Source organism: Rattus rattus, chromosome 15, assembly GCF_011064425.1.
Source record: "Rattus rattus isolate New Zealand chromosome 15, Rrattus_CSIRO_v1, whole genome shotgun sequence".
Lineage (NCBI taxonomy): Eukaryota > Metazoa > Chordata > Mammalia > Rodentia > Muridae > Rattus > Rattus rattus.
Window position 1 is genome coordinate 23,451,057 of NC_046168.1, and position 58,975 is coordinate 23,510,031.

The window sequence follows — 58,975 nt, forward strand, 5'->3', positions numbered from 1 at the left end:
ATTTGAGAGAGAGAGAGAGAGAGACAGAGACAGACAGACAGACAGACAGACAGACAGAGAGACACAGGACACAGACACAGGCACAGGCACAGGCACAGGCACAGGCACAGGCACAGGCACAGGCACAGACACAGCACAGGCACAGGCACAGGCACAGATACAGACAGATATAGATAAATAGAATAAAAGTTCCCATGGTAGCTTTGTGGACCTTCAACCATACTATTAAGTAAGTTAATGAACTTCTGGGAAATGCAGACATAAACTTTTATTTTTTTTATTATGTGGCTGATTCTAAGCTGCTACAAATAACAAAGATTGGTTCTAAATTTCTTTTTGCCTAAACTAGAATTCAACAAATCAAGATTTCTAGCCCCATCCTCCTTTCCTCCATTTCCCTCTCTTCCTTTCCCTTTCCCTGTCTCCTTCCTGTCTTTGTGCCTGGGCTTATGTCTTTGTGTCTTTGTAGCCCAGGCTGTCCTGGAATTTGCTGTATAACCCCAGATGACCCTGACCTTGGGTTCTCTTTCCTTAAACTCCCTGTTGGTTAGATCAGAGGAGTGAGCACCATGTCTGCCAAGAACTCATTTTATTTTTTATTCAGAGTTCAAACTAATGAGGCCTGATAATATTTTAGAGTTCTTCCAACCACCCTGAAAGCAAAGTGTGGGGGACAATTAATCATTTACTGTAAGAAGACCAGGACAATAATAGACAGCTAGAAGGTACTCTCTTGCTCTTCCACTAAATGCAGAAGCCTGAGTTTAGAGGACTTAGGGGACCTGGAACTTTCTGATGAGATGCTGTGTGGTCCCTTTCACGCCCCTGAACCTCATTAATTAGATCTTTCAAGTTTTAAGAATAATTTTGTGGTTGATTTTATGAACCACATGATAATGCTCTTGCATGCAAGGGACCTTTGTCTCTGCTGTACTTTAGCCCTTTACAACCCAGCTCAACAGTTTCACTTCTGTTCTTACTTTTTGTTATGCTGAGGACCGGTATTGAATCTTTAATTGTTGCATTAAATCAAAACACCAAATAGAAACAACTTTTGTCAGTGTAAATTGATTAAAATGTAAGAGTATTGTATTTGGTGTTCTTTGTTCTCTGTTCTGTGAAAATTCCCCTTGAATGGCATGATATTGCTGTAGTTGCCTTCTATCTGCCAGATTCAATACTGACTTGCAATTTTATAGCCTGAGGCATGATTACGCTTTTCAGTCCATCAAAATTCTGTCTCTTGTATACATTTCAATCCCAAATAATTTTCTGTGCTTCCTTGAATAGACTTCAGCCTTAGAACTGGTAAGGGTGACCTTGACAGAGATGGTGGAGATATGACAAGTCAGTTTTATGGTTTCACTATATGACCAATGTTTATAACATCTTTCAATGAACTGCATTGGAATTCTGTTCCCCTGTGTTACAGACTATATAAAACATCTTATTTATTGCAATGGAAGGGCTGAGGTCTGAATTAGTCTGCAATAACATGTAATCAACAATGGCTTAAATAAAGTAGAAGTTAATTCTTCTCTAGTACAAAGCAAGGCAAATGTTGGGGTTATATGGAGGCAACTTAATCAAAGATCTGAAGTGGTTTTTTGCTTACTATCTTCTATATAAATCACTCTGTAAGCACAAGATGAACAGTGCAACTTTACCTGCCACATCTGTCTCTAAAGTGATTGTTGAACAGACAACTAATCTAGAACTCTACAATTATCTGACCATATAAAGACTGGAAGATGCCTGACGGTGGTGGTACATGCCTTTCATCCCAGCACTTGGGAAGTAGAGGCAGTTGGATCTCTGATTTCAAGTCTATTCTGGTCACTGAGAAAGTTTCAGGCCAACCAGGGCTACACAGAGAAAAACCAGCCAGCCAGCCAACCAACCAACCAACCGACCGACCAACCAACCAGCCAGCCAGCCAGCCAGCCAGCCAGCCAGCCAGCCAAGCCAACCAACCAACCAACCAACCAACCAACCAACCAACCAACCAACCAACCAATCATCTAACCAACCAACCAACCAACCAACCATCCAACCAACCAACCATACAAACAAATGAAAGACCAGAAGATTAAAGACAGGAAATATTTACAAATCTAATCATTTTAGCTCTTCAGTCGGCTGTCATGACAGAACTGTACAACAATCATCACATGTACACAAAAGAGTCAAGGGCTTATTCCTCTCTGGAAAAAGACTTCATGGCTCAAGAGAGGCAGGAGACAGCATCTTGTTGTTACAAAAGTAAAGATGAGAGCCAAGAGAAAGCACAAACAACCAACACCAGCGGGAGAAGCAAACAACCAAGGTGCAGCGAGGAGACTGATGCTCTATGAATAGGCGGGGATTGCGGTGAGCTGGGAGACCAGATGAGGTGCTCACAGAGGAGCTGAAGAGTCCAGCATACTTATGATCTGGGAGAGCGGCAAGAGGCCCAGGGAAGAAGCAGGGCTGAATTCCATGACTCTAGTTTCTTGACCAAGTTGAAGAAGAGGAGGATGAAGAAGTCATTAACCTCACTGAGGACAACAACAGAGTTCATTTTATTTTGGAGTGACGACAGCTATTCAGATTAGATATTTTGAGCATGAGCTACTTATGAGAGCTTCAGGCAATCCTTCCTATTTCTAACTTAGTCATAAAGGACATACTAAATGTGCCTTTTGCTACTATTTAGTACCTGTGCAATCTATTCCTAAGTTTTGGAAGTAGGTTCAGGGCAGGGGTCAATTATTATATAGCTATAAAAATGACTGGTGCTCTGAGTGACTCTGTGGATATTCAACTGTGTGGATACTCAACTGTGTATATTCAACTCATAGTTGAGGACATGCCAAGCATTTTGTCTCATGTCTATTTCTTCCCACTCACGTAAATTCTTCTATCCTGACTCAAGTGCTAGGACTCTATTGGGAAAGTCACACTAATATGTTATCATCACCATCACCATCACCATCACCATCACCATCACCATCATCATCACAATCACCACCACCACCCCTACCACCATCATCATCATCACCATCATCATTGACATATAGCTGACTTTATCCTTGAACTTCTGATCTTTCTGCCTCCACCTCTCCGAGTGCTGGAATTACAGGCATGCACCACTTTGCTCTATTTGAGGTGCTGTGTATTAAACTTAAGGCTTTGTGCATGCTAGGCAAGCAATCTGCCAGCTGAGCTACAACCCTAATTCCGAGGCTTACTTTCTCATAAAATATAATTAGTAAGAGAGAGCAATTTAAATTCTATCTCAATAAAACTATTACAGAAAGAAAAAACAAAGTGAGAAAAACCAAAATAGCCCCATGACTAACAGGTCGCTTGTTTTCTACTAAGCAGACATGGTTGAGTAGAGACTGATGAGAAAAGTACATTTCAGCTTCCAGGAAGTAGCAGCAGGCTGTGGAAAGCCTCTTGAGGCAAGCCTCAGGGGAGGACCATGAAGGCTTCTGAACACACTGAAATAGCCATGCAACACTTGATCTTTCAAATCTTGCCAACTTTTGGATATATTTAGCATTTGATTTCATTGGGATGAGAAATCTCTGTGGGATTTTTGTTTTGTTTTTTAAAAGTTTCAGAGGAAAGATCTTAGGACAATACCAAAATAATCCATACTATTGACATCTATTAACTTCTCAGTGATGTATGGAGAAAGAGACTGTCTCTGTAGCCCGGCCTAGTCTTAAGCTCTTCCGTCTCAGTCTCTTGAGGGCTGAATGGCAGGTTTGGGCTGTTAGAGTCAGTCCTAAATTGTTCAATAGCAAAGATAACAAAGTTGCTTGTTGAAAACAGATTTTAAAAAAAGCTAAGTAAGACATTTTTAGCATAACCCTAAGGGGAGATAAGGATGGTTTGAAGCAGAACAGTATATTGATAGAGATGGTGAGAACAAAAGCCCACTGATGTTCTGTAGGTACCTTTGGTAGGATTTACTGATTGACCTAGAATATAAGAAAAAGGGAAAAGCCAAACTTTGCCTTAACTGCTGGCAAAGGGGTGTTGGTCTTGACTGAAAGCAGAAACACTGATTTTATAAGACTTTGGGGGATATCAGAGTTAAGAATCGTATCCGACAGTTGGAATTTAGAATCCAGAGACAGGTCTGTAACGGAGATTTAGACATGCTGGTCTCAGTACTCTGCCAAGACTAAGTTGGAGGGTGGATGAGCTCAATGAGGGAGTGAGAATACTGGGAACCACAATGGAAGACAAGTGCAAAGTCCCACGGCACTGCAGTGCTGCCGTGTAGTACAAGGAAAAGGCACTGACTGATTAATGGCGTGGGAAAGGAAAAGCAGAAGTCAAGAGAAGGATACGTTTCAATGATTCCTGCAATTCAGATATTAAGACAAAGCTGAAAAAAGAAATGTGCTTCATTTAAGTGCAAGAACATCTGTATTCTTGGGGCGGAAGAAATGGGGCCGTGTAAGGTCAAGACGTTCCTTGTTACTCTTCATGTGTGATGGGGAAGATAGAGGTGGTTTAGTGGACGATGTGGGAGAGGAGAGGAGAGTTTTCCCATCAGGGGCCTTGAGTGTAAATGAATGAAGACGTAAGAGGAGAACCTGCCTTTAGTCATGAATGGGACAGTGCTTACTACAGAAGAATGATCACGAGGAATGGAAGAAAGGATCAGATTCCTGGCACAGGGGCCCAGGTGTTAGGTGGACAGAAACTTCTAGAAGTTTTCTATAATGTCCAAGTGCTCTGTGAAGCAGGAAGCTGGTCGGTAATAAAGTAGGCAGATGTTCTGAAGTTTGGACAGAGGAGAGGTATGCAAATATTGCAAAAGAAAAGCTCTAGGCAGATTCTTTTCCCAGCTTCATATTGGATAATTGCTGAGCCCACCCTGAAGCAAGAGGGTCTGGCAACAGTGCCTATCCACCATACTGTTGTTTTTCCCACCATTATCCTTTATGACTCTGAATGTCCTCTAGGCACAGTGACAGCTGCTGTTCCGACTCCTCTGTCAGCTGCCCCATCAACCATTCTGAAAGCCCATTGTTGGGAGCTTCTTTAACCACACATACTTCAAGATCAGAGCTTTACATTTTATTAACAAAACTTCAACGTGAGCATGTGGAAGCTGGTCATTAAGGCTGCTTCTGCTCCATCAGTCTGGCATCAGGGTGCACTTCCCTTGGCTATGTGTTTTTGGTCTACGTTTGATGGCAACCTCATCCTCTGTCTTCTCCGTCCTTCTCCCTTGTTGTCTTTCTCTGTCTTCTTCCTCATTGTCTTTCCTGAGATCCCTCATCTGATTTCCACCTCCTACCCTCTCTACCCAGTCATAGGCCCCAGCCACTTATTGACCAATTGGAAATTAATGGGGAGCATTCTTCACAGTACATTGGTTAATCCAGAGACCCAATACCAAGTGTGGTGTGAGGTACAGTATTCAGCTTCTGAGTACACAACACACAAGGCGAACTCAAACAATTATGAAGAATCGAATCTGGTCTACCTTGCAGATATTTTGTTTCTTTATTATTTTGGAATAACCTGTTGGAAATCCTGGACTTTATGATTATGTATGACAACTGTCAGCCACAGATACGTACTACCAGTTGTGATATACAATATATGTGTAAAACCAATTCTTCTAGTTTCTTCTCTCATTGGATCGATACTGATTTCTTCTCTACTTACTTGGCTTATTAATAGTTCCTTTCATTACAGGATAGAAACAATTCTATACTGCTAATGAGAAGACATGTAATAAAAAGCAATATACTGGTCAATTTTTCCACTGTTCCTCTTAAAATGGGCAATATATTCACTGTTTTCTCTTTGTTAGCTCTTCTTCTCCTGCTTCTGCCCTCTACACATATATTTTTCAACTCATGTTTATCTCCATGAGGAATTTGTTTAGAATGTATTTTTGCATAAAAACATGCCACTGCTGTAAATTTTGCCTATTTATATTTAATTCAGAAATATTCTATTTTAGCTATTTGACTAGATTCTGTACTTAAGAATGCTGCTCTATGGAGCTTGGTGTTTCCAACTTGGAACAGGGATTGATGGGAGACCATGAGTTGTCTACTTGCTCTCTGAAGGTGGTTATGCAGGTTGCTCCCAACTTCCTCATAACAAACAATGAGATGCTCTTGGAATTGCACAATAAAGGAGCGATTGCTGAAGCAACAGGATATGAGGGTAAAGTTAGCTTAACATTCTTCCAAATGTGCAATTCCGTCAGGGTTCTCAAATTATGGAGAACTCGTCAGCTTTTGCTATTATTTGGCAATAGGATAATTTAACATTTTAGCATTCCATTCTCTGATTGTTTGAAATACACATTTATAGCCTTTGAGATGCCTCTGTTTTAAAACACTTGGTCCCTTTCTTGCCCATTTGTTCCTTGAGGCTCTGCTCTATTTTTGCACATCTGCTGCAATTCCTAGTCTACGCTAGGTATGTTTTGTTTTTTTTTGTGTCACACACACACAAAAAAAATTCTCTCAATCTAACAACTGTTACAGTGTCCTTTGCTAAACAGAAATTTTGAAATTAAATCAAACCAAAACTCTTCAAGATTTCTTTTTCTAGATAGGAAAGCAAATAAATGTGGTGACCAGCAGGAGAAATGGGGTAGAGAGGGGTTGAGCTTTCCTTTGATTTTCCTCCCATGTTGTTGGGAGGACTGAGCTGGGTTCAGTGAATGAGTTAGGGGAGGAGGGGCAGGACTTTTCCAACAATGCCCTTGAGCCGGTGGAAGCAGAAGCAGGAAGGCACAAAATGAGAGGCTGACATCAGCTGGTGCTTCCGTGGGGTGTAAGAAGTCGTTTGGATTTATTTTGAAAATTCCTTTCTACCTACTTGTATACGGCTGTTCATTTTGCACTGTCTTCCAGCAACTACGAATCTTCGGAAGCTCCTTTGCGTGTGTGGTTGAGTAAGTGCCTGGTTTTATTTTTAGTCTAACCATGAATCTCTTCTCTCCGTCCCATCTCTCAAGGATTTCTTCCTTTCTTCACAATGTCTGTGTCAGGCAAGATCCTCCAGAGCGGCTAAACTGGCAGAATGCATCTGTATTACAAAAGAAGAAATTGTAACTAGATTGATTTATATGATAGAGGCTGGACAGTGGTTGTCTGCCTGCCCAGGAAGCCCCGGACCCTATCACTGGTCAGTCTATGAGGCCGGGTGCTTCTGTTTGCCTAATATGACACTGGAGGTGGAGGGAAACTGCAGTAACAAAGGACAGGTGCCCTCACCTGGAAGAAGGAAGGGACCTGCACTCCCCTGCCTCAGCCTAAGGTGCTTGTCACCTAGGGGTGTATCTTTTCTTTTATGGAATTATAGAATTTCTCTCAAGTGACTTCAGGATTAATCACTATAGTATCTGCTGCCACTTTTATTTATTTATTTTAAAAAGATTAAGGTCTTAGTGCACACTCATCTTTCTTAAGTTATAAGCTAAAGTCAACCAGAGTATTTGTCTGTTCTTTCACACAAACAGCAGTGGTCATTCCTTGAAGGCTCATCTTTGACAATTAAATGTGTTCAGTAGGTTTGATATGTATTAGGAATTCTTGCCCTAATAAAATATGACCCAAGGTATTAATCTAATATGTCAATATCCATGGAGAATAGTAAAAGAATAATTATTTGTTCAAAGTATGCCCAAATGTACATATTTGTCAACCATCCATTTGCTCATTCATTTCACAAACACTTAAGTGTTAATTGTCTGGGAATTGTGCCAGTATGGGAGACATGAGGATGAACTAAAAAACATAGCTATTAAATGTAATCTTTGGTGAAAAAGAACTAGTAATTAAAAACTCACCCTAACAAACTTACCATAGTAATTGTGATGAGTGCTTTGACCTGGTTTAATGAAGAGGATTTTACCTTGTCAAGGGATAAATGAAAGTTGACATTTGTAGAAAGGAGCACAGGATTTCTTCAAGCAGAAGAAAGAACACACCATAGCGCTTACAGCAAAAAGCCTCTGAAGGCAAGGGTCTGAAAAACATAGGTGTGCATGTGTGCATGTGTGCACGCACGCACCAATACTGAAGAGTGCAGCAATGGTTGTAAGTCACATAAGGGACAAGGGACAGTCTATAAACAATCAGAAGAGAATACACAGGCACAGCCAACAAGAAAGAACACCAGAATGAACAATCTTTACTTGTTTGGCCTGGGATTGGAACTCAAACACACCCTCTGTCACTGGCTCCCTTGTGTATATGCCATCTCATTGACATTCATTTGGAGAAGCAAGCTTAATAGAAGTATACATGCAACAGTAGAAGGCAAATAGTTTATTTAACAGAAATGCAAAACTGTATTCCTTGCATTACAAAAGAATTCATTTAAAAGAAAAACTAGTGCAAATTTTCTAAAAGTACACAAGCCTTATATAAGCAGCCTCATTTTATTTTTATTTTATTTAATCTTTTTTACAGTCCAGATTTTATTGCCTTCTGACTGTTCCACATCCCATACCTCCTCCCACCCCCAAGCCCCCACCAGTCTCCACAAGGATGTCCCCACCCCACCCTCACCCCCTACCCCACCAGACCTCCCCACTTCCTGGGGCCTCAAGTGTCTCCAGGGTTAGGTGCCTCTTCTCTGAGTCCACCTCTGCTGTATATATGTTGGGGATCTCATATCAGGTGGTTGGTGATCCAGTGTCTGAGAGAGTTTGGGGATCCAGGTTAGTTGAGACTGATGGTCCTCCTAAAGGATCACCCTCCTCCTCAGCTTCTTCCAGTTTTTCCCTAATTCAACCACAGGGATCAGAGCTTCTGTCCATTGGTTGGGTGTAAATATCTGCATCTAATTCTTTCAGCTGCTTGTTGGGTCTTTCAAAGGGCAGTCATGATAGATAGGTCTCTTTTTGTGAGCACACCATAGCCTCAGTAATAATGTCAGGCCCTAGGGCATTCCCTTGAGCTAGACGCCAATTTGGACCTATCACTGGACCTCCTTTTTTCTCAGGTTCTTCTCCATTTTTTTTCCCCTACAGTTCTTTCAGACAGGAAGAGTTTTTGGCAACTCCATCCTTTGCTTGATGTCCTGTCTTTCAACTGCAGGAGGGCTCTACAAGTTCCCTCTACCCACTGTAGGGCATTTCATCTAAGGTTCCTCCCTCTGAGTCCTGAGAATCTTTCACCTCCCAGGCCTCTGGTACATTCTAGAGGATGCCCGCACCTCCTACCTTCCATTCTTTCTGCTGGCCCTCAGGGCTTCAGTCCTTTTCCCTCACCCAATACCTGAACATGATCATTTTAGTTTTACAGTTGCCAAAGGATATTTTCCCGTGCTCCAGAGACAGGGCTAAAGGATTTGAAGGGGTGAGGAGTTAGCGTTATGACTGGTCCTAGACCAAGTAAAGAGCGTCCTTCAGACGCACACTCAGAAGAATGAGATGGAGCCTGCAATGTAAGTGGCCAGAGATGAGGCGGGACGGTGTGGACGGTGTGGACGGTGCCCATCATACCAGACACAGAAGGAGGTGAGGAGCATTTACAGCATTTAGTCCTAGGACTTCACGCACTATACCATGTGATCCCCATGACAACTCTGTGCTGTGGTTATCATCAGGTTTGCTGTTGACTTCTGCCTCTGCGGGACCTCAGCAGCGCACTTCAGTCTTGTTCTGTCTTCCTTCTTAGGTTTGTGTCACACTTGCTCCGCTGTCATTCTGTATCAGGGACACACCTTAAGAGGTTGAGTCCTGCGGAAAGCCACATTCATCCGCCTGGTTCTCTTTCCTGGGCTCTGGCGATGGCAGGGGATAGAGGTGGGGATCTACAGGTGACTGCATAGCCGTGTAAGTGAGGTTTTTGTTTACTTCAGTGTATTTAGCTTCTGAAACTGGAAGGCTGTGAAGCTGTTGGATAGATTTGGCCCCCAGAGTTCAAGGTCTACAGTACTCTTGTGTTTAAGGAGCTTTTGGTTCTGACTGTGATATCTATGTAACCGGCTTCTGTCTCAGCCGTTTCTTGGTAAATCTCTCGGGATCAGTTTAGCAGTTCAGATGAAGATGAAGGGGGTACCGAGGGCAGCAGCCAGTGTCCTTACCAACCGTGAGCACAGAGGCCCGAGGAGTTCTCACAACAGGGCAGGATGAACAGAAAGCTGATCTTTACTTTTGACGCTGTTAGAGTATTGCAGAGCTGGCTTCTATCTCAGAGTTCTGTTCACAGCCGAACGGCAGTTCCTAAAGGAGCCACATCCATCTACACCTCTCAGTCTTTCACAGTAGGATGTTTCAAAACTGGTTCAAGGAGACGTTTGCAATGGCCAGCTAGTCTAATCCTTTAGGGCAGAACATTTACTTAGAGTGTGTAATTTTTATCTAATCCCTTGAGTAAACTTTCACAAAGAAACAAATAAAAGTTGCCATTGGAAAGCTCCATTTATCTGAGATCAATTGGCACATGGCTTTCTTTTCCTTATCGAGGAGGAGCGTGAGGCATTCCAAAGGTATTGGAGGCTGAGGGTAGCAAAGCGTGTGTCAGTGTCCTGTTGGCAAGAGGAGTGATGCTGAAACCCGCTGGCTTCTGTGTTTTCTAGAAAGCTCGGAGCTGGACAGTGCGATGTCATCACCAGTGAGTTGCTAGGCATTTATGAAATCAGCACTGGGCAAGCAGGAATGAGCATTAAGAAGTAAGAAAACAACACATGACAGTCAGACTCATGACCCAGGCTTATTTCACTAGCAAGGGCTGCTCATTTTATGGTTCTGGAGACAATAGAACACCTACATTGATAGAAACCACCAGGTCAGGCATTAACTATTAATTTTGAATTAAGGTGTGGTTGCTGTTACCACCGTTCTGGGGGGTTCACGGAGGGGAAACAGTGTCGATAATTGAAATGGTACTGAGCGCTGTGGTCAGCGCTTCACGTTTGCTCTCTGCGACTGTCTTTAAACCAGGCAATAAGGAAGGGACACGTTTGCCTTTCTGGTGAAGCCTCTATAGTGTCTTAGAAAAGAGGTGCAGATGAGTCAGCACGGCGAGGCCTTCTGCAGAATTCCGAGCTCTCAGGCTTAATCTTTCTGGTTAAGTTCTGTTATAACTCATGGGCTCAAGTGCTGTCAAGTCCAGAGTGTGAATACTCCTGCTCTTTTTCACTTTTCATCACGAATTCTAATCCTGATGTCAGAACAGAGAAAAATAATTGGTACCAGAATGTCCAGAACTCCATGTGGGACGTGCTCAGAGAAAAAAAAAAATCACAAAAGACAACGTAGAGGAAATCAGAGGGCCCACATTTAGCCAATGGTGAGGCCTCAGTTGATGGGTTTCTATAGTAACTTTGTTTTATTATTCCTTCCTTCCTTTCTTCCTTCTTTCCTTCCTCCCTCCCTAGTCTCCTTACTTCCCTCCCCCTCCTCCCTCCCTCCCACCCTCCCTTCTTCCTTCCCTTCCTCCTTCCCTTCCTTTCCACCTTCCCTCTTTTCTTTTCCTCGATAAATTATAGAACCAGTGTCACTGTCAATCTATTTTCGGAACCTTGAGACCTTTTAGGGCGGAACTCCTGTTAGAACCTTATTTATATGTCTGTGGGACTTTGATTTACACAGTAGAATGTCCCTTGAGTCCACATCTTATCAGGCTAGCTTCAGGCAGCTGTAACTCAGCCAGTTGATCCAGGGCAGTTGTGGGTTTGGGAGTTACACCCCCTCCCCGCCTCCCCAGGTAAGTCCACAGGCAGTGGGCAGTGCTCTGGGCGGGGCCAGGGCCAGAGCTCCCGGTGAGTCTTAGTACAGTCAGGGCTTCTGCTGGGCAGGGCCAGCTGTTAATCCTGCTAGACCGCCATCTGGGCGGGGTGGGGGCTGGGGGGTGACAAGGGACATATAGGTGTCGTCTGCACAGGTGAAAGGGTGGCGGCCACAGGGAGTTCCCACCGGTTGAGTTCTTAAAGTCATGAAGACTCAAGAAAAATAACAAGGAGTGGCCGATTGGAGTCTTTTGGACTTGCCCGGAGCTCCACCCTCGGCCAGAGGAAAAGCCCCTGGGGACCGAGGCGGGAGCATCAGACAAGCGCGAGAAAAGTGCCTGTGCGCGCTCCACCTCTGCGCAGCGGGTGCGGGGCGGTGACCTGTCCCTTGTGTTAGCCATGGCGGCAGCGGGATCTACGCGCTTCGGGAGCCCTGCCCTCGGCCTGGGACACCTGTTGACCCTCGCGGTGAGCACCAGGGACCAACTCACGAACGGGGAGAGGGACATGTAGCCGGGGCGACTGGCCCGAGTCGGGTCACTGGGTCTCAGATCACCTTAAACTGCAGCAGTTGTTGGCGGTGAGGAAGGACGGCAGGAAGCCGAGCGACCGGGACACCAAGGTCCCGCAGGGGAGGGAGTGTAGCTGCGAGCGAGCTGTAATAGGCGCGCGCGTGGATGGAGACGGGGGCGGATCGCGGACGCCCAGCCAAAACCCTGGCCTCGGGGTTCTCTGGGCAGAGCGGGGTGCGCCAGGGCTGAGCCCAGGCCTGGAGTACGGTCACAGGAGCCCTGGGTTCAGGCGGTCCTGAGTGAAGTCAGCTGCCTGGCAGAGGACATTAAAGGCCGGCGTGGTGCCCTTGGGGTCAAAAAAAAAAAGGACTTGTTGCTTTTGAGGGTTCCGTGGTGCTGGGATGGGAGGATTCTAGAAGCGAGAGTTGGAACGAAGGAGAGAGAGACTCTGCACTTTTCTTACAAAGTTAGGAGATGGGTCGACACGAGGTGACCACTGAATTCCCTAAATCTCTGAGAAGTGAACATCCTGGTCCCGAGATCTTGTCCTAGAAGGAGTTTTGATTTTTCTTCTCAACTCCTGCTCAGATTCTTGCTGTATGAAGTACAACAGGCAGGACCTTCAGCCCTTTCAGAGGTGTGAATCAAAATTTATGGCTTTATTGGGGACAGGTCTTGATCTCCCTAGGGAACCAGAAGACTCAAGAATTCACCTCTGGGACTGACTAGGCTGTTGGGGAGTTTGGGAAAAGAATGCTCCAGATTATATCGGGGTCTCTTGTACAAGGCAAAAGTTCACTATGCTAGGGCAAATAGCTACCAATTTGATACTGTCCTTTCCCCCATAGCCTGCAGCAGTCACTCAAGCTGGCTTTGAAGGAAGCCTGGAGGAACCCAGGGAACCAAAGTGTGGCAGTGAGAGTTCTTCCATTTCTCCTCAAGTTTCCTTTCACAAGGGATTCCTGCATTTTTAATTACTGAAAAATGTGATTGGTTACTGGACATCCCAAGGGATTCAATCAGAATTCCCAGAGGCTATTCATAAGCACAGGTTGGGACAGGAACCTTGCAGTCAGGATTTTATGGCTAGAGAAACCCAGCCTGGGGCAAATAATCATCACAAAATATTCTGCTAATGACAGAGTGTGAACTTTGGTTGATACCTAGAGAGGGACGTTGCCACTTCCTTTTGTAACACAGGGCCTTATTCTTTGAAAGAAAAGGCATGCTTAGTCTTCCTGATATAGCGCTGCCCTGTTGCGAGCCCACACTCCGAGATCCTGTAAAAGAAGCCTAAGCCATGGGTGAATAAGTAGAGCCCCTCGTCGTTTCTTGAGTCTAGGAATGTGGGTTTTGCTTTCAAGCAGGAAAGTGTAGTGTGAGTCCCCTCAGTTGGTTTTACCCTCCAGGAACCATGTAAACGAAGCGTCTCCAGCCTGAGATGGGTGTGAGAAAAGCATAGAGTAAGTAAACACAAGGTCTACTGAAGAGGTTTTTCAGGGGCGAGGCTCCCTATGTATCTCTTCTTTCTCATACACTCAGGTAATCCCTTGACACTCCACCAGTCAGTTTTTCTCCACTTCCTAGTACTGCCCCACCCCACAGTGTCTTAAGCCCCTGAGCTTTCTTCCTGAAAGCCAAAGGGTGCTTTGTTCTCCACGGCGTCTGAGAGCTCCCTTGACAAGTTCAAGAGATGTGTTCTGTTTTACCCATAATTCAACCCCATGATTCATTCATCCTTTATTCTGGAAATGAACACCTTACTTAGAAAAACTTTCTGGCCCTCGGAATCTGACTCCTTCATCCCCTACCTCGCTTTCTTCTGTGTATGACTTAAAGGTGTAACATGAGATCTTTCCCCTTTGACCGGGTTTTAAGTGTACAATAACAGAAAACTAACCACAAGCAGATACCTCACCACAGCTCTCTGGATGAACGTGTCTCACCCAACAGAGACAATTCTTGTTGGGCAGCAGACCGTCCTCTTCCTACGGCCCACGCCCTGCCTTCTGTTATCGTTTCTGTCTGCCTTGCCACTGTTCTCCTCACTTGTGAATGCTAACTTTCTGTGGAGCCTTGTTCTAAGTCTTGTTTCTTCTACACCCCAGGTGATTTTTTTTTCTACTTTATGCTTTAAAATATCACACTATCTTAAATTAACGTCGCTCTTTCAGACAGCACCTTTAAACAAGCCTGTATATCTCTACATGGTATACTATATCATACCATTTATTATGTTTCCAAATATTGTTTTCCTTTTGGCGTCAGAGATTTCAATATATAGAACTTCTATATATCTTGATCCTCACGGAAAATGCTAGAAGCTTTTTTCTACTTATTACTCCCTTTAATCAATCCGTTGTTGTTTCAATAAGTTCATCTTCATAGATTTTTCATGGGGCTGTTTACTAGTACCCATCTCTTGTTACAGGCTTTTGCTCTCGCTATAATGTCATATTGGATAACCTTGGCTGTATGCCATGCACGTGTATATGAGCAGGCACATTTAGGATGGGAGAACCCGAATTGGCGATGAGGAACACAAAGCCGATGACTATGATCTTGGAGATGCTGTTCTCTCCAACGGGTTGTGTACGGCAGGAAACTGTTGTATGTTTCATTTCATGTTACACCAGTGATTCTCAACCTGTGGGTCACGACCCTTTTGGGGTTGAATGACACTTTTCGCTAGTATTGTCTAAGATCATCAGAAAACACAGATGTTTATAGTATGACTATATTATGGTAAGGCAGCAGCAAATTACAGTTATGAAGTAGGGACTAAAATGATTTTGTGGTTTGGGGTCACCCTGATGTGACTAACTGGATTGAAGAGTCGCAGCATTAGGAAGGTTGAGAACTACTATTTTATTTCTTTAAGGGTTGCAGCAGTATACGAATTATTGAGATTGACTTTGAGGCTACCCGAACGAGTCAGAAGTTTAGGAAAAGATAAAATTGAACCCATACATTTCGCGGAACACCACAGAAAACTCCAAGTAGATGAACTATTAAAGTGCACGATGACGCCATGTGGGTTATATGAAAAACGTGATGAATTCCTCTAGATCTTTCAGCTAAGAAAGCCTACCTGTGACCTGGATTTCAACTTCTAGTATGAACAAAGACAATACAAATTCTAGAAATAAAAAAATCTTTAAAGTATAGGAATAAACAGTGAATTAAAAGCAGTATTTCACATTTCACGGAGTTTAAGAAAATGCTGTGTAGGCCAGGGTGTGACGAATAGAAAACAGGCTGTTAGTGACAGACGTTCTGCATGTCCTCTGTGGGCTGTACAGAAACGAGGTGCAGGCAGGCATGGCGTTTGCCTCGGACATGGTGTCACTAATACTTTCTACCCACATCCTGTGCACAGCCTGGCTTCCAGGTAGTTGGACTTCATGTGCTCTTTTTGGGTCTACCTGTGCTTTTGTGGGCCCTTCTTTTTCATAATTTTTCTATAACCCTTGAATCAGCTCATTTAACTCCAGGAAATACTTGGTTGAGATTTTTTGTAGGGATCATGAAGTTGTGATTTAATCTAGGATTAATGTATGTGTGTGCCCATTTTCCCTACTGCACACTGGATCTGCCTTTCTCTCTGTGTACATCCACTTATTTTGGGTTTAGGTCCTTCTGAGGTAGGCAAGTCTTCCCTGAGGAAGTCAGGGGAGGACAGCAATTCTTTTGGTCAGGAAGCAGATGGCCTGGTGCTGGCATGTGGCCGTCTAGGGTTCTACTAGGTTTACTCCCTGGCATTCCCGAATGTCTCATTGCTTTAGAAAATGACTTCTTTTGTAGTATGGTGCCTGTTTTATTTGTGGACACAAGAGTAGCGATAACTGTGTTTAGCAGTCGCTTCTTTCATGGAAATTTATTGTCTGGTTTGCTCGAGCTGTGTAAGTAAAGATTAAGTAAATGCAAATAGAGAAAGTTTTCCCTTTCTTACAAGCCCTCACTCCTGTCAGATTTCTTCAGTGTGGCGTAAAGCAGCTATGGTGACCTTGGTGACGTTGGCAAACCTATTATACTTCCGGGCTTAGTGATGAGATCATCTACTTTTCTTGTGGCTGTGAACAAATACCTGGGAGGAAGCAGTTAAAAGGGCGAGGGTTTATTTTGGCTATGGTTTGAGGTTAAAGTCACTCTCGGTGGGACCTCACAGCCGGTGAGGCGTCTGGTCCCATTGTATCCACAGGCAGGAGGCAGAGAGCATTGTTGCTGGCACCCAGTTGTTTTCTCCTTACTCAGTCCTCTGTCCCTTCCCATGGGATGATGCCACCCACATTCAGGGCGGCCCTTCTCACTTCATTTACACCATGACCATGGGGTTGTTTCTGATGCTTTCCCTGTGGCATTGTCCTTATAATACCCAAGAGGCTTCCGACCCAAACCATGGGTTCGAATGTGGATCCTATACCCATCCATGCCAAGGCCAGATTGGCTGTGGCTCTCCCTCATATTGAAGGCGGAATGGAAGCAACTTCCTGTACACCACAGGTGTGTACCATGTTTTCATTTTACTCCATTTCTAGTGAGGCCCAGAAACCAGAGCCAATCTTGGCAGGCCAGAAGGTGGATTCTGGATTCTTCTTTCCTACGTTCTGTGTTTCAGTTTATCTGTAGATCCTACCCTTCAGTTCTCTGCTCCTTTCTTAGTTCTTCCGTGCTGTGGGATGTTTCAAAATTATGTTATTCAGCATGGCTGGATAGTTTTCTCACAGTGTTCTCCAAGTTTCCTTGCATATCTTCATTGGAATGAAAGCTTTTTCTCAATCTATTTCTCCACAGTGTTCAGATTTACCACTTTCCAATATAAACCTGCTGAGGTGATTTATTTACTAGAGACAAATCTTCACTTTCTATATTGGTCAGGTTTCTTCATTGTTCTGAGACAGTCCCAAGGAAAAGACGTTAAAGGAGAGAAGCTATATCCTGGCTGGCTCACAATTTTAAGAGTTTCAGTTCGTGGTTAACCGATGCCGTCGCTTTCAGGCTCATGCAAGATGAGCAGAAACATCATGGGTGAAGGTCACGGTGGAGGAAAGCTGTTTATCTCACGGCAGACTTTAAGCAAATGGGGGTAACAGAAAGGAGGCAGGATAGGGCCTGTCATTCACAGACTCGTCTCTCAGGACCTCTTTGTGAGATTCAGGAGCCAACACAAACTTTCCACCACCTCCTAACAATGCCTTCAAATGAAGCATTCGTTAATAGCCATTCACTAGGTTAAGCTCACACAGCACAGTTACCTCCCAGTGGTTAGATGTAGCACCCAGAAAGCACACCTTTGGGGTCCCACCTTATTTGTAAACCATAGCGGCTCCGTATAATGTATGAGAGAAAGGATCCACATGGGTCGTTGGCACTACGCAGAAGTCGCTCCATACTTAGGGTACAGAATCACTTTCTTCTCCTTAGATTGTGAGCAGTGGCTGTCCATCTTCCTAATGTCTTGTGACTTCTTAATGACTCTTTAGTACAGTTTCTTATGTTGTGGTGAGCCCCAACCATTGGTGCCCTTAGCTATCCCTGTGAAAGGGTCAGTTCATCCCCAAATGGGTCATGACCCACAGGTTGAGAAGCCCTGCACTGTAGATTTCTGTTCAGTTCTCTGTCCTCTGACGTTCTGTATATTTGCAGTTTCAACCCTGCCTTCTCCTATCATGACTGACTCATGGCCACTCCTCAGTTGACCTCATCTGGTTCCTAGGTGAGGCTGGCTCTCCCTGCTAGCCTCAACTTCCCTTCCGTGGCATTTCTATACCCTAGTGATTTACAACTATGTCTTATCCTGGGGTCGAATTTTCAGTCGGATCATGTAAGTTACTAGATAAAGAGTACACATTTAATTAAACTCATTTAATATATGAATAAATGGGTGTTTCCAAAAGCAATTGTCTTAACTGCGCCTTTCAGCTCTACCACTAACACTTCCGCTTAAGTACGGTGTCCCTATCTTAGGACAGCTGCTGTGCCATTGCAGTTGTCATCTCGACTTCCATTTGTATGTGCCTGTACTCTGGTTGCCATGCAACCAGCTGACTGACTGCTGGTAAACACCAGATAAAGCCATTCTGCAGTTTTATGCCTCTCATTGCCGCTTTCCTTTGCACTCTGAACAAGACAGTCAATGTTCCAGATGGTTCTGTATGTGGAGCTGGCTTCCTCCTTCAGTTCACAGAGGCTCAAGCCTTCTCTACCATCATTCTCTGCCCTTTTTCTGCAATAACTGTTATATGTCTTGGCCGATCTTTGGTGGGATGTGACATTTGTGCACTTGTCTGTCTTCATTGGTGCCATGCAACGTGATCCAGTCAGCGCAAGGTCCTTGCTTCACTTGCTTCTGGAGCAGATGACTGAGCTTAGCACCTCCTTATCCCTGAGTGTTGGTTGAATGAATAACTGATGATCGAGTGGATGAGTAGATGTACTTTGTCAGTCACCCTTAGCCACAGTCCTCAAAACATCTCACTGTGCTCCTGCACTCTTGGCTACAGAGTCTGAGAAAGTTCCCCTCCTTTTATTTTAATTTCAACTTAGAAGTCTTTGGGTGGGTGTGGGACGATCTATTTCAATTTTGCAAATAAAATATAATCTCTGCCTTTTTGGATCCCTTCTATATAGTTCAAATTGGATAATTACAGGTGCTTTAAGATATACTGGAAATGAAATTTTCATCCAAATCTATCAGATTTTAGTTTATGGTAAAGGACCTCATATTTACCAGCGTAGCTGCTGGTTGGATTCCTTATTTTTGGCCAAGGACTTTGGTAATGTGAGGAAAATGGAGTGTGCGTCTTTCAGAAACCTTCACAGAAAAAGCTCCCAACAGAATTAAATTTGAGTCTTCAAATGCACAACCGATTGGAATTGGCTCATTGTAGGTCACTAAATCGTTCAAAACGTTTGAAGTAACGTGTTTTCTAAAATGGCCTTAACCGTCAGCGAGGAGAAGGTGTGTCCTCAGAATGAGGTCCCCGTCGTGTAGATTCAGATCTAGATTCTGCCCACACTGTGCTGAGCACAGCGTCGCTCGGCAAAGCCACTGCGGTTTGGTTTAGCAGGCTTTGACTCTGTAGCTTCCAGGATGTCGAACATTTATGGAAACAGTTTGATGGCTTGGTGAACGGATTCATTTCTCTTTCCTGTGTGTGTTTGGTACTGTCTCACACATGTTGCTGCTGGATCTCACTTGGCCCTCCCAGTCAGGGAAGTTACTAGTAGATTCGCTTTACGGAATAACGTAAAAACAGTCCTAAGAAAGAATGTGGGCCCTTGGGGTCCTTGAGTATGAAGTTGGAAAGAAGGGAGCCATGGGAGCTTAGCCTTTTACTCATCTCCTTCCTAGATTTCAGATTTCTTACTCTAGTACACATTTCTTATTTCATTCTGTTAATTTAAATTAAATAAATGTTGTGTAACTATATATATACGTATATATATATTTTGAAGTAATGTTTGTTTTATGCAATTAAGTGGCTATTACTATGTAATTTTAACTCAGGTAAATTCTATATTGATTAGAAAGACCTTGTGAGTGTATGACACTTGTTTGTTTGTTTTAGATCCTTGTACTTGCCTGTGATGCTTGTAAAGAAGTCGTCCTCCAGGTCCCCTCTGAACTACCTGCTGGGAAATTTGTTGGCAGAGGTAAAGAGCGGCTACAGTATGTGCTAGACGCCGATGTGGTGTGCTCTCTTAAAAGTCCCTGTGACGTGTAGAACCATGAAGGTCCTATGAATAATAGCTAAACGTGAGCAGTGTAGTCGTTTTAGTACATGTCATACCATGCTGATGAAATAATTCTCATTTATTGAAAAATATGATTACCCAAAGAAGATTAAAAAGATGAAGTTCAAATAATAACTTAATTTTTGATGTTTGTGTTCCAAATATGATATTGTGTATGCTGAGTATGCTTCTAAGTATTTGAGAAATAATATTGAAATTATTTCTGTAGTTTAGCAGTGTTCTTGGATTTTCATCATTAAACATTTTGATATCTTACTGAACTTTACTTCTAGTTCTTATTCTACCCCCTCCCCCCCCAGTGTTCTGGGCATCAAACCCAGGGCACTGCATTTGTTGAGCAATTTACCCTGAGATATGTTTTTAGCCTTGGATGCTTCTTTTTATAAGTCAATTCTTTAGTTTAACTACTACAGTAAGTGTGTGTGTGTACGTGTGTGTGTGTGTGTGTACGTGCATGTGTACACGTGTGCTTCCCCCACTCACACACACACACATGCAGGGTAAGAGCTTTACCTCCTGACATCTCACTGGCCCAGTCAATTCTTTATGTGATTTAGTTGTAAAAAGAAAAAAAAACAACTAAATGTGAAAATATGTTAATTTTACATTTGGTGTAGACTTGAGTAGTCTTTCGATATAGTAATGTAGATTTTGATTCAAGTAGTGTGTAGTCACTAATATCTAATTTGAAATAAGAAAGAACATCCATGGTGTCAAATGTTCAAATATTGGAGTTCACATGCCTTTTTTTTTCCTCAGGACAAATATCTCTTTAAACACATGTAAAACAAAGTGTTAGACGCAATATGTGTATTTTGGGAGGACCTTAACCATATAGTTTCATATATGATTTAAAAATACTATATAGTCCACTGTGGTTTCAGTGTTTTGGTTTCTTGCATGTAAATACTGTAAATAACTTTTGAACTCTATTTTGCTAACTTGACTGCTGTTTGTATTTTCTGCAGTGAACCTGATGGACTGCCTTAAATCAGCAAATGTAATTCACTTGAGTGATCCTGATTTCCAAGTCTTCGAAGATGGTTCCGTGTACACAACCAATTCTGTTGTTTTGTCTTCGGGGCAAAGAAGCTTTACCATATGGCTTTTCAACACAGACAGCCAGGAAGAGAGGGAGTTGTCCGTCCACTTAGAGGGCCCTGTAGAGGTATGCGAGATGGTATACGTGAAGTGTAATCGGTGTTTCTTTAGGGCTAACCTACACCAAGGAAGATGTGGAACCAGAGAAGACTTGGGATGGATTGGTTAGGAGGGGAGTAAGAGCCAGGGTCAACCGTGTGTTAGTTAAGGAGGCTTGGTTGTGAAACATGTTGTGAAACAAGTCATCATCCCTTTCATTTGGGATGAGCCTCAGATGACAACGGGAGGCAGGACACAAACACTTCCATTCGGGGGGGATGTATTTCCAAAAACAAGTTTGGAAACTCTACCTCTTGAAAAGCCCACAAAAGGAGTTTGGTCCAAAGACATAGACAGTTTAAGCAGGTGTTTATTAAGCCAAGCCAAGCCAAGAACACAAACTCTAGAGAGAGAGAGTGCATCGTGTTGCTCCATGGCGGTGATCAGGCAGTGAATTCTGTGTTAAGGATCTCAAAAAAAGTTTTATGAATATTCTTGAGGAGGGTACCATATTCTGGGGAAAAGGTGACCCTTTGTTGGCATCAAGCTATGATGGGCCACATCTCACTTTTATAGGGTTTTTCTTTCCGTGGTCCTCTAGAAAAGTCCACAAAAGGAGCAGAGGTATGGTGGGGTGGCATAGGGAGGCACAAAGCCACAATGCAAGTTACAAAATGATGACATCAGGCCTTGCAGGATGCAGACCCTTTGTTAGGGGACATTCGAGGGAGAATGCCCTGGTGCCTTCGTTTCCAGTGTATTGGGAACAGTCTAACTACGGCTTCACTATGCTTACCCTCACAGTGGTTTCGAGTGTCTGGAAACTCTGCTACCTGGATTTAGCTGCAACTTTCCTTCTTTACCTCACATTCAACTCCTTGCCTACCCCGTGCCATTAGCTGGCTGTTAAGTCTTAGAAGACAGATAACAATGGAGAAGGTTTGGACCACCTGTGTGCCTGTTGATTCTGACACCAAAGGTCAAAATGACCTCTCCTAGTTCCTGGCCACCTTCACTGAAGCAGTCTGAGCACTGTCACCATATTCTCTCTTTGTTCTGACAGATCTCTCTTGGTTCCCGGGCTCTGGCTAGTTGCTGGTGAGTGGAATGTGCTTTTGGCAAATCTGGAAGCAAAGCCATCCAAATCATTCTTATTGCATCTCCTGTGGTCCCTCGGGCCAACATGGCAGCAAACATTTGCTTTTCAGTGTGGCATCTACTCCTCTGGTCCATCTCTCTCTCTCTCTCTTCCGTATTTCCACCAAGTTATTTTCTCAAGAGAATGGCTAACATCACAGTAACTACAGTCTTATTCTTTTTTGAAGTTTAGTTCAGGTTTGAAGTATTATGGGTTTTCATGTTCCTAGCCAGTCCTTATGAGAGGAGACAGATGTATCCGTTTGAATGTATGGGGATGTAGTAGTCATCGACTTTAACAATTAAGGCTCATTTTTTTTTTGTCTTCTAAATCCAGGTCCTAAATAACAGACTGCACACAGAAAAAGTTCTCCGCCGTGCCAAGAGAAGATGGGCTCCTATCCCTTGTTCCATGATGGAGAATTCATTGGGTCCCTTCCCACTTTTCCTTCAACAGGTATAGCTTACTTTGGCTGTGGAAGTCTGTCATTTCCTTTTCAAAAATAATTAATAGCTATTTAAAAATAATTATGTGATGGCTGGAAGTGTATCTCAAAGATAGAACGCCCGCTATGCTGAAGATCTTGAATGAATCCTAATTAAAAACACAAAGCTATATAAAATAGTTTCATGTGAATATGTGAATGGAAGGTCTAGGTATCATGCTTCAACATATGCTTGTAAATATTTCTTAACAGTTATGCATACATTTTGCAGCTTTACTCATGCAAACACAATCTGTGGGAACTGTGAAGCTCATCTAGTACTCTAAAGCAGTATCAGTGTTGTTCGTTTTCAACACTCTTAAAAAGAGAGCTGCTTTCAAGGGTATCGTGTGTTGACCAAATTCACTGTCACCCACTCACTTTCTCCCTTCCTCCTCCCACCTCCCTCCTCCCTTCCTCCACTCCCCCTTTCTGCTTTCATGCCATATAGGGATGGTGTTATACACGTCTATACAGTCTAGATTCCTGAACGGGAGAAAACGCCATCTTTGTCTTCCAGAGCTTGGCTTATCCACGTAGACAAGGACTTGTCCCATAGCCACAGGCTGGCCCTACCTTCTAGTTCTCCATCTCTCTTCCCCAGTGCTGGGACTACAGGCAGATGCCACCAATACCCGGTGAAAACCAGCTTTAAAATACTAGGCCATAAACAATAAAACCTCAAGCCTTAAATCGAATGGCAGCAGATAATCATTCAATATCATCTTGCTATAGTTTTCAATAAGAGAAGTCTCAAGAGTTTGGTTCATGTATGTAGTGTTTAGTCTATAAAGTATTTTTTGATTTGCTACATGGGATTTTGCAAGTATCTTGTTTTTGAAAATTTTTCATTATAATTCCTTATTCTATTGGTGCATTTTTTTTCTGAAAACTATACACAGTAGGGGGAAATTGTTTATTTTAGTAACTGGCAGTGTGATTGCTTAAAAAAATATGCATGCAAGTTCTGCTGAAAACACGTCTCATGCTTCTACTATCTATCTGCTCTCTAGATCCAATCCGACAAAGCTCAAAACTACACCATATACTATTCCATCAGCGGTCCAGGAGTTGATAAAGAACCCGTAGGCTTATTTCGTATCGATAGGGATACTGGAAACCTGTATTGTACTGATCGTGTAGACCGAGAGCAGTATGACTCCTTTGAGGTAAGATCTAAACGTTATGTGTGGTATTAAGTGAAAGCTGGGGAGGAAAGGGGTTATTTGGCTTATGTTTTCCACATCACTAGTCCTCATTGAAGGAAATTAAGTCAGGAACTTGAAACAGGCCAGGAACCTGAAGGCAGGAGGTCATGCAGACGCCATGGAAGGGTGCTGCCTGCTGGTTTGCTCATCTTGACTTGCTCAGCCTGCTTTTTTTTTTTTTTTTTATAAAACTCGGGACCACCAGCCCAGGGATTGTTCCATTGGCAATGGGCTAGGACCTCCCCCATCAATCATTATTAAGAAAATGCCCTACAGGCTTGCTTACAGCCTGTTCCTATGGAGGAGTTTTTTTCAACTGGGATTTCAAAGGACTCTGGTCTTGTCAGTTGACATAAAATTAGGCAGAACAGTTATTAACTTCAGCCACTGTATCATTCACTCCCTTACCCCGACAAATTAAAAGGAATAAATAAAATTCATGGTTATTTCTGGCTTTATGTTTTTTTTCTGTTTTAACTTCCTAAAGGAGAAAATACTTGACTATGCATTTGTTTATTAGAGGCTTTAGCTCAGTGAAAAGAACTTGACCGACCCATGTGAGACTCTGAATTCCGTCCCCAGCATCACAAAAACAAAACGTGGTTATTTTTACTTATCTTTTTCATGATTTTACTCTATTCACAGCTGACTGCATTAGCAATGACTCCAGATGGGTATATGGTAGAGAACCTGCTGACGCTCCTCATTAAAGTAGAGGATGAGAACGATAATTACCCGATCTTTACCCAGAAAGTGTACAGCTTCACAGTTTTGGAAAACAGTCCATTTGGTAAGTAGCCACACCACTGATCCAGGGCCGATTGAATGAGCTTTGGTTCATAAACTGAGCCTTTCTGTGGTGACAGGAAAGCAGCCTCGCATGGTGGCAAGAACAGGACTTTTCTTTTTCTGTCTTTCGCTGGTTTCTTGGTTTGGCAATCTGCTGTGTCTTAGTTTCTTATTCAATCAATGGGTTATGTGTAGACAAGAGTATCAAAAAGACTGCATGCATTCTGGTACCCTCTAAATAAGTTACTTTACACATCTATGAGAGGTAAATGGAATGACTTTAGGTGACGAAGTCATTCAGTATGTGAGACTCTCTACTGCACTGCTGTGATGAGTAAATGGGGAGGAGCGTTCTAGGCATGATCAAGAGTCACTGAGAGTCCTTTGGGGACTTACCCTAGGAAGACCTGACTGGACCAATTAGTGTTTAGAAAGTAACTTCACGTGGTTAATTTAAGTACAGGCATGTATCATTAAATAATAAAAAAGGGTTTACCATCCCACACTACGCCAGGCACCGGAGGGCCACATGTCACCGGTAGACTGTTCTCATCCTGGCAGACTCTCTGGCCTGGAGTCCAGCCAACTCCCCAAGTTCCCATGGCGGGTCACTACCATGCCAGCCCCATGTATTCAAATTCTGCGGCTGGCAGGGTTCTCTGTACCTTTCTCTGGAACTCAGTTGAGTCACTGCGTGAAGGAAAACACTACACAATCTTCGTTCAGAATCAACAGGGAGCAACTACTAACTTCCTAATTAGTAAGCCATACTAAATTAAATCCTCTGGTGGATCTGCCATCTAACCGGAGGGGCCTCTAGTTTGTTACATCTTCTACCCTAAGCTCTCTCTCTCTGTCCCCAAAACCACAAGTCCCTCTCCTCCTCCTCTCTTCTCCCCCTCCGACCTGGAAGTCCTGCCTACTCCTCACCCAGTGACTGGTCCTCTGAAATCTTTATTCATTAGGGGAAGGTCTTTGCCACACTTGCAAATGAAAAAAGAGCTAAAGAATAATCAGAAAATGGGGCTGGAGAGATGGCTCAGTGGTTAAAAGCATTGACTGCTTTTTCAGAGGTAGTGAGTTCAAATCCTGGCAACAACATGGTGGCTCACAACCATCTGTAATGAGATCTGATGCCCTCTTCTGGTGTGTTTGTACTCATATTTAATAAATAAATAAATCTTAGGAAAGAAAAGAATAATCAGAAAAAAAAAGTGTAGAAGTGCAGAGGGTAGTGTCATCATTTATAGAAGCCGTCATGAAAATATGGTGAGGGTGGTAACCAGATTCCCAAAATATTACAGTATGAGCATATTTTGTGTAGGTAACTATTAATTTACAAAAGCTATATTCCTGCTCTGTCAGAAAGTGTTCCAGAATAATTCCGAAGTAGCTGAAAAGAGTGAACTAGAAGATGTAGAGCTTGTGAGGGTTTGGGAAGTGAACAGGAGCTTTTCCTCTGCAGGTTCTCACGTGGGGGAGGTCTGTGCAACAGACAAGGATGAGCCGGACACAATGCACACCCGTCTGAAGTACTCCATCCTGGAGCAGTCGCCTTCTCCCCCCATGTTATTCACTATGCATCCCAGGACTGGCATCATCACTACCACCTCCACCCAGCTGGACAGAGAGGTAACATATCAGCAGGGAATGCTGCATGAGAGAATGGCTGTTAGGAGCACTGTCTCAGCAGCGGGACGGAGGGGCAATGGCTATTTAAGAACATGAATACATTCTCTAATCTGAAAAATCTCAAGGCAGAAGTGCACCAAAATATGAGTTCTTTTTGAACAATAATTTGATGTCACAGACCAAAAATTCCACACCTAACTAACCTCATGCAGCCAAAATACAGGCATTCTAAGAGTATATTATAAAATCACTTAGAGCTTTGAGTATAAATGGAACACACAACAATCTGTGTCTTAATGTGGGTCTGACAACAAGATAGCCTGTGACGTGGGTTCAAGTGTTCTAAAATCTGTAAACATCTGACGCATTCCTGGTGTCCAGACCCTTCAGAGGGGCGCTCACGCCTGCTGTCTCTGAGTATCACCTGTGTGTGTGTTTCTGGAAAGAGTGATTACTTCCTAACTTCTGCACATGAGGGTCATAAGTAACCCCAGGGCATGTTAATTTAGAACATCTAGATTATTCTTTCCTGAATTTTATCTTTTTTGAAGTCAAAATTTTCATAGAGGAAAATTTCATAGAGGAAGCATCTAATAAAAAGTGAACCTTCTCAAGATGGGTGGAAATATGTCATCCATATTTTAACTTTTAAAATGAGGGAAGACCTTTAGGTCTTGTTTTGGTTCTTCCCTCTATGTAGATAAAACATCTTTACAAGCGTGGCCTTTGGTTCCAAGTTTAGCTCAACTCCTTATCTGCCTGGAAATCTGAAATGCACCTTAGATGCAGTATATGTAAAATTTAACTTGTCAGCAAGCTCGTATTTTGTTGTTTTGGAAAATGACTGGAGTAAGTGCCCCAATTGATGACTTTTCTAATATCCATTTGTAGTCATGCTGTCTAAACTGTGTAGTGTCCTCTCACCTAGATCCAAAACCTCTCCACAGTATGTTGATATTCCCTGTGAGGATATTTACATGTATATTGTATACTTGTACTGTGACTACCCTGTTAGCCATTTATTTACTTCCTTGTCCAACTATTACATTCCCCAGCAAGGGCTGCTCATGTAAACCCCAATAGCAGTTTGCTGGTCTTGTGAACTTCTTCTGTGATCTTTAATCTCGGAATAGTGCATGCTTATTGGTTATTACCATACATCTCAGACTTTGTAACAGTGACTGGTAACACACTCGTCAGTGGGCCTGGCGGCACTTTCAGGGGACCTGTGTTTAGTTCCCAGAGCCACGTTGGGTAGCTCACAACTGGTTATAACCCCAGGGCATCTGACACCTTCTTCTGACCACATGACCTCTGTGACACAAGCTGCACATGCACACACTTAGACACACACACACACACACACACACACACACACACACACACTTTAAATAAATAAAATCTTAAAAAAAACTTCCTAATATTTTCTGAGAATCCCAATTTTTCAAAAACTGGTAAATGATAAAACCATACCAAGTTATGTTTTCACTTCTTTATATACCTTAAATACCTTTATACCTTGTTGATACAAGTTGTCCAAAGTTGTTTTAAGTTGCTTAATAAATCACTTATAAAAATGTTCTATAAATGTTCTCTGGACAGCTGCAGGTTCCTTTCATGCATGTATAAAAACAAACTAAAAAAAAAAAGATCAGAATGTCTTGTTAAGCTTCCAAACCAAACCCTTTAGTGAACACTTACAGGGCAGGAGAGATGGCGTACTGGTTAAGAATGGATACTTAAGCACGTTGTACTGAGAACCTGACCCATATCAGCTGCTCATGGCACCAACCCCAAGGGATTGACACTCTTGGACTCTCGCCACTCTCCCTCACACAAACACACACATACACACATGATGATGAATAATGAAAATGAATCTCAACAAGTAAATGAACATTGACGACAATGTCAGTAACAAACATTGGACACATGAAGGAGTTTACTAATTAGGGCTGGGCAGTAATGTTTTAAACTCGGGATTCCAGTTTGCACAGAATACTGGAGTTTCTCCTTTGTTTGCAGATAACACAAATCTGTACTTTAGGACAGTAAAAAAGAATTTCTTTGCTATCTCAGTCAACTGACTGTTTTCAGTAATCTCAGTGCACTTTGCTACAAAGGAAACATCACCCCTACCCCCAACCCTGTGAGAGACAGCAGTGTGAGGTTCCTAAGGATAGGCAGGTAAAAAAGTTGGGTGTCATTCAAGCGAGGTTGTGAGGGAGACGTGGGTTGCGAAAGGTGCCTGTGAGTAACATAAACATTAGCACTTCAGTTTTATTTTAGTTGGTTAATGGCTGAAGACAGGAAGGATTAGCAGGGGCTGAACTCATGGTATGAAGAAGGCTGAAAAGGAGATGAGCGGTCATTTTAGTTATAGTTTCGAATACTTTGGATGGGACATAAAGCATTTTCTGTGTGGAATACTAACATACCCATGGCTACAGCTTCTCTCCCTGTTGAAAGTTCCTAAGCTAACCGATTAGATATCGAGTTTATAGCACTTTCTCTTTGAGAAATGACTGAGTTCTCACACATTGACCACACGTTGCTAGAACACTACTAGAGCCAGGCACTTGTTTTAGATGTAAGTGCTGTGAAAGAGAGCAATGTTCTAAATTATTAGTGCAAGATGGGTTACAGAGTAGAAGATTCCACCTACAACAATGCTCTTTTACCTAATAGTTACATTTTCGTTGCTTTCAGTTAATCGACAAGTACCAGTTGATAATAAAAGTTCAGGATATGGATGGCCAGTATTTTGGTTTGCAGACAACAGCGACCTGCGTCATTACTATTGGAGATGTGAATGACAACTTGCCAACATTCACGCGTACTACGGTGAGTGTGTGCTGTTTAGTGGAGAGAAATGCTTGACTCGGTGTCAGTGTTAGAGTATGTATATCCCCTTCTGTGCCCCATGGGGTAGCATGAAATGCTCACAATGACCCGGAGGCAGCTTGGGATTAGAGTTGGAAACATGAGAACATGGTATTTGGAGAATTGCAAGAACAAGGCTTACATCACACGGTAAGCTTGTTTTGTGAGGCTCAATTAATGGAGCTTTATCCTTCTTATTCCTTTTAGTACGTGACATCAGTGGAAGAAAATACGGTCAATGTGGAAATCTTACGTCTTTCTGTTCAGGATAAAGATTTAGTTAACTCTCCTAATTGGAGAGCTAATTACACCATTTTAAAGGGCAACGAAAATGGAAATTTTAAAATCAAAACAGATCCCCAAACCAATGAAGGCATTCTGTGCGTGATTATGGTAAGAATTCATTATTAAATTGGATATTTGTAATTTGTAATATATAATAGCAGGCAAAGATTTGATGGGAAGAAAGCTATTCTGGTAAATGGAAGCATCAAATGTCTATTTTAGGTGATGATAAATACTATTTCGTTCATATGTAGTGAATGGGATGAACACACTCATCTGAGTAACTGTTGCTTTACTTTCTAAAGCTGTGATAAAGGACCACGAACAAAAGCAACTTGGGGAGAAAACCTTTTACTTTATTGTTTGCTTGCACTTCCAATCACAGTTCAAAGAAGTCAGGGTAGGAACTCAAGGCAGGAACTAAAGCAGAGGTCTGGGAAGGACACATTTTATTGATTTGCTCTCTTTACCTGCTTAGCTCTGTTTCTTAGATACCTTAAGAACAGGTTCTCAGGGGTGGCACTACCCGCAATGTGCCTGGCCTCCCACCTCAATCATTAATCAAAAAAATGCCCCACAGGCTTCCTTCCTCACAGGACAGTCTTACAGAAACATTTCTTGTTGGGAATCTTTCTTCTTCTCAAATGACATGACTTTATAATATATTCATTTGTGATTTATTCATGTGGCCCAATATACATTTTATTACATGCATTTTAACAGTTTAGAAATTAGTGTAGCATTAACCCCATGGAGAGATCCAGTCCTTTACAGAGTATTCTTCCTGTTTCTGGGTCAAGGAGTTTTTTATTTATCTACTGAGTTTCTAAATGAGTCAGACCTGGTCAGACTCCCAGGGAGACCATCAGTAGGTTTATTTGTCTGTGTCTTGTGTATATATAGTACAGTCTTAGTTAGCATCCGGGGTCACAGCCTGCAACTCAAGCAGTCAGAGATGTGCTCACTTCCACGATCTCTAACGCAGCAACCCTAGCTGCTTCAACCTTAGACAGCATTTTACGTTCATTCCTGGGATACCATTAAATAGAATATAATTCCATCCTGGGTCTAGAGCAGTGGTTCTCAACTTCTGGAGAATGAATGACCCTTTCATCGGGACCACATATCAGATGTCCTGCACACCAGATATTCACATCACGATTCATATCAGTAGTTAAATTACAGTAGCAATGGTTGGGGGTCACCGTAACACATAGAACTGAATTAAGGAGTCCCAGCATTAGGAAGGTCGAGGACAGTTGGTCTAGAGAGTTTTCCTTTTGCACACATTCTCAAGGACTGTGGGACAGTGATAATAGGTTCATTTTCCTCACTATGATGCCATTCAGCAGCAGTTTCTGGGTTAATTTCTGTTTCCAAACGAAAAAGAAAAGCCCTTTAAATTTAAATAAGTCTCTTACTTGACACCATGGCTGTCCCAACCCTAACACCAACCTTTGTCCCTGGATCATTTTTGTCACCTGTCCTCATCACCTCCCTAACAAGGCGTAATAAAGCACACTTTCCATCAACCGTGGATTAACAGATTTTAAAAAGGAACAAATAGTGTCCCTAAGCTTTGTATATTTTTGTTCCTCCACGGTTGTGGTGTTCAAATCCACTGGGAAAGTCCAAAGAATTAGCCGTAATTCGAATTAATTAACTGAATTTATCCTTCAGGTTAGCAGGACAGCGTCCTTAAACAGCATTGTGCCCTGCCAAAGGGGGTTAAAGGTTGGGCTTATAAAGGTGGCACCAAAGGTGACATTACAGGTAACTGGAATCCGCAGCTGGACCAGAGAATTTTCTTACTCCTTTCCGTTGTTTCTCTTGCCCACTATATAGGAATAAAAGGACCACTTCCTCCCTGTCACATAGTTTACAGAAGCAGAAAACAGGGGAGCAAAATAAGCCTAGGGAGTTTACAAAAGCCAGAGCAAGCCCTGAAGTACCTCACAGCAGGAACACCATTCTTATCTCACCTTTGGGCCACCACGATCTCCTGACATTCCAGGGCAAAGGTCAATAGCCCTTAAAGGGTGCCTGGTTCTTTAGCAGGGGCCTTATGTGTAAATTAGTATGCAGGTCTGAGCACTCCTGGAGAAGTGTTACTGATTGAGATAGAGCAGTTTCTTTTTTTTTTTTCTTTTTTAAGATTTATTTATTTAATGTATATGAGTACACTGTCGCTGTCTTCTTCAGACACACCAGAAGAGGCGTCAGATCCCATTACAGATGGCTGTGAGCCACCATGTGGTTGCTGGGAATTGAACTCAGGACCTCTGAAAGAGCTGTCAGTGCTCTTAACTACTGAGTCATCTCTCCAGCCCAGCAGTTTCTTTCTGAGCAGGCAATGACACAGCGGGGTCAAGCTGGCTGTCACATCTTTATGTCTCTCCTAAACATTTGATAGCTTAGGAGCTACAGTAGATGCTGGTCTCTCTCTCTCTCACACACACACACACAAGGTCCTTGATTCAAGTTCTAAACCAACCTAAAGTAGGCATGGTGGTGTACAGCTGTAAAACCCAGCTTTTGGGAGGTGGAGTCAAGACTACAGGAAGTTAATGTTATCCTTGGCCAGCCTTGGATACACAAGACAAGACAAGACAAGGCAAGACAAGGCAAGACATGGCAAAACAAAACAAAACAAAACAAACCAAAACAAAACAAAACACCCTCTTAAAGATTTGACCTAGTTTTTGACTTCCGAATCCAGTGCAAATAACTGTCCTTCTTTCGAAGACAAGCTGTTTTAAAGTAACTACTGAGAAATAACTGCTACAGTCCACTCGCAAAATTGGAATTTACATCAAGCATTTAAGTGGGATAGTCTTACCTAGAGCCTTATCTGTGATACCTTTCATTTTCAGTTTTCTTTTGAGGGAAAGTTGTTTTGTTGTTTTGTTTGTTGATTGCCAGCCCCACCCAATACTGGATTTGTTGAAAGCTCTTCCACCGTTCAGGCCTGTGTTTGGTGTTCTCACGACTGTTCCCAATCTGATCCTTAATATTTTCATATCAGCAAGACCTTCATGTAGTGCACTTCACCAGCACTTTGATCGATGCTTTGATCTGATCCTCTATGTATTTCCTGTAGCCTCTGGACTATGAAGAACGGCAACGGGTGACCCTGGAAATTGGCGTAGTTAATGAAGCCCCGTACACTAGACAGGCTGGTTCAAAATCATCCATGAGCACAGCTACAGTGACTGTCAACGTGAAAAATCAGGATGAGGGCCCTGAGTGTATCCCTCAAATGCAAACTGTGAGGATTCGAGAAAATGTACCAATTGGTACTAGAAACGATGGGTATAAGGCATATGACCCAGAGACCAAAAACAGCAATGGTATAAGGTATTTGTAATGTTCTTGTTCCTTTAGCATTTACAATGCTAGAAAAATCCATGACTCTTGTTATTAGGATTTGATTCATGCTACTTCTTGTATTCCTTCACTGTGGTTAACAGGTACAGGAAGTTAAGTGACCCAAAAGGATGGATCACTGTTAATGAAGATTCAGGGTCAATCACCATTTTCCGAACTCTGGATCGGGAGGCTGAGACCATCAGAAATGGCATCTACAATATTACAGTCCTTGCATTAGATGCAGGTAAGAAATCTGTTTTTAAGACAGCTACCTGCATCTTCGACTGTATGGTTCCTAACTTTTAAAGTAAATTACATATTCTTTGTTTTAATCTCATGTCACATGAGATCAAACCCAGGCCCTTCAGATGCAACACAAAACACCCTGCTAACAAGCCCTGCCCTTAGCCCAACAAAATACTCATTCGTCTTTGAGACAAGAGCTCACTGTGCAGCTCTGGCTACTTGGGAGCTCTCTATGTAGCCACATTGGCCTTGAACGCATAGAGATCTATCTTCATCTGTCTCCAAGTTCTGAGGTTAAAGGCCTTGGCCATCATGCCCAGCCTACTGAAATGTAGTTTGTTTGTTTTTTTTCCCACCCTCCTGAAATGTAGTTTTAAAACTGGCTTCATATACTCAATTTATTTTCCCTCAGCATAACATATAATTAGAAGTGTGCTGTCATTTATTAACCTGTCAGCTAACAGTATCTTCAGTGTTAGCTGTAACTATAAAATAATGTCATCTAAGATGGGGCCAATGAGATGGCTTAGCTGGTTAAGGTCCTTGCTACCAAACCTGAAGACCTGAGCTTGATTCTCAGATGCCAGGAGAGAACAGACTTCTGAAAGCTTTTTTTTGACTGCTGTTGTCACTCATAATAATTAAACACATTTCATAAAAATTAAAGAAAAACCAATTTGGTCTAAGAAACAAAGTTACAATATATTAATGATAGACCTTAAAAAGTGGGAAATCTACTTTAGAAAGATGTGTTAATTTATCTTGTGACATTCAGGATTGTCCATAAGAAGGAGGAGGTATTTAGTCACATAGTACACTTTTAGAAAACATAACACTTTATAGGACACTAATAGTATTAAGCACATTGTATAAAAGGAATCAGTCACAGGTAATAGTGTGCTGTAAAATGAGAGAGTCCAACTGTGAGTTCACACAGCCCACTTTGTTTCTGTTGCTATGAAGGAATGACCTCATGCAAAGCACCATGGGAGAGAAAGGGACTTTTTAACTAACGAGCCCGGGTAGTAGCCCATCATTCCAGACAAGAGAGGGTAGGAACCTGAAGCAGGTAGTCACAGCCACAGTGACAAGCAGGAAGCATGAGAGCGTGCACACCTAGTGCTCTGCGAGATTGCTCTACTCCTCTGCGGCCCAGGGCTCAACATCCAGGGCTGATGCCATTACTCTGGCCGGGTATATTCACTTCAGTTAAGACAATCAGGACAACCCCCTCTGCACAGACATGACCACAGGCCAATGTGAGTCCACTCCTGACAAGCTGACAATTACACCATATAAGAACCTAAAATATAAAATTATGTTTTGTGTATCTTGAAAATTCAGGAAAATATGAGCACAGTGATTGTGTATATAAGGCCCATTTAGTGTGTAAAGTGTAATTCTGTAGTAAGATATATTTGTTTGTTTGTGGTGCATACTGGCAATTACAGTACTTGGATATTGGAGACAGTAGGATGAATTCAAGGCCAGCGTCAGTTACACAGTAAGTTTGAGGCTAACCTGGGCTACCTGAAAGGCTTTCAAACATAGCTTGAATAACAAAAGTTATAATTGAATTTAGTGTGCCTGTAAAATAAATATGCAATTATAAGAAACATAACTCATTATGCTCTAGCATGCAAAATTAAACCGTGTAAGTGATTTTAGAGGATTTAGATTTAGATATTGCAAATCACTCTTGAGTTAACTCAAACATCCTCAGGAATGAGTCTCCATAAAGATTGTTTCTTTTGTTGTACCTCTTCTAGACTGTATTAGATGAATTTTACTGTTTGATTTTTTACAGGGATTTGAGCTGTGATTTCATTTCTGTTTAACCTTCTTTGTGTCCTTGAAGATCTTACATGTGCTTGTTTCAAAGCTCTCATGTAGAGTGAATCCATCTTTAAACTGGTGATTGTTTAGGCTAACACTACTCATGGGGACCTATCCTAGCATTAACAGGGAGCATCTGATTGGCTCTGCCTTTGAATTCTCCCCTCCTACCTTACTCTGTCTTAGTTGGAAGGCAGTTTTGGAGTGAGCTGCACACACATTTCTGGTCTGTGGTTCAGACCAGTTCTTAACCTGATTTCCTGGTGTGCCTAGCCTCTGATGACTCTAGAATTACCAAGATCCAGCCCCCGTGGCACAGGGGCCTTGGCTAAAGTTTTGGTGGCCAGGCAAGCGCAGTTTCCATTTGCTTAGGTTGGCAGCTGCATATAAGACATTGCCTCAAGCTCTGGGTGGTGCAGTTTTTGTTTTTCCTTTTCCTCCATCTGCAGTGTCCAAATCCTCCTAAATATGTAGAAAGAACAAATGGTTTAGAGACAGGACTCCTAGTTTCGTGCTTGGCTTTAGACTTCATAACCTCCTTCCCCTGCGATTGCTCCATCTTTGTGTGCCCAGACTTCCTGATGCGGTGCCTTGTATAGAGTTATCAGAAAGATTTATATATGTGAATGGCAGGTTAATTACAGAGTTACACCCACAGTCCTAAGTTCCGTTTACTTAATATGTAGATGACAGGGTAGTTATGAGGCTACACCCATAGCGATAGTTTCTACATTTGGGAATGTCTCTCTACCCCCTGAGCATCTCCTGGGACCATTCCTGGTTAAGTTTTAAATACATATATTATTCACCTTCCTTGTTCTAAAACCTAAGCATTCTCTTCATGTATGAAAACTCCAAGTTCATACTGGAGTGTGATCCTGATGAGGCAGCGAACGGTCTCAGTCTAGTACACAAGGGTTGTTAGCCCTTGCCTGTGTCAGCCCTCACCTTCTGCTTTCTCCATTGTCTCCACATCATAGGCATGTGTGACATACTGCCCACACTTTCAAGCTTAGTGTGTGTGGTCCTTCTATACTTTCTTTTTGTCTCTTCGAAAATCAACTAAAACTTCTCTGTCGACATTTTTCATACCTAGTGACCATGATCTAGTGAACAGATGAAAATATCTAAGTAGCAGTTATCCTACGTTATCACTTGGAAGCAGTAAGATTTTTCTTTAGTGTTCCCGGTGTTGTTGCTCATGGCTGTATTTGTGGCAGTAACGTGCATTGCAAGTGATTATTAAATATAGATATTAATTTTCAATGTAGGATTTCCTAGCAAAAAATAATGAATAAAAAAAATCGTGTTCTCACTGCTCTATGTCTAGACGGGAGAAGCTGTACGGGAACTCTGGGAATCATACTTGAAGATGTGAATGACAACGGGCCATTCATACCCAAGCAGACAGTGGTGATATGCAGGGCTACTATGTCCTCTGCTGAAATTGTCGCGGTTGACCCTGATGAGCCAGCGAATGGTCCACCATTTGATTTTAGTTTGGAGAGTTCTGATTCGGAAGTACGGAGAAGGTGGAAGTTGACAAAAATCAATGGTATGTGCTTCTATTGCCTTCTTCTCTCTCTCTCTCTCTCTCTCTCTATATATATATATATATATCTGTGTGTGTGTGTGTCTTGGAAAATAAGAGAAAAACTTATTGTAAGAGAACCATTCAAGAAGACACAAATTTTGGCGTAATGGGCAGTGAGCCCCTCCAGTGTCTGCTGCTGATGATATCAAGGTCCCCAGAGGTATTCCTTAAATCTGCATTCATATCCAAGCATTCACCTACACGGATGTTTTATAACTGCTGGCCTGCCAAGCAGCTGGGACAGTAAGCACCTCCTTACTGGGGCTATCTGTCTTTCAGATATCCCAGCATTCCAGAGCTTCTCTCTGACGCCATGCTGGTGTCTTGCTGTTTTGTATCTACTGTGTTTCCCTTGGGAATCTTACTCTCTTTGATTCCCAGTTGCCCGGAGCCCAGAAGGGACTCTATTGTGATAAGAATGGCTGAAGCTCATGTGGCTTTTCTTCATCGCCACATTGCATCACACCGACACCAGCACTTAATTCTAGTCTCCTGCACGCAGTGTCATGGACTGGGAGGTCATAGCCTTGTAGCTGTCTTCACTTAAGAAACGCACTCACCTTTGGGTGACTTGAAACTTTTCAGCCCCATGCAATCAGGGGCAGCACTTCAGTTTCCTACCATGACAAATTAAAGGAAAAGGTTTTTAAAAGCTGAGGCACTCTATCTGGAACCATAATGATCTATGCTGCCAAGATACACAGATTTTAAAATGGCATTCTCTTGTGTGACCTGGGGAAGAGGAAAGAGATTTTTATTTGTTCTTTCTTAAGAAAAGATAACTTCATTCGTGTATTTTTTGTTCTTCCTACTTGCTTACGGCCATAGTATTTCAGTTTAAATACCATTAATAGAAAATGGGGGATTTTAAAAAATTCTCTTTAGCCAAATAGCATTTGGCTGCAATGTCAGAGGGATTGTGTCTGTGATGTAAGAATTGAACCCAAGGTCTTAAACATGCTGGCCATGTGTTCTTTAACTGAGATGTGACTCAGCTCTAAATTTTATTTTAAAAATACCAGTCTTTGAACACATGTGGAAGCCTGAGAAATGCCAGGGTAGGAAGAATGTACCAACAGAAAGTTCGCAGTTACACGTCAAGAGCTGGATATACCAGTTGTTACATAAATCTGACAATGGTGTTTATTATCTTGGAGCATCGGTTTGCCCATGTGTAAAATTGGATTATTTCTAAAAATCAACAATATAATGAAAGCTATGGAACATGACTCACTCTAGCTTTGTTTTTTGACTCATGGTTGTGTCTTAGACAGTTCACTGAATTAGTAACTGTGGTTTCTATTGAAATGCCAGTTCTGTGATTTCTTGTCCTAGGAAGCCAATTTCACATTGGGAACTTCAACTACTATTCAGAAAACGAGCACACCTCATTGGGAGATTAAGTAACAGAGAGATTATTCCCTGGTTTGTGGCAGTCTACAGTGAGCATCCTACTATATCTTTTGCTTCTTGAGTCCTAGATTTTACCAGCATTTAATCTGTATATTTCCTATTCTTGTTATAAAAATACATCAAAACAGAAACAAGAAAATTTAGTTGGTCCAAGATCCTTTGTTGTGCTTATGTCCTGCCTGTTAAGTAATTGTGTTCCAAGCTGTCAGAACTAATTCTCGTTGCTAAACCACGAGTATCCATGTCCATTTGGCACATTTTATAAAAACAAATGAGAGACACTCCAATTTCAGATGGCTGAATCCTTGATAAGTCACACATGAAGGGAAATCTAGTGTGATGAATTTAAGTGAATAGATTAAAGATAGGACAAAGACTAATCTTTTACCAAGTCAATCAGTTATTGTAGGAAGGATTTGTTTATAAACAGATAAAATACTTTATTACAAGAATCAAAGGTCTTTAATAAAGAGGCAGGGCATTAGTTAGCTTCATCACTGCTGTGTTAAAATAACAGGCAAAGAAGCTTGAAGAAGGTGGGGCTTATTCAGGCTCATGGTTTAAGGGTGCAGTCCATCATGACGGGGAAGGCATGCGGCTGGAACCCCGGGCAACTGGTCACATTCCGTCCACAGTCAGGAAGCAGAGAACCATCAGTGCTGGAGTTCGGCTCCAGCCCCTGGAGATACCACAGTGGTGTGTGTTTTCCCTCCCCATTTAAATCTCTCTGGAAATGCCCTGAGGCGCATGCGTAGAAGTGTGTTTCCTAGGTGACTTTAAAACCGGCTTGTCCACGGATCATAGGCTTTCAGTTCAGCTACAGCTTCAAGAAGGATCCTGGTGTTTATGATATCCAAGAGTGTCCATTTGTTGGAAAGTGGATACTTGTTTGCTAACTAGCCAGTTTTGCTCAACAAGCTTTTGTAACACCTGCTTTTATTTATTTATTCAGATACAGCTGCTAGTCTTTCCTATCAGAATGACCCTGCGTTTGATTCCTACGTAGTTCCCGTCCGAGTTACAGACAGGTTTGGTCTGTTCTCAGTCACGTCACTGAGTGTAGTTGTATGTGACTGCATCACTGAAAGTGACTGCACATACCGTACTGGAGAAAGGACTGGCTATGCTGACGTCAGACTTGGACCATGGGCTATCCTTGCTATACTGCTGGGCGTAGCCTTGCTACTTTGTAAGTTCTTTCTTGAGTTTAATTCAAAGTATTTAAAGCAATTTTAAAACATTTTAGAATAAATGTTAATACTTGTAGGGAGTGGTTTGAACATAGATACATTTCTATTTAACACAATATATTTAAATATACACTTAAAACTTTTTATACATACATATTTTATTTTGGTGGTAGTGTCCTGTGTGTGAAGATCAGAGAATAATTTTCAGGAGTCTCTTCTTTCCTTCCATTATGTGGGACTGTGGGAGGGAACATAGGTTATCCATCTTTATCCACAGAGCCATCTCACCAGCTCATGTATTTAATACATACTTATGTGTAACTCTCTTGACTTGTCAGCAGAACATAGATTTCACTGTAGAAATATACCATGTGGTACGTGTTTGTAGCATACCTGCTCAGGGCACACTCCTGTTGTATGTGCTTTGACATGTGCAAACGTATGTTATTGAAAGGTGTTTAGTATATACCGGCTAGTACATGATTTATCCAAATCAGACACTATCAACTCAAATTTACGTTGCTTGGTGAGACACTTAAAGGAGCTCCTTTCTGTCTGTCTCCAGGTATCCTGTTTACCTTAGTCTGTAGTGTTTCCCGGGCATCAAAACAACAGAAAATTCTTCCCGATGACTTAGCTCAGCAGAACCTAATTGTATCAAACACCGAGGCTCCTGGAGATGACAAAGTCGTAAGTCACCTGTGTCTCTAAACCAACTACAGAGGATGATTCAGCTTACAGTATTTCTTCTCACCAGTTTTACTTTTCCCTCAGCAAACTTCTTTTGGTGTCTGATAACTTAGCCGCAAATCCACCCATCACAGGGAATAGATCAAATGCATCTAGTTCCTACGGATGTGTGGCGTCTGAGTGTGGACATGGTGCTCTACTTGACGTTAAAATAGTCCTCTACAACACGCTTTCTTTTTCTGTTTCATATCTCACGGCTTCTGTGTCAGGCCTCTATTTTTAAAATCATCTCTCCAAGCTGTTGTCTATGTTTTTAAGTGGCTCACTTAATTACTCACAGATCACCTGTGTAGTAGTTGTTTTTTTTTCTTTTTTTAAAACCTGGCTCCAGCAATAAATCTCTACAGACTTTGATCATGGTGGGAAAAAAGTTTATGGGACTCTTCCTCACTATAATGTGGGTTAGAAACGAGCCTGAGGCGGGCAGTCTAAAGTGGTACACCAGTGAGAGGCGGTTGCTCAGCGGCTCTGATGTTTTTTTAACCCCGTCTGTAAAGAAAGAACAAGTAGATATCTTCCAAAACCGTGAGCGATGGTCAGAGGAGGGAAGATGGATACACACAAGCAACAAAACAAAATGACCTAACCGTACCTGAGAAAAAGACCAAGAGGGAGAACCGTAGTTACATGTCAGGATCTAGACACACAGCCGAGAAGAGGGGTGGCCAATGTGCTGGTGTGGTATTTTCCTGCCTGCTTTACTGTTCAATTTATGTAGACTACAAGGAATATAGGTTTATAGTAATTTTTTTCTGTGTATTTGAGTTGGAAGGAACGGTGTTGAGTGAGAAAGCTTGCTGTTATTTCTGTTTCTTCTCTTGCTTGATACAAGAGAAGGCGTTTAACTGAGAAGGGAGAGACCTGTAACACAGCAGTGCTGCTCTCACGATGCTCGCAGGCTGGAACAGAGCACTTGCAGTGTGCTAAGGAGTGTTTAAAGGTGGGGTCTACATGAAGCTTTTGATTAGCACTGGCAACTGTTTCTTGTGTTAGACACTACATCTAGTACAAGGCACATGCTAGGCATTCAGTGTTGAGAGGACAGATGGGAAGAGAGATCCAGTCTTGGCAAGGACTACCCTGTCAGGCCTGCATCAAGTCCAGGGCAGTGTCTGCACCGATTGTTCTTTCTCACTGTCTTTTCTTTCTTTCTCAGTATTCCGCAAATGGCTTCACAGCTCAAACTGCGGGAGCTTCTGGGCAGACGACATTCACAACCGTGGGAGCTGGAGTCAAAAGTGCAGGGCAAGAGACCATTGAGATGGTAAAAGGAGGACAGCGTACACTGGACTCCCGCAGGGCGACCGGCTATCACCACCATACCATGGATCCTGGCAGGGGAGGGCACGTGGAGGTGGACAATTACAGATACACCTACTCTGAGTGGCACAATTTCACTCAGCCCCGACTTGGTGAGGTACGCGTCTGAGCAGTTCCCCAAACAATGTTGATGTAATTTAAATTTTCCAAATGTAGAGTTTGTACAGACTCCTACTTTTAGTTAAAGATGAATCTATTTATTGGAAAGTTAGTATTTTCAATGAATTTGGGTTTAATTATGTTCTGATTTAGGTGATCATTTACTTTCCTGCATTTTTTATTTAGCTTTTAATACTTTTTAGGGAAATAATTTTTGGCATGATTTTGCATCTGAAAAACTTTGTTTTTAGCAACCCAATATCTCGCACAAGGCAATAGCAACGTGTACCATCACTTTGCCTGTTTGGAAAGAATGGAGCTCACATCAGTTTGGGTTCAGTTTATCTGGGTGTGGTTTTCCTTTGCCATTATTTTGAAAGACAGAAGCAATGGCCCCATAAGATGAACACTTGGGTGCTCACTGACATGCAGGACTTTTAGAAGCATGCTAATACTGACTTAACAGCGTGATTTTATGATACAGACCAATCGTGTGCATTTTCTACACATAGGAAACCATTAGAGGACACACTCTGATTAAAAATTAAACAATGAAAGGTAAATCAAAGCACTTCCTTTTCTGTTAGTACGTTTTGGTGCTTAAAATAATAAAAATAAAATATGTTGTGTTTTCTCCCCACCAGAAGGTGCAGTTTTGCCATGAGGATGACAACCAGAAGCTTGCCCAAGACTATGTCCTCACATACAACTATGAGGGAAAAGGCTCGGCTGCTGGCTCTGTGGGTTGCTGTAGCGACCTACAGGAAGAAGACGGGCTTGAGTTTTTGGACCATCTGGAGCCTAAATTTAGGACATTAGCAGAAGTATGTGCAAAGAGGTGAATGACTTCTAACAGGATAATGAAAACTAATGGATTTACTGCCTTGTCCTCCCTGCTTTTAACTGTAAACCAGGAGTTTTCAAAAACAGAAGACGCTATATTTGGGGCTCCCTCCCCCATCTACAGAATCTCCATGGATATACACATTTACAGAGAAACTTTATATATTAGTGCTTGGAAACCATTGCTCACGGGTTTCAATCACTTCTCTTTTACCGGGTGTCCTCTCAGATGGAAACTTAAGGAAATTCTCATTACTGTTTACATTGGGTATAATGACAGCAGCCAACTTAGAGTGCAATGATGTTGAATGGATTTGAGTCCGTTTCTAGACTATTGACTGTAACCCAATTGGAGACTGTAGACAACATCATCTCCAGTTAACGAATTAACTAATTGTTTGTATGGTGCTTGGAAACAGTTGTTTTCCTCAACATTCTAAACTGTGTATACTGTGTCTTACTTTTGTTATAGTCTTGTAACATGGCCTGGCTTTATAGTGCAAAGGTAGACGGCCAGGCAGCCATCGAATGTGCTGAAGTTCTAATCCAGTGGGTTTTAGCTTCTGTTCTATGTAAAAGCCTGCACTGAATCTCAGTCTCTTTTGTACTGACTTTGTCAGTTAAATTTAGATTTCAAAACTCCTGTTTTTTCCTCCTAAAATTTTTGGTCTGTGAATACCAAATGGTCTACCCTCCCATCCTCTCTTCATTTTTAATTTTGTTTTTGTTTTCTTTCCTGTTTGACTTTGAAAGGTGTACTTGGGTTGAAGAAATCCAAGATATCCCTATAAGTTGTCTCTTCTCATAAAATAGTTTTTCTCTGGTGTGTATGCATGTGCCTTGTTAGTTTTCTTAAGCTCAATGTAACAGCAACATTATTGTTTTGGATTTTTGGTAATTGCTTCATTTCTGTCCTTAGTGAAGAACTTTCAGTTTTTCCAATGAAACTATAGGACTCTTTCATGATCTTTTAGAAGCAACGTTCTGTGTAACAGAAGCAATAGTGTACTTAGAAGTAGGTTGTGTCAATCTGATGTAGAATAGCATAGTTACAATTTCTGTTCTTAATTCAAGGACACTGGAAGTAGCAAGTAGTGATAAGAGTTTAAAGTAAGCTTCTCAGCATAATAATCTCAGACAATCTCTAGGATAATGACTTCACTTACTTTTTAGATGATATGGTTAGTCATGATCACATAGTTGTAAAATTGTTTTAGAAAGTTTGTAATTATAGTTATTTTATGAAATATAGAAATGGGCCAAACAATTTAATCTTTTTAAGGAATTTACACATGAGTAAACTTCATAGCCAGCTACGTTCTAGAACACAGGTCATGCTTCCTTCAGTCAGTGAGATCAGCACTTTGACTGGATGGATGGAGATCCTAGGATGGACATTTTAGGTGCAGTTCTCATGTGTGCGATTGTTCATTGTGTGGAACAATGTCTTGAATTCACCAAGTTGGCTTATAACAATTGTGTCCAGAACAAACATTGGGGAAATTTTTGAACACCAACTATGTATGCAGTGGAGTCATTATTTGTGTCAGAGACATTTTTAATAAATTATGTACAAAATGATCGTGTGCTGGTGTTTATCCTAATGTGAACTAAGCCACTTCAGGCAGCTGGTGTGGGTTGGTTACTTGGGTCTGATGTGCTTGACAGTGGTTTCAGTGTGTTTACCTGTGTCCTTCCCAGCTTCCTTTTCCCAGCGTCTGTTCCTGGGATTGTGGCTTATCTGGAGCCCAGACACACCTGCAGCCTTATATGCCAGCACGCTAGGTGTTATTCCTATGCTGTGGGCATTGGCGAGTTCACCTAGCCTCTGTTTTTATCATCTTAAGATAGAAGATACTTTTAGAATTCTTACCCTGTATCTTTAAAAGATACATGGTGTGTGGTTGTGTCAGTTAGGGTTACTCTTGCTGTGATGAAACACCATGATCAAAAGTAACTTGGGAACAAAACGACTTATTTGGCTTCCATAGATGAGTTTTTAAGAAGAGAGGCAAGGTTAAGATCAAAAGTCAAACAAAATGTCCTACCTAAAATTACCCCTAGTAATAATAATAAATGATTTTGAATATACCATATATACGGCCTGTTTAATGCCAATGATCATCGATTAAGGAAATGATACACTGGAGACCATTTTGAGTTGCCTTTTGTCATTTGAGGCTGTGTCCCTTCCTAATGACCAGCTGATGACTGACTCTAACATGTGCAGCTGTTCACACATTTTGCACAGTTTGGGGGCAACATCTGCACAGGACTGCCGAGTGTGTTATGCTGTGGACAGACCAGGTTAAAGCAGATGGGGACTAGAACATCTGTTTTTATGTAGATAACTATTCCAAAGCCCTCTAAGTAAGAAGTCCTTTCCTTGGCTTTTCTCTTACCTGTTTCATGCCAGGCAGTAGCAATGGATTGCTGCAAGGTCCTTCTAGTTAACTCGGCAATCCACAAGCCACAAACTCCAGTGGATTTCTTGAAGCTCATCCCATTGCTATGCTTCCCTTACTATGAGCGGACTTTGAGGTGCCATTTAAATGCTCTAGGCCTGGTTCCCTACCTTGTATTGAGGGGAGAAGACTGCTCCATTGAACTGCTGTCAACGCTGAGTTAATTCATGAGGATGTTTTGCAGAATTTTCAGTCTCCATTCTGCTGATGCTGCTCCCTGCCCCTGCCCATCTATCCCAGAAGCCTGAGCAGCATTTTACCTGTGTGGCAGCTCATCACAGTTTCTACGTCTCATTCCTGCAGTTGCTAAGGCTTTGTTGTACTCATCCATAGTCCAGAAAACAGAGTGATAAGTCTCCAGATGACTGAAAAGAACGGAAGCTTCCTAGTCAGCCATCGTTGTTTCAGGAGGTGGAAATTAGGCATTTTCTCAAAGCAATGGATGTGATGAAATTGTCACTAGGACAAAACCAAAGGCGCTCTGTTGTCAATGAATTCGATTATTTCTTTTCCTTTTAAGACAGGATCTTATTATATGGCCCATGCTAGCCTCAAACTCATGATCCTCTGTCTCAGACTTCTAGGGAGGTTCAATGAAGTTTTATTTGGGGTTTGTCTGTGAGCATTTTCTACTCCTGTGGTTTTCCTGTTAAAATATCTCATTTATTGACATGAGTTTTTTGATATTTGTGATTTATAATATAATTAAATTATTTTTACCTTTCCTTTTTTCCCACCAAACTCTCCCGTGTATCCTTCCTTGCTCTCTTTCAAAGTCATGGGTTTTTTTTATTAATTGTTATTAGATACATACATATATGTAATATTTGTATACACATACATGCTCCTAATATAACTTCTCAGTCTATACAATGTATAAGGTTATTTGTATGTATTTTTGAAGGGCTGACCAATTGGTGTGCTTTTCCATGGGGAAGACTCTCTCTCACTCTCAGCGTTCTTTAGTTACCTGTAGTTTTTGTGTAGGTCTGAGGCCTCCAGGAGCCCTCCACCATCCACTCACTTTAGCATTTACATTGTTACTGTTCAGTTCATGCTCAGGAAGTCATGATGGTAAGACTTTACTGGTGTAACTTCTGACAGTACTAGGAGACACAGCCTCACAGTAAAGGCCCTGCTTCTCTGACTTTTATACTCTTTCTCCCTGCTTTCCTGATGTTCCCTGGGCCTTCAGTGCAGAAGTTGTTTTGTAGAGGGAGCCACTTGGGACTGAGCTCCACAACTCTGCCTTTTGATTGGTTCTGGTTTTCTGTTGCAAAGAGAAGTTTTGTTGATAAGAGGTGAGGATTATACTTACCTGTGGGTAGAACACAAATGCTTAGCTTGTTGGCTGGGATTACGCTGGTTTAGTAGAGTGATGATTATAGGTTCTCCTCCAAGATCCATAACTTTGCCAGCTCTTCATAGTCGGCTAGGTTTCCAGTACCAGCCATATTTTCTTCCTGGTTTAGTGTATCTTAAAAGTCTAATTAGAGAGCAGTTGGTTACCACTAAGCTATGTGTGCCACTACTGGATCCTTAGGGTTAAGGGGCCATCCTGGTCACTGATGGGATCTATAGTCATCATGACTAGGTAGGACTGTTGGCTGCTTTCCCCCTTTGTAAGATTGTATGATACCTTCTGGTACAATGAAAGTTGTACTCAGGGAGTCAGGTCTGTTACCTCAAAGGTCCTATTTCTGAAATACATGGTGTGTTTAGCTATACAGACTTACCCTCCCTTTCTGGGGTACAACCAAGGACAGTAGTAATAGCTTGTAATGATACAGGAGTCTTTTAGACAACCCTGACCAGCAACTCAAAGGAGGGCTTCTCATTCCTGGTGTTGGGGTTTTTGTTAGATGGTCTTTGGCTCTTGGAGGGAGCACTGTTAGTGGAGAAAAGTTTATTTAAACTATATATGTGTATTTATACTCTGGTTTGATGTCATTTTTTTAAGGTAAATAGTTAATAGTTATAATTCCTTGTGACTTTTTCAGATTTACTGCACGGTTGCCCTCCTCCTTCTTTCATATTTATCTCCCACCCCTCCCCAGTTAGATCCCCCCCTTTTTCTCCATTCCTTGATCATATCATTTGTATCCTGCTATTACTTTACTCTCTTCATCCCCCACCCTCACCCCCAGCAACAGCTCCTTTTTACTTTCCTGATTTCTGCAGTTCCTCCAAGATTTGACATAAGTGTTTAATCTTGGGTCCTGATGCTCTCATATAAAATCTGACTTTGAATGTACCCTTCCTCATAAGTTTCTGTTTCTACTCCCTTTTCTTGGCTCCAGATTTTAAAAATATCATTTTTTTCTCTTCCATTGTGAGGTCTTGAACTTAGGACTCCATGTAAGGCAAGGGCACACCAGAGATCTACAAGCTAATATCTTGGCACCTGATTTCATTCTGATCAGCCACTCTAGTAGTATCCTGGAATCAAATACTTTTCCTTCTGTGCCCTTCAAAACTCCTTAAACAACAAAGCACTAAGAGAAGACTTGTGTCTATGGACCTTTTAGGTGGTGCTCAGTTCTGAGAAATCCACTGATTCTCTAATACTTTGCCTTGTTTAAAAGGAGGAACACTTTGCTACCTGATCACGTGGGGTCCTCCTAACTCCCTTATTTCCATAGTGTCCTTCCAGTTAAATAGGCTTGAAATCTAGAACCTTTGGTCCCTCAGTCTCCTACCCAGCACATTTGTTGCTCACATTGTCAGGCTTCCTAATAATTCTTAAACAATCTCATGCATGAAACCATTATCCGGCAGCCATTTGACGCCTTCCTTGTGCAGTTACCCATGGCCTTCTAAATTGTGCACGTAAGGACTGCAATCCATGAGAAAGGACAGGATGAATCAGCTCCTCAACCCTCCCACATCCTCTCCTGCAGGTCAGGACATGCAGGGTGTGGATGCGGTGTTCGCTAACTAAAGCTTGTAAAATGCATTTGACGCCTTGGAATATGGTAAACACTCAACATATGTGAATCAACTCCAGATAGTACAAGCAAAGGGTTGGCGTAGTTGAGAAGGTTTCCAATCACCAATCCATATACACATATATTATATGTATATATACACACATATATATATAGTGTATATGTCTATGTGTGTCTGTGTGTGTCTGTGTGCACGTGCAAAGTATGAGTACAGGAGTCTTTGAAGGCGGGGCAGGAGGAGGGCTTCAGAATCCCAGGAGTTGTACTTATGGGCAAATGCACACTTCAATATAAGTTCCTGGAATCTGAACTGTGGTCCTCCTCAAGAGCAAAGCTTAGTCTTAGCTGCTGAGCTGTCTCTCCACACTCCCCCACCCAAAACACAGTCTTTCAACAATACCTGTTCATTCAAGCTGTCAGCAGGTCAATGAGTGCCTCTCTAGCTTTCTTCCAACTGCCATTGAAGAGCAGGGAAGATCGTGGCATTTCTCCCGTGGAGAAACAAACTTTCCATGCATCTGAGACATACAACACAAATTTTACTACTGGTCTCTGTACTCTGCATGCTCCCTGCTGTGTGGGTGGTTGCAAGTACGCTTGTGCAATTATTCCAGGTGGGAGGTTCTGAGCAGCTCGACATCATTATGTGCAGAGAGCACTGCCACAAATCCTTCTTGCTCATGATTGTCCTACAGCAACTGGCTCACTGTCCAACCGTCCATTTTTTCCTTCATATAAAATAGGACTCTCTTTGATGATATGTAGTTCAAATATCATCTCCCCTAGAAGGGAAGACAGATACACATCTAGAGCACAGTGCTATGTTTATAGATTTCAATCATAGATTTGCACATACATATGTGTATGTGTTTCTTCTCGTGAGGAATTCAAGAACAGACAGGTTTTACATTTGCATGTCCTTAGTGCTGTTGAGCGCACATTTTAATGAGGCCAAATTGTATCACCTATGTTACAAAAGAGCAAAACACATTAAAATTACACATTAGAGGTTTGGTTTGCTCACTGCTTTCTCTCTTGGCACAGATTTTATCTCACAGACATACTGCACTACTCTGCCCTGAATCCTTTTCTTACATAGAGACATTAGATAAGAGAACACTGAACACGGGGTATCTGTCATTCAGCACAGGAAAGAATCACTAGGGTTTTGGATTCCCTTGTGCTTCTGTGCTGTGTGTGTAGGTGGCCAAGAGCAGGAATTCTAAGCCATGATTCTGAGTATGTGGCTTTGGTCATCCCCAATCCTATTACCATTAATCAGAATTTTGTGACCCATAGGGCTCTTTTCCCATCTTCTTCACTGTTCTCCAGTACTTAAACAGTAGACAGTGTTGATGGGTGAAAGGATTAGTGAAGGAGTCCATAGTGAAACTAGGTACCTCACCAAGACTGGACTATGAGTCTTCATCTCCCTTACTGTAAAACACATTTACCAATATAAAAGTTATATCTAAGACTGTTTCTTTATTGTCACATATTCCAACATGGTAGTGATTGTTTTCTAGAGATTACCCTATTTTATTTTTTAAATATTTTATTCTAATTGATTACTTAATTACTTTACATCCCAACTGCAGTATTCCCTCCCTCTGCACATAGGCTTTCCCTCATTCACTCCTCCTCCTTTTCTCTTTAGAAAAGGAGGAAAGAGAAAAGGAGGACTGACTTATAAGTGGATAGTAGCCAAAAGATAGTGATTTTTTTTAAACTGAAGAACTTCAACTTCTGAAAAAATTCAACTAGGAACTCCTCATGTTGAAGAAATCAAGAAAGGATTTCCTGTAAGTTTGTCAGAGTCATTTTATTTATGAACTGCTCTAAGTCTGACCCTCAACTCAAGAAATGTCATCAAGCTGGAAGGCAGGGTTGGTGTCACAGTCCCTCACTGCCTCCAGTGAGACAGAAAGAACACCATGCACTGCATTGTAGCGCTCACATACACACAGTGATGAAAACCTTCATAGAAGGATCCAAGATCTGGAAAAGAAGTAGATGGTCACGAGCCTCTAAGGCATTACCTTCTTTATAAAGTCTTATTTATTTGTTTCTACATGCTGCATGTGTGTACACTGTGGGAATTTCTGGTTTCACCGGAGACTCAATTTTGTCATGTGATTTTTTTTCTGGCAACTGTCTTATGAGAAGATGTTTTGCTGAGAACAGACATGTGATGTTTTTCTGGAAGTTGCCTGGTGAAAGGGCATGTGAGCTTTGCTGGAGCAGACACTTGAGCAGCATGTGAATATAGAGATAATCCAACAGATGGGATGATGCTTTTGCATTGGTTCACCTTGCACCCCTCTGATCCCTTCACTGGGCTTCGCTGACAGTACTCTTCGCTGATGATGCTCTGGTATTGGTTTGTCTTCTGTTTTTTCACTGATCTTCACTTGACTTCATAAAGAGAAATACTTCATAAATCTTCTGCTGGTATTCTGGCTGTTTCTTGCAGCTTCCATAGACTTGCTGATCAGCAGAGACTCAGGGTTTCTTCTGGATCTCAGGCTTCTTCTGCTACTGATTTGTGTTTGGTGTTTTGATAGTGGACTGGACTGCTGACAATGAAGGTTGGAATTGCCCTAAAGAACATGTACACAGCCTCCATTTTCCATTAATCTTTTCTCCCTCTACCATAATTCAAGCAGATTTTGAAAAAATCTAAGATGACAATGCCTAGATAAGTATGTGCCTGCAGGTGTTTATGTGACTGTTACTCTCTACATGCTGAGATTTGGATTCTGGAGGTCTCCCACAAGCACTTTTGACTGCTAAGTCACATCTCTAGCCTCCCCCTAGGTTGTGGAGATGCTTGGAAGTGTAAATATCAGTGATAGTGACATAACTATTGGCTTTATATATTATTTGAGGTTTATGAAACAAGAAACTTGCAAAATGTAAGGTGGACACATCGTATTCCCAACACTTCCATGGTTAAGATGGAGGATTATCCAAGTAAATAAATAAATGAATAAAATAAATGAATGAAAATTTTCAAGAGTCTTTTTTATACATGGTACATTAAGGAAATTGCTAGCCATACAGAAATTGAAGCATAGTTGTCATCAAAATGCTCCAGTTTTGGTAAATTAAGTATCTTAGAAGATAAGTTCGTTTTTCACGGTTCCTACACATTGCATGGATGTGGACTGGTGGCACAGTAGCGCGATTGGAAGGAACATGGAAAGAGTCATAGCAAGCACTCAACAAAAGGAGGTGATTATCACATCTGCTGTTAAGCAGTAGGATGTACACACATTGCTGAACGCATCCCATAGACAAAGTAGGTGTCTGGTCTTCAGAGATAAGTAACACCTGGTGGAAGAGATGACTGGCCAAGAAGTGGCCACTGTTAGGTAGCACTGTGCTATTATGTTGTGTTGGGAAGGTGGCAGATAGTCCTTATTGGATGATCATGTTGTCTCGGACCTGCACAAGGGTCTAGGAAACATGAACGAGGGTATGGGCAGAGCAGCAATTTTGTAATGTAAAGTCCTCATAAGAAGTGGGTAAATTAGAGATTTCCAGGAACCAAGGACTTGAACTGAACCTTTAGAGAAAGAGAAACCAAGCAACCAAAGCTGAAGGGTTCTGAAGAGTCAATACTTAGTTCCAACCCTAAATGGGAAGTCTGCATAGATTAAGAGACTTACATGAAGAAGAAAGAAAATAACGGAAATGGTCTACTCACTAAGTGTCTCTGAGGCAGTAAACACCAATAAGCAGCTAGGCTAAATGATCCAACTAGAAAAAGTGAATGGTGTCATGCTATTGTGAGACAGTAACCATTACGGGGAAACAGAAAGATCAGAGCCACTAACTCTAGTCAGAAAGACAGGTTCAAATTACAGCTTTGTCAAGGTCATAAGCTTCTGTTTTCTTACATGAAAAGTGAAGAGAAAATAACAACAAATAAGGATCCACTTAAAGATCTATCTTAGCTTTCAGTTCCTCAGTACATTGAGAAATGTTGGCTTTTATTATTGGAATAATGTTGGTGGTAGAGAATTATGTGATGGTTTCAATTTGAAACGAATTAAATGGAGAAATCTGTAATCATTACAAGTAGGAAGAAGAGAGGTCTGGGATGGTAGCTAAGCAACAGAGTGCTAGCATAGCATGGACAAGGCCCTAGACCCGGTTGCTAGCACTGGCGGGAAATAAAGAAAGCATGGAGAATTTTCCAGATCAATATAATGCCACTTGAGAGAAGAGGCTTATTATAAGTGAAACATGGAATAATAAAAGGTCATGGGCTTTAAGAGTATTCAAGGTTGTGGCTGAGAAGATAGATCAATGGTTAAGGCACTTGCCACACAATTTATATTCCCACCTGGTGGGGTGTGGAAACCCACCTATAATTACAGTGTTTGAGGGCAGAGACGGGATCTCCAGAACAAACTGGCTACCCAGACTGGCCATATCAGACAGCTCTTGGTTCAACTGGCAGACACTGCCTCCACATTTAAGGTAGAGGGTGATATAAGAAGACTCCAGATACCAGCCTCAGGCTTCCACATAAACAAATATGCACAAACCTGAACACATCATATGTATTCCCATGCATCTCCAAACATAGTGCATAAATACATGCTTCACACACACACACATCACACATCACACACACACATCACACACACACACACACACACACAGAGAGAGAGAGAGAGAGAGAGAGAGAGAGAGAGAGAGAGAGAGAGAGAAAGAGAAGGTTTTCAAGTTGTGCTTGAAAGGCAGACATTTTATCTTCATATGTAAAGTGTCTCTTGATACATACATTGATTAGTTACCTCTAATCTTTTCTAATGTATGACTTGGTGTCCAGTGTCTGGAAGGGCTCAGGGTGGATAAACTTTTGTTTCTATGTTCTCAAACTCCAATAAACATGTAACTCATTAAAACCCATCTGTGCATGGGACTTCCTGAGGGAACCAGGAAACAGAGGTGGCATTTGTCATCTGGGGAAATATAGACAGGAAAGAGCACAGCACTCTAGGAAAATGTAACATAAGCTAAACCAGCTGATTCAGAGGAAGCAAAGCATGACTCAGAAAGCTACTAGGAACTTTCTAGAATACATAGGGAGTTTGGGAGACACCGTAGTCTTCTTTCACATGATGGGTGGCATTCAGTCCTCGTCATTCAATGGCAGTTACAGAGGAATTAAAACAAGTGGGCACCTGGGTGGAGTCCTTCTGGGCCTTCTCTCTTGGACATCACTATCCTGTCCATCACAGCAGTAATCCCAAAGGGCATGGAACTGGCTGGGAGTTTTCCACACTATTACTTTCCCTCTGAAAAGACATCCCCATAGTACTGTTAGTAATTTCGTGGTTGTTGGTTTAACTTTCATTGTTTAATGAAACACCAAGGCCTGTAGTAGAACCCAAGCCAGCTCAAGGGCCAACCTGAATTTGGTGGTGATCTATAAAAGAATCACAAATCTAAACCCATGAAGTTTTGCTTTAATTGATGACCTAATCACCTGGGAAGAGGGTCTTGGCAAGGCATTGTCTACATTGGATTGTCCTGTGGGAAGAGACCCAAATTAAGTTAATTGAAGTGGAAAGATGTAGGTCTCTGGCACTGGGGATGGGGGTGGGGTCTCTCCACAGGGATCTCTAGCCTGGCTAGGTGTGTGGGTTCAAGTGAGGGGGGAGAGAACTCAGGCAGGGACTGGGAACAGCTTTCACCTCCGCTGGTCCTGCTCCTTTCTGCAGCTGCCACTTTGGTTGCTTGGCCCAGGTTGAGCCAGCAGGAGACTGACTAGCATGGCGAGGGGTGCAGGGGAGCTTCTGGTGGTCATTTCCGGAGATTAGATCTTTTCCCCAAGCGGCAGTGGTACAGCTCTTAGGCAGAAGCTGTCAGACAATGGAATAATTCCTGCACACTTTTAATCCTGCACACGACTCTTACATACAGTTTTTGGATGGGTCAGTGTCTGACAGCAGGTACTTCTTATTGGTTTGGCCTGAGAGCTTGAGAAGACCTAATCTAGATATTCGGGGGCATGGTCCTGTTTCTACTAATCTGTCTTGAGCCTATGTGACTTGTAGTCACATTCTCACCTGTGGAGGAGAGGCTTGGAGCATTGCCCTATGTGACTGGTCTGTCTCAAACCTCTCTATAGGGGTCTGTGGAGGGTTGCAGCTATCGAGGCCTTGATCTGGGAGATTGGGAATGCGCCTGCCATCCGTTTTAGGGTCCCGGGGGATTCGATCTATCTTGACCAGGAATCAGGGTATCTTTCACAGCCCACCGCCCCACAGGAAGAACCCAGTGTGGGTAGCACCAGTCCCTAGACAGGGTGTCCCGAAGTTTGTAAGAACAGAGAAACTAAGCTAAGTACAAGCAAGGAAATGGTCATGTGTGCATTTCTCTCCACTCCTTTCTCTCATGATGTGACTGACAGCGTAAAGCGTCTGTCTTGACTTCCTCACAGTGATGCACTGTGTCCTGTATTGTGAGCTGAAACAAACCTCTTTCTCTCCTAAACTGCTTTTGTCAGAGTATTTTGATCACATTAACAGAAATTAAACTAGAAAACCCCACAAGTCTTATGAACATGATGTAGTCATCAGATTTTAGACTTCTCCAGTAAGAAATTGGGAGTATGAAGATTTCATTGCAAAGCCCCCTGGTAACGAATCTGCATCCTATCATAGAAGGAAATCCTGCTCTTGCAGGTGGAGAGTGGATTAGAGCCATGCCCAGAGTCCAAAGGGTCCGTAGGTACTGAAACCAGAAGTGGTAAATGCTATCTTATAAGGAAGACGATGTTGGCTATTTCTTACTATAACCGTGTTTTTCAGTTTTTCTGCCTGAACTCTTCTTTCCTGAGTAAAAGAATATGAACTCTGACCATTATTTCTAAGGCTAAGTCTCATTATGTGGCCAAGGCTGGCCTTGACATGATCTTTGCCCTCTGGGTGCCTGAATGCTGGGAAGAGGGGCTTGCATCACCATGCTTGCTTGGCTGAGCAATCATTTCTGACTATGTGGATCTCTTATCTTCAAACTCCTTGCTGCATAACACTATAGACAAACCTTCTGAGAATAGGGATCGCAATGCTAATGCCTCCGTGTAATACAAACATTGCTAAAACTCTGTGGGGCTCAGTGATTTCCCATGAGCCTTCAAAACAACAAAGTATAAGGACAATGGAAATATGGATAATTTCCTAAAGACAAGAGCAAGAATAGACTTGCAAGTATGGCTTCATTTTACACTGCTATAATTAGGCATCCTGTTTCTCCCAAGAACCACATTAGTAATTGAAATCTTGCCAAGACCTTTCTAAAGTATAAATGAAGAAAACAATATTACCACTTTAGTTTTGATCGAAGGATTACTTTATATTTAAGAACTTCTTAAAGAGATTGGACTAGAAATAACATTGTACATTTTTTCTTAAGCATCTTTCTTCCTCCCTTCGTCCCTCCCTCCCTCCTTCCCCCCCCTTCCTTTTCCTTTTCTACAAAGACACATGTAGCCCAGGCTGACTTTGAACACCTCATGTAGTTGATGATGACCTTGAACTTCTGTTCCTCTACCTCTGTCTCTTGAACACTGAACCACCACAGTTGCATAACTACATACTGAGAATTGAACCAAAGAGCTCATGATGTGACTCTCACTCTACTAAGTCTAGGTCTTTCCCACAGCTCCTCGTTGCTTACATAATAGGCGATGGCATTGCTCTCAAACATGCAGAATCTGTCATCGACCTCTAATGCTGGAAACTTGCTGGCAAGAAATTTTCCAAGAAATTCAGGGGTGCTGTTGGTTTGGCCAAAGTAGAAGTGCCCCACTGTACTGAGCAGTGATGAGGGCCTTGAAGGTCCTCCAGTTTTCAGGATATGTGTACAGGGTCCTAGCCACCATGGTAATTGCACAGAACAAGGGGGTGGGGCTGTCAGTACCACTGAAGAGTAAGCCGAAGGGGAGACATGGGAGGAGGGAAGGGCACATTTAAATATTGTATTAATAAAATATTGATTTTTCTGTCTTCCTTCTGTCAGAGATATTGTACTTTGAACATCTGTGGTGCGTGTGGTTGTATGTCCAATGTGGGTCAGGGTTTCTGAGTTACTTTATTGTTAATGTCACACCTAAAAGAAGGTGACGGAGGCTCTGGGGTTAGGTAAATGACAAGACACAAGCCTTAGGCTTTCGCTCGGGGCTCTTCTGACCCCTGGATCATGTCATATGTCTGGGTATTCTTCCAAGCTAAGCTACTTAGTAGGCCTCCCTTTACTTGCACAGTGAGTTACCAAATGCTTTTTATTGTAAAAGCATTGTTTTACTCTCTTATGATTGGGACAAAATTTCTTCCTTGTCTCTTAGTGTTTTCACTGTAAATTTTAAATTGCTATAAATTTTAATAGGATATTTACTCCCCTTTCTTAGAGAGATGAAGAGAAACGAAGATGAAATAAGTTTCCCTACCACAAAGAGGGAGGGGTTCCATATTAAAACTCATAGTGCTTGACGTGGGGCAGGAGCCAGACACTTTGATCTGCATATAAAGATGTTCAGTATCACAGCATCACGTTTCACAGTCCTCTAAAGGTTTTGGAGATTTGAAACACAAATTTATCCTGGTATATCTAATGCTGTATGCATGCTGGCATGATGCTAAGACTATGCTTGATTGTGTAGACAAATGCTCATGCTAAATTTCATCCAACAAGGAGACATACATAATTCTAAACCTAAAAGTCAGTTCCTTTACACAAACATCTAGGAACAGCTACAATTAATTAGTTTTTCTGTTTTACTGATTGATTGCTTTTATCAGTTTTCATTATTTCATTCATAATTCATTTATGTAAGCTCCTCTATTGTGTTAGCTAACATTAGCAAACAGAAGGAAACATCTAGAATTATAACTTGTGTCTATGAAATTTTATTTTACATAAAACAAATCAGTACATGGGTTGTTTGCATTCGGGGTAGGACTCTGCCACTGAGTCAGAGTCAGGGGAGAGGAACACGGGGAGGTTTTGAGGAGGAACATTGATATTTCCCCTCCACTTGAGCATTGTTTGTGGGAAAGAACAGAGGGAATACACTTCACAGATGCTTCAGACACTAATCTTAGAGTAGAAAGCTCTGCATGTGCTCCACATGGGTGGGGCCCGGGATTCCGTCTCAATACCTAGGAGGCTGTGGAACAAGTTGCCCTCTGACCCTCAGAATTGCTCCTTGCCTTTTATTGTTTGCATCACCACAGTCTAAACTTCCTAATGCTCCATCACCTCCACGACTTCCGCCGATCAGCCAGAGTGACTGTCACGGGCACACCCACTATCGTTTTTAATAAAAAGAGGAATTGTTATTTTTTAATGGATGCACTTGGATGACATTAACAAGCGAGCACTGTCCAGGACAAACTAAAGGATAGATTTTCTTTTCTCCTGCTGCCTGTCTGCTCCCATTCTGCACTCTGGAACCCTCAGACTAACAAACAAGACACAAAAAATTCACTGTTACTTTTACTTTTGGGTTAAAAATAAGTCTTCCTCAGTTCTCTCCAGTGACAACTTCACCCCCCTACACTCCTGCTGTTAGGTCACGCCATCCTACCTGTCACTGGTCTCACACAAACTTTGTCCCTCTTTCTAATCTCACATTGCTCAAGGTGTTGTGACAAGACTTCACCACCCATTGGATCTTCTTTCAAACATCTATCCATATTTAGGTATTTCTCATCAATTAAACAATGAATATATTTAATATTTATTAAGTATACCAATAGCTGAATTTTTACAAGGGTATCTATCTGCTTCAGTAGGTGGGTAGATTCCTTTCGAATCCAACTGTCCTCTTGGTAGTTCAATTCCAAAGACCTTTTGTGTCATCGTTTTTTATCCATTCTGTGGCTCAACTTTTTATGACAATAAAAATTTAAATTCCACGTATACTTGTGAACACATTCTCTTAGTTATCTAAATATCTTACTCCAGTCTCCCCAGCACAGACAAAAGACTAGAAGACAATGCTACTTCACCCTAGTCTTATTTTACCAATATTTCCTTTACTTCTTAGGTTAAATTTATTTATTCATTGCTTAGTCTGTTGTCCCATACCCCTCAACTCTCTTTTTCAATCTCTGTTCCATTCCAAATTACTAAGCAAAACTTGGTATTGAGCAAACTTTGTTACTCTCATCTTGACTTTTCTTTTTTTTTTCTTTTTTTTCGGAACTGAGGACCGAACCCAGGGCCTTGTGCTTGCTAGGCAAGCGCTCTACCACTGAGCTAAATCCCCAACTCATCCTGACTTTTAATTTTATTAATCTCAGAGCCTCCGGAGAACTGTGACTTTGTGTGCTTGCATGGTTTATTTCCAGACAGTGTTGCTCTCTATAGTCCTGGCTATCCTGGAACTTGCTCTGTAGACCAGGCTGTCCTTGAACTCAGAGACTGGCTTGCCTCTGCCTCTCTAGTGCTGGCATTTAAAAAGTATGTGCCACCACCACTGAGAGTTGTAACTCTGGATTATTACCTAAATCCAATGATCTTACAAAAACTGAGGGACAAAACTTGGGTGTGAATTATCAATGATCAGTGAATTAGAAGAAATGAAGAGGAATAGAGTACTAGAAAGGTCTAGTAACCGTTGTCCTTGAAGATTTTGTTCTGGATTATATACATTACTTACACATCAGTATACAACAGTAGAATATTTTTCTTATCTCTTATTTGTAATACTAAGGACCAAGCCCAGTGCCTTGTGTATTGAAGACAAATGTTCTATGGCTGAGTGTCAAACCCATTCTGGAAATATTGTTTTAAAGCATATTAAAGTCAAAATTTAAAGCATATTAAATTCAAAGACTGACCTTATGAGTCATTCACTCGACATCTAGTCTGTCTTCAGATCTGTATCCCACTTTCTTCAGGTCACATTTAACTTCGATTATGAACCTGCAGCAGACAAAAACACCTCCCTCTTCCCATTGCCATCTACACAGCACCTCTATATACACAGACTGGCAATGCTTACGGTAAAGGGCTTCTCTCTGCATCCTTTGAGGTAGTGCCTCTGTTACTACATTGGTTTCCCTTGACCTTTGCCTCCTCAAGAACTCTGTTCCTCAAAGTTCTGCCTTTTCCATTGTAATGTACTCACTCTCACCTGTATGGTCTCTAACAATAAACAGACATGATGAGTAAAGAAATACATCTCAAGTATGGGGCAGTTGACTTGCTCCGTATCCTGTTATGGAATAGCCATGTCATGCCTGTTGATTCTCTTTGTCCTCACTTGGATAAGGAATTACTATTCCTATGGTTTTTGTGTGTTTGCTTTTCTGTTTTTGCTTTTGTTTT

General features: G+C 42.0%; 1 protein-coding gene across 2 annotated transcripts; it reads left to right on the plus strand.

Annotated features, from left to right (window-relative positions):
- Positions 1-11,829: 11,829 nt before the first annotated feature.
- Positions 11,830-43,788, plus strand: Dsc2 (desmocollin 2). Of its 2 annotated transcripts, none has more exons than XM_032885782.1 (16): positions 11,830-12,186; positions 19,802-19,886; positions 20,957-21,156; positions 22,603-22,722; positions 23,764-23,919; positions 24,604-24,748; positions 26,213-26,379; positions 29,089-29,223; positions 29,470-29,655; positions 32,648-32,904; positions 33,018-33,160; positions 36,329-36,553; positions 38,958-39,194; positions 39,761-39,885; positions 41,102-41,362; positions 41,877-41,986. In XM_032885782.1, the coding sequence occupies exons 1-16, from the start codon at positions 12,118-12,120 to the stop codon at positions 41,910-41,912; spliced, it is 2,547 nt and encodes an 848-aa protein (XP_032741673.1). In that variant the 5' UTR covers positions 11,830-12,117; the 3' UTR covers positions 41,913-41,986. The 2 variants fall into 2 exon arrangements, with proteins under 2 accessions (XP_032741673.1, XP_032741672.1); XM_032885781.1 differs by lacking the exon at positions 41,877-41,986 and adding an exon at positions 42,009-43,788 and having other exon boundaries at positions 11,831-12,186.
- Positions 43,789-58,975: the final 15,187 nt, after the last annotated feature.

What these genes read in the sequence shown, in the direction of transcription:
- Dsc2 (XM_032885781.1), top strand. Translation starts at nt 12,118, where the DNA reads ATGGCGGCAGCGGGATCTACGCGCTTCGGGAGCCCTGCCCTCGGCCTG. An exon ending in GACACCTGTTGACCCTCGCG is followed by an intron (nt 12,187 to 19,801) that starts GTGAGCACCAGG and finishes TGTTTGTTTTAG; the next exon opens with ATCCTTGTACTTGCCTGTGA. An exon ending in CAACATTCACGCGTACTACG is followed by an intron (nt 29,224 to 29,469) that starts GTGAGTGTGTGC and finishes TATTCCTTTTAG; the next exon opens with TACGTGACATCAGTGGAAGA.